Below are 65,584 nucleotides of genomic sequence, written 5' to 3' on the forward strand. Positions count from 1 at the left end.
ACCCGATCCAGTCTGGCCCGTTCAACCCAGCCCAACAGCAACCCAAACCTGACCGGCCCACCTCCTCTCCTTCCCTCTCAGCATGCGGCCCACATCCACCCCGGCGGCCCAGCCCGTTTCCTCTCCTTCCCTTTCCCTCCCGCGCCAGCAGCCCACGCCGCGGCCCAGCTCTCCTCGCGCGCCGGCCTGCTTCCGCAAGCGCGTCGCCCGCGCCCCCACTGACCGAGCGGACCCACTTGTCATCCCCGTCCCACGCCTCCTCCACGTGCTCACCGGTCACGCCCGAGCTCCTCTGCTCCGCCCGCTCCCTCGCTGCTCCATGGGACTCCCGGATCCCGCAGGGCTAGCTAGCCAGCCTCACCTGAGCTCCTCCCTTCTAGAAGCCGCACCACCGATGCCAGGATCACGCCAAACCGTTGCGGATCCGCTTCTCCCGCGAGCAATCACGGCCGTGATCTCCGCCGCACTCAACACGGGCACGCACGCCCAAGATCCCCGTGCCCTCCTTTAATTAGCCCCGAGACCCTCCCTGCATCCTATCTCACCCTACAACCGCCGCACCAACCCTAGCAGCCGCCTCCACGCCGCTCCGCCCGGAGCAGAGCACCGCGCCGCCACAGGTGAGTCTGCCCGCCCGCTCGATTCCTCGCCGCCGGCGAACCGCAGGCCGCACTGACCAGTTGTACACCTCCACAGACCCCGCCCGGACTTCCCCGACGGCTCAGTAGGCCCGGAGACGCCCTGCATCCACCTCGCCTCCGAGCTTCGCCGTGCGCCATCACCGGACCGACGCCGTCGACCTTGCTGCGCCACGCATCCTCCCGATTCAGTACTAGGAGAGCACCACCTAGATCCCCGTTACCTTTTACGCCAGAGGTCTCAGCCGTAGCATGTATCCGAGGCTAGAACGCCGGCTTGCCGGTGCTCCGCCACCAACCACCCGCGGCGAGCTCGCTGCAGCGCCGCCAGTGCCCCTACGTGCCTCCTAGTGCCCCTGGACGAGTTCGCCTGGCCGCGCGCTCGCTCCTCGACCAAACCCCAGCCGGACGCGAGCCCAGCACAGCGCGCACGCGCGCACACCAGCGTCGCCGTCGCGTAGACCCGCCACCACCGCCACACACGCTGCCCCGAGCCTCCCCGCCCCGCGCACGAGGCCCAGGTGGATTACGCATGCCGCGTACTCCATCCCAGGCCAAAGCCCCGCTTGGATTGACCCCCGGAGCGCCGGATTGGGCATCTCCGGCGAGCCCCCAAGCCGCGCTGCCACGGGAAAGGTTTCCCCGGCGAGCTCCGCCGCCGCCCTCACGCGGATCTGACCTGGGCCGTCAGATCTGAGGTGAACGGCCCTGATTAGATCCGGATCCCATCAAACCAGAGCCGTGCGATCGCGATCCAACGACCGACCAGCAAAGATACCGGTTCGGCCTGGTTCATTTGCTAAAGAGCCCTTGCACTTTAGGAGAATCAACCCGCAGTCCTAGTGTTTTGAAAATTAATTCTAACCAAGCCCAGTTTTTAGCATTTTGGCCCCTGAGCTCTATAGAAATCGAACCCGCCGTCCAGGCCCGCTGATTTTGCACGCTAGCCCTTAGATTTAATGGTTAATTTCGTTTTAGTCCTCGGTTTTTGCCCAGAAACCCCCTGGAACTCCAGTTTTCTTACTAATAGGTCCCTGGAAATTGTTTTTAGCCTAGATTTTGCGTTTTAGCTCCGTTTTAGGCGTTCTTTATATCCACAGGATCGTTGTAACGCGTAGAATAGTTTTAGACTAGTTTAGTGTGTTGTTTTTATGTATTGATGTACTGTTTCTTAGTGTTAGTATTTGTTTGCATGTATGTTTATGTTGTTGCCTTGTTTTTGGCCATGTGTTCGTGAGTAGACGTTGAGCTACCGGAGGAGCCCCAGTACCAGTACCCGGAGCAACCGTCTTCTGACCAGTTTGAGCAGCAGCAGGAGCAGTACGAGGAAGGCAAGTATAACATGAACAACACCTATCACTTTAAATACATTTTCATACTGCATTTTAATTATGTATGCCTATAAGGATTTTCCTAGCCACTTTATTATCTTATATATATCCTTTGGGTTGCATTTTGGTTAGTTGTGCTAGGTGCCGCGCTATAACACACTTGGTCCTTTTTAATTAATTTGATTAATGGTTTATGCAACTTAATTTTGAGAGTGGCCCTCTGTGTTGGCTTGAGTGGCTCACGTCTCGTTAAAATTGGTTTTTGTTAGAAACATGGTTTAAGGGGGCCAGCACGGTGCTTAGTGCTTAGCTGGCCACTCTCCATAAGGACCGGTTCATAGAGCGACAACCTGGGACAACAGCGCTACCACAAGACTGGAATGGGACGGTCTTGGCTTACTAATTAGGTCTTTTTGGTTTGGAGTAACTTACCAATGGGAAAAGGGTGGTAAGCTTCAATGGTCCCTGCTCCTCCGCCTTTGTCTGTGCTTGGTTTGCGCACCTGTGCTTGTACCCCCGTGAGGTGGGCCCCATCATCGCTGATCCAACTCTTCGTGGTTACGCCTTACAACGAGATTCTTTGTAACGGCCTCGTAGTGAGTTTGCTAGCCATCTCTCCTAAGGAAGTGTGATGAACAACTAGCGTATCTCACGACTTGTGGGTAAAGATGTGCAACCTCTGCAGAGTGTAAAACTGGTATACTAGCCGTGCTCACGGTCATGAGCGGCCCAGATCCTCCTTTTGATTAGTGGGGTTATCTTCCTTTGATGAGGCAGGTTTCCCCGGGTGGCTTGGTTCGGTTTGGTTCCCAGTAGTTTCTTAATTAATTCTGATTAATTACTATGTAACTGGGTTTATGGTAATTCATCAACTCGTAGTAAATAGCTTTAATAAAACTTTGCCAAGATTAAAAGCTAATGCAGTTGAGTCAGCCAACCTTAGAGCCTCATAGTTTGTGTTATACTTGTTGAGTACAAGTTGTGTACTCACTCTTGCCTCTTCTCTACTTTTTCCTCTTGGATACTCTACTGTTGCTCAGTTCCTGCCGACGCGAGGGAGTTCGCTCAGCGCTACCAGGACTACGAGGACTTCTAGGTGTTCGTCTCCCAGTCGACGTCCCTGTGGCGCCCTGCTCAGCTTCAGAGAGTTTTTATCGTATTGTACTTCGCTTCCGCTGTATCAGACATTTTGTCATTAATGTAATAAATAACATTTGTATTCACTTTATTATATCTTTTTACGTGATATGTGCTGTGATATACTGTTCATTCTGTTGTATATACATGTGACTTGATCCTGGCACGTATATGATTGCTCGGTTTATGTCCTTTTATAAACCGGGTGTTACATTTATTCAGTTGTGGGCACAACTATACTTTTAGCACCAGATCCCAAACTTCCAAGGCCTGACCAAAAATTCCTTTCCTGATGAGCGTGACAAGCCAATTAGATGTACTAGTTATGGTCAAGCTTTATTTAGTCTTCCTGGCAGTAAACTGAATCCGACAGATGCAGTAAAATGGTTCAGAGTCTTCTACAAAGGACTAGACAATCCACTATATTTCCCATTCACTGAATCTGAATCTTTTGAGAATCCAACTGCCTTTAGACTGGATTGTTTTGCCGATGACAATAGCACTGGGCATCTATACTCTTTAATGATCCGACCTGGCTTCCTTCCCGTTGGCATCAGCACCTCGAATAGAATTATCAAGCCAGGTTATGAAACCTATCAACCAGTCATAGCAGCTCGGCAATTTGGCTTAGGACAAGTCCCTCCCCACTTCCATATTCACCATTTGGTGGAGAGCAAAGCTGATCTGCCTGATGGCCTCACCAGTTCAAGATGCTACAGCATGTTCGATGATCTCCACATTCCAATACCAGCCGATCTAACCTTCACCTCCTCACCAATCGACCTTAGCACATGGTGGGAAATGTGGAAAACACATGTATTCAGGAAAGCTCTAGGTCCTCGACTGCAGCAAATCGATCCTGAATATGTAATCCCCGAGGAAGAGGTACTGAATCTGTGCACTTTATTCCTTCTAAGTCCTCTATCCCTTTCTCTTGGCTAATCTTGCTCACCCTATTGGCAGCAACAAGATGGTCCAGAACCCATGACCAACAACGGGGAGCCATTCCACTTTCTTCCAACTGCCCCTGATGTACTCTTTTGCAAAGGATCACCATCAATGAAGAAAGTGATAATGACTGTTCAGCCAGACTTACTTCAGTCGGCTTCCAAACGAAGACAAGCTTCTGCAATTGTTGCCCCCCGAGTCTTAACCAAGAAAAGGAAGATGATCACGAGATGAGTCATCAAGAAACTAGCACTAGCTTCCCCAAGTCCATCAGAGTCTAACACCAACCAAGTAACTCATCTTTCTAAAACTTCTTCTTTACTGCGTACACATATACTCTGGTTGACTGTAGTTCTATTTCCAGGATGCAGCTGAAGACATCCTTGAAACTAGTAGCCCAGCACAACACGAAGTCATCGTTCACGAAGCTGACACTGGAGCAACCGAAACTTCAAATACTCTGACGGATGTACATGACGAACAGGTTAACACAGTCGAAGCCCCTGTTGTCACCTCCAATCCAACCGGATCGGCTACACCTGAACCGATCATTACTTCTTGTTCAGAACAGGTAACTTTTATGAGAACCAATTCTAAACCAGCCGATAGCTTCATAAATGCATCTTGCTCTAACTTCAGATATGTCCATAGGGCTTTGGTATTTCAGGTTTGCTTTCCTTTGACCCGGCATCAATGGGTCTGATTGTCCCTGGAGCAGAAATGTCATCTTTGCAGCAATCGGCTAATTTGGCAGATCAGCTTCAACTCATCAAGGATCTACTATCTGCTCCGATCACTGCTTTGGTTGATGATTCCAGCAAGATAAAAGAAATTCTTGAGCAGATAGAATCCCGGCTTCCAGAATTACTTCGAGTCAAACTTTGGCCAGCCGGCCATCTTCCTTTCTTTCGGGCAGAGGTGAAGGCAGCACAACAAACAATAGAAGCACGTCGTTCTCAAGTCTCTTTGAAAACTGACATAGCTCAAAAGTGCAAAGCCCTCAACCAAAAGAAAGCAACTCTGGATGGTAAAGCTGATATCTCCAAGAACACAAGATGACTCAACCTCTTGGAAAAGGAACTGACGGAACTTGAAGAAAAGGTCTGCAATACCCAAAGACTAATCCAAGAGGAGAAAGCTTCGATCGCAAACTCCAAGCAGGAAGTCCAAGAAATAACTGAACAAATACAGGTAGAGTTTGCAGAGATAAGCACCTTGAGTCGACAGATAATATCAGGCAATGACAAGGATGACGAAGAAATCATTCCAAGAGCTGACGATGTTCGTGCAGAAGCCATCCATGCTATAGAGAAATTCCTGAACTAGTAGGACTATTCAGAAACATTTGATGTTGCCTGTAAAATCTGAAACTTGTACTCATTTAAAACATCTTAAGTCGATGGTCACACATCGGCTATCTCGCTTTTAATATGTATTTTTTTTTACTAGCCAACTCAATGTGTTGGCCTCTCATTCATCATTTTTTTTCTACCGGCCAACTCAACGTGCTGGCCTATCTCTTTTTTTTTTGTTTTTTTACCGGCCAACTCAACGTGTTGGCCTATTTCTTTTTTTTTGTTACTGGCCAACTCAACGTGTTGGCCTTTCTCGGTACAGCCAGATGGATCTCATCGGCTCTTGTTACTCGCTTTCCCACATGCTCGGGAAATACTTTCTATCTTTGGTTCCCAACGGTAACACTGCCTCCCAAACCAAGTCTCCAACCTAGAAATTCTTTGGCTTGACCTTCTTATTGTACGCACGAGCAACTTTAGCCTTGTTTTCCTTAATCTTCTCCAGTGACCAAAGTCTTAGCTCTGTCAAGTCCTCCACATTGTCATTCATCAAGGCTGCATACTGTTCGGTTGTCAGATCGTTCTGGAACTCGACACGCCTTGATCCAGCTGTGATTTCCCATGGTAAAACAACATCTTGGCCGTAGACCAAATGGTACGGCGATGTCTTGGTGGATCCGTGACATGAAATACGATACGCCCACAAAGCTTCTGACAACACCTCATGCCAGCGCCTAGGATATTCATCGATCTTTCTCTTGATCAACTTGATAAGGCTCTGGTTGGATGCTTCACCTTGTCCGTTAGCCTGGGCATAATATGGAGATGATCTGATCAGCTTAATCCCCATGTCATCGGCAAACTTCCTGAATTCCTCTGATATAAAGACCGACCCTCCATCGGTTGTAATAGTTTGAGGAATCCCAAATCTGTGAATGATATGCTCTTTGACAAAGCTGATCACATCTCTTGACGCTACTGTCCTCATGGGCACTGCCTCTACCCACTTTATGAAATAATCTGTAGCAGCTAAGACCCACTGGTGACCCTTGCTAGATGACGGGTTGATCTGACCAATCATATACATGGCCCAACCTCTGAATGGCCATGGTTTGATGATAGGGTTCATTACTGATGCTGGCACTATCTGAATTTTACCAAACCTCTGACATGCCTGACATCCCTTGTAATATTTGAAGCAATCTTCAAGCATGGTGGGCCAGTAATAACCCGATCGTCTAATCAGCCACTTCATCTTATGAGCCGACTGATGAGTACCGCAGGTTCCCTCGTGAACCTCGTGCAAGAGCCGATTTGACTCTGAAGGTCCCAGACATTTAAGCAGTAGTCCTTCCAAGGTTCTGTAAAATATATCATCCCCTATCAGAACATACTTCATAGCCTTGAGTCTTATCCTCCTGGGTGCCCCCCGAGCCGAATCCTTCAAGTAATTAAAGATATCGGCTCTCCAGTCTCCAGGTTCTAGAAACTGAATCTCCACATCGACTCCATCGGCTGTTTCCTTGTACCCGGAAGCCATCTGTGCCAAATCATTGGCTTCATTGTTCAGAGTTCTGCGTATCCAGTGGAAATTGATATACCTGAATCGTGACATCAACTCACGGCACTGCATCCATATCGGAAAAAGAGCCTCGCTCTCACATCTATATTCTTCCGTGAGCTGAGAAATCACCAGCTTCAAATCTCCAAATATTTCCACCGCTTCTGCACCAGCTTCGAGGAGCAATTCCATTCCCTTGCGAACGGCTTCATATTCCACCAAATTATTGGTACATGGGGCAGTCATCCTGATGGAAAAAGAGTAAGTCGCCCCTCGAGGCGACACCAACAGAATTCCCACTGTACTTCATCGTCCAGACAGATTAGAAATAAATCGTCTGACAAAGTTAATTTTACCGATGAGCTTCTGCAACTCCTTCTTCGTGGTAGGCGGCTTCATCGTCTTCACAGCTTCTTGACTCTTCAGGCCGATCTCGATTCCCCGTTCATGCACCAGGAATCCCAAAAATTGACCGCCCGATACGCCAAAGACACATTTCTTTGGGTTCATCTTGAGCCCAAACTTCTGAGTCCGTTCCAAGACCTGACGCAAATCTTCTAGATGCCCCCAGCTGATTTGGACTTGACCATGACATCATCAATATAAATTTCTACCAGTTTGCCGATGAGATCATGAAAAATGTAATTCATGGCACGTTGGTACGTCGCACAGGCATTTTTCAATCCAAAAGTCATAACCAGGTACTCGAACAACCCGACTGCACCTGGTACTCTGAACGCGGTCTTGTGTACATCCTCTGGGACCATGAAAATCTAATTGTAGCCAGCATTACCGTCCATAAAGCTCGTCATCTTATGGCCAGCTGCTGCATTGATCAATGTTTCTGCAACAGGCATCGGATACTCATCTTTTGGAGTTGCTCTGTTGAGGTCCCTGAAATCCACGCAGACTCGCCATCGGCTATTTTTCTTTTGTACGGGGACCACGCTGAAGATCCACTCTGCATACCGACATGGCCTGATGAATCATGTGTCCAGCATCTTTTGCACCTCCTTCTTAACCTCCTCCAGGACTTCGGCCTTCATCTGCCGTGTTGGTTGCTGAAACGGCCGAAATCCCTTCTTGAGCGGGAGCCGATGCTCGACGATATTTCTATCTAGACTAGGCATCTCAGTATAATCCCATGCGAAACAGTCCCGGTACTCCTTCAACAGTGCTATTATTTGCTCACGCAAGATCGGGTCTAACTTTTTGCTGATAAATGTCGGTCGCGGCTTATCCCCGGGACCGATATCGACTTCCTCCAAATCGTCAGCAGACGTAAACCCATAACATAGCTTGCCACCAATTGAAAGATCGACATCGACAGCAAACACAGGTAGATGACAAGAAAAATTTTCCGGCCAACCGCATGGGCTGGCCGCTCCCACATTTCTGTTATCATTCAGAACTGAATGCTCAGCAAAGGCCATCGTTTGTACACGATGTGACAATTGTAACCCCAAATACACGTTACTCATTTTTTGGGGCAAGTCGCTGGGACCGGCCTCTCTAATTTTGCTGAACTCCGTAGCTTGCCAGGACGTATCTACTCTGTGAGGCCAATGGATAAGACCAGCCTCAGCCCGTTTTTTGTCGCTTCGATCCGATCACAATCTTCCAGCGCGATCCCTGAGATCGGCTCTTGACCTTCCGCATCCCAGGCGTTCATGTCCGCAAGCGAAACCTCGCTGGAATCATCTGCACGGACCACCTCCACTTCATCGCCATCCCACTGGACCAAACACTGGTGCATCGTGGAAGGAACACAACAATTGGCGTGAATCCAATCCCTCCCAAGTAGCACTGTGTATGTACTCTTACTATTGACGATGAAGAACGACGTCAGAACGGTCTTGCGGCCAACTGTCAACTCCACATTTAGGACACCCTGTGCCTCCGACGGCTGATCGTTGAAATCATTGAGCATGACATTGGTCTTGATGAGATCAGTAGTAGAACGACCCAATCGGCGCAGCACTAAGTACGGCATCAGGTTGACTGCGGCGCCAGTGTCGACCAACATCCTATTCACAGGCTTGCCGTCGATGAAGCCCTTGAGATACAATCCCTTCAGGTGCTTGTAGCTCTTCTCCTTGGGCTTCTCGAAGATGATCGGCTGTGGGCCGAGATGTAGCTGCGCGATGGCCAATTCCTCCGGATGGGGTACCCGAAACTCCGATGTTCACATCAGCCGATGGCTTGTCATCGGCTCTTGACTGCTTGGGGTGCCACTCTTTTCTTGGAGGGCACCTCTCCTCCCTTTGCGGCCGCCTGACTTGCTCCGCGAGATCCGGACGCGCCTTCCTCAGCACGTCGAGGTACTTTGCTTCCACTTCTTCGAGATTGCACAGGCGCTGCACTCTGCGCTTCTGTGATCGGCTGAGCCCGTCAGGACACCATCGAGGGCGATGGTACTTGTCTTCCTCTTCTGGCTCGAGATCACCCCTGGATGGCCGCCTCACACGGTCATCATGACATGTTCTGGGCCCCAAGCGCTGGAACACTGATGTCTCGTTCTGCTGGCGTCATCGAGGCCTGCTCTCCAAGCAATCATCTATAGTAGGCAATCGGCTCATGCCGGAGTTCCAACAGTACCTGAAGAACGGGCAATGCCAGTGGTCTCGTATAGCCTGGCGTCTCCCCAGCGTCCTTCCTGTGCGGTGCTCGTACTCGTCTTCCTCCGATTCGTATCGGCGGCGCAACTTGTACTGGTACAGGTACTTTTCCAAAAGCCGATTAGAAGGTGGAAGCTGGTTGCGGATGTGACGCACTTGCTCTTCAGTCACATGCTGCTGTTCTAGTTCATGTTCATCCTACGGCCGTTTGCCAGAAGCGGCCTCTTTCCTCTGCTCGTCACGGCGGCGCACAGGCCCTGCAATGTTGATCTGGAATGAAAAATTCTGGCCCGAGGGAGTGAAGTCTGACAACTCTACCACGTTAGCCTGTGGGAACAGTTGACTGTCCACTTTCATTGTGTGTTGGGCCAGAATTAATCGGCCCTGCTCGATAGCCGATTGGATCTGACGACGCAGCTCCTTGCATTCACCCGTGGCATGAGTGAACGAGTGATGCCATTTACAGTACAGCCTCCCCTGTAACTCTTGTGGGGTTGGCAGCTTGTGATTTTCTGGGAGCTTCAACTGTTTTTCCTTGAGTAGCAAATCAAATATCTGCTCTGCTTTGGCCATATCGAAGTCGAAGCCCTTCACAAGTCCCTGCTGTTTGACCCATTTGCACGGGACGGGGTTTGCCCCCCGAGTCCACTCTGCCACGGCCACTTCTTGTTCCTCGCCAGAATCATCGGAATCACCAGCTTGGGCCATGTTTACATGGCGCTTGAATTTTTCTTGGTACAGATCAGGGTGATAGTGCTCGTATGCTGTAAGCTTCTGCACCATGTGTGCCAGAGAAGTGAATTCCAACTGCAAAGCCAAATCCTTGATCGGCTTAGCGAGTCCCAGGACAGCGAAATCGACTGCCTCCTTCTCTGTGATACGCGATGAGTAGCAATGGTTCTTGACCTCTCTGAAGCGCTGCACATACTCTGAGACAGTTTCTCCACGCTTCTGCCTGACTTGGGCGAGGTCGGCAATCCCAGCTTCAGCAGCCTCTGAATGATACTGGGTGTGAAACTGATCTTCCAACTGCCTCCAAGTCCGGATCGAATCTGGCGGCAGTGATGTGTACCATCCAAAAGCTGAACCTGTGAGAGACTGGGAGAAGAAACAGACCCTCAGAGGGTCCAATACTGAGATCATCCCATGCTGTGTTATGTATCGGCTCACATGTTCAATGGAGCTAGCTCCTTCTGATCCGCTGAATTTGGTGAACTCCGGAAGCCGATACTTGGGTGGCAACGGGATCAAATCGTAGTCACTTGGATACGGCTTGGAATAGCCGATCGCCTTTCTCTTGGGTAGGATGCCAAACTGGTCCCTTAGTATTGCACTGACCTGCTCCACACTAAGAACTCCTGGGGCCGAGGGCTCAACACTCGGCCCGGTAGCATACTTTGCCAGCCATGCCTGTTTCTCTGCGTCTGCTCCAGAAGCTCCTGGGTTTACCAACTGCACCGAGCGTGTTGGATTGACGCTGTCAGGAATGTATGCACACGTGTAGCCGTGAGGGATCTCCTTGGGTGGCTCGGTCAGAAACTGTCCTTCTCCAGGATCACCGCCGATCTTGTGGATGACATAGATCAGCGAACTCTGCTGTCCTGCTGCCGCGAGCGAGTAGGACACTGGCGGCCTAGATTGCAGTGCAACTTCCCCCCAGTGACTCCCCAGAGTTGGTCCTGACGGGGAGTACTGGTTCTTGATCACCTCCTGGACGACGCGATGTGCCACGCGCTCAAGCTCGTTCACCAGGCTCTTTGAATGCCGATGAAGTGCGTGAGCCACCATGTAGTTCATCTCCTGGCGTAGGGCTCTGGTGCGCTCTTCCGATGGCACAGACAGATCAACGTTGTCGAGCGCGCCTTTTGGTGAGAACCCCTTCCACCTGATGCCATGGTTGCGGGTCCTCTCGAAAGAGCCGATGAGATCGGCTTCGAACTGAGCTTTGACTTCATCGTATTTTTGCTTATGTTCCAGAGTCAGCTCTTCATACGTGACAGGCTTGGTGACCGGCAGAACCGGTGCTTGGTCGTGAGCTCCTGCCATCTCTGCGGTGGGCGTTGTTGTTGATGAAGGTCCCACCGGGCGTGCCAGAATGTGTTGTCGGTTGAAACCCACCGGCGAGCAGCGACAGGCAACACAAAGAGCCGAGAGGTTGCCGGGGCGCTGGCAGGCACTGCTCCCTCGTCGACGGCCCGCAATTCCGGCACACGCCGCGTCTTGCGAAGTCGCAGGGCGTGCCACGTGACCTATACCCGATCAGGAAGGTGCGAACGTGCTTGCAACGATCTACCTGCATACACAAACACGTGGAAACATAAGTCTGAGCCGTGGTCGGCTCCCCGGGACGACTCTTGCATCGGCTTTAAAGAGCCGATCGAGTCCCAGTGTCAGATTGGATCTGTTTGTATCCGAATATGATAAATAAAGCAAATAACTATAAAGCTGCTTCAATTAAATCTAACTAATCTAATCCACGATGGTAATAGCTTCACTGCTAGATCGGAACATCCTACACGTGACTGGGCCTAATGAACATAACAGATAACTGAATCATAACCAAGAACAGAGGCCTAAGAACTAGCAAGAGCCGATTCCCCGAACAATCCCTATCAAGGCTAAGATAAAGCATCTACTACGCCACCGGATCATCCAACCCGTTTGCAAGGCCTAATCTAGCAGATATTACGCCAACTCTTATGAACAAGAGCAAACCATAACAGATCAAATCTATTAGACATAAAAGAAGAAGGGTGTTGTCTCCGTGCAACTAATTCTATGCGACAAGAACTAGCATAAGATTGAAACTTGACTGCACAGAGACAACATGATATTCGTAGATGATAAGCGATGAAAGCACGACGAATCTACTAAAAGCCATGCTACGAACATCAGGATAACTAGCATTACTCGTCATCAAAAATGCTTCAGTACGAGTAATGCCAAGGTAAAAGCAAGAACAACGCTACCCTGATCGCAAGACGCGATCAGGGCAGCATGGCGCTTACTTGGATGAAACCCTAAGATTAGGGGTGGCGATGCGCCGAGATTGTTGTTTGTTGCGAGACGTGATGACGCTCTCTCTTACGAATAACATAGGGTATATATTTATAGTAAGGAGACTTGGGAAACAATCTAACCTAATCTTGTCCCGATCGGACTCTATCTCTAATCTAAGATACATGGCCCATGTGGCCCAAATGCTCACGCAGGAGCCGATTTACAAGCCTTCTTAATCTTCTGCTTTAAGCCAACTTGCTTTCGGCCCATAAATTAAGCCTGTTAATTTATGGCGATAACAACCCCGTCATCGTTCGTCACATCCTCAGCCCGAGTACGCAAGCAACTTTCCTAAACTCGAGCTCTCTCTTCCTCCCTCTGAGTTTTCTTGCTTAATGAAGCTCTTTGGAGTTAGTTAAGTCAAGAACTCAAGTGTTAGCTCAACCAAAAACAGTAGTAGTGCTGGAATTAGTTTGGCACTAACCAAATAAAAATAATTGCTTAGTAGTAACCTTCCCCAATTAAAGAAAAACCACAAAAATATTTCCTTCAAATAAATCAAGGGACGTTGAACGAAGAACGTATTGTGGCGGATCGTTCCCCACAAGAACGACTAACCGCTGACCTCTCCTATATTTTCCTTGGATATTCTCCGCACTAATCTTTTGCAGTAGTTATGTCGGTCTGGGGCAACATTCGGAATACGGTGAAGAAGCTCGGCTCGTCATCCCGATCCCAATCCCGGAGTTCGCGATTGTCATCAGCCTCTCAGGATGACATGTCGGTGGACTCAACCCGCCGACCGTCACGATCCAAGGAAGAAGAGGAGGAAGCCCCTGCCTCTCCAGCAGTCCTGAGGCCCCGCCTCAAAATCAGAGTTCTAACTATGGTCGACCAGATTGTAGTCTGGACTGATTACGAGCGGGATGCCCTCGAGCTGCTGAAGAAGCAGTCGTACGGCCATGGCAAGCGGTTCGAGACAGACTTCCTTATCATGACGAGACTCCGTCAGGACATGAACCGCGCGTTCACGGCGGCGGACTGGTCACACTTCGCCGGCATCACCGAACCAGGTTCGTACCTCCTTACCATGGAATTTCTGGCAACATTGCATGTTGAAACCGTTGGAAAAGAAACTAAAATCCACTTCCGCTTTTTCAACAAGTTCTTTGAAATGGCACCAAGAGACTTCAGCGCAGCAAGGGGCTTTAGCAAGAAATGCACCTTAGAATCTGCTACACTAATAGACGAACATGATTATGACCGTAGTGCTTGGTGGAACGAAATCTCAGATGAACCAGTTAGTAGCAAGAACAGTATTGTTTCTATCCATAATCCAACTCTGAGAATCCTAGCCAAGTACCTTGCCATGGTAGTTTATTCCTGAGCAGACCTCAGGCTATGCAGCTCCTCAGAGCTCATGTGCCTATTCGCTATGGCAAAGAAGATTCGTTACTTACCTGTCATGGGTATGGTCCCACAATGGCAGAAAATGATCACGAGCAAATCTCCCATCGACATAACCTCACTTGTCACCCGCATTGCGCAGTATGGTGGTGTTTTGGAGAATGCTCAAGTCACTTATCTGCCCGCGACGGATGAGTACCGAACCTTCATTGGTCTGGACCACTTTGGAGAACGCTCAAGTCACTTTGTTTTCGTAATGAAGCAAATTATGTCTAATATCCTAAGAATAAAGTTAAGATAAAGTAAAGGACGATGTTCCTTATGCTTCAGCTATCAGAAGCTTATGCATGAGTCTCTAAGTGATTGACTTGACATTTTGTAAGGCGGAAAGCTTTATGTCTTTGAGTGTTATCCAAGGAGGTCCACTCGATAAGGAGAAAGACACCATAGAATGCTTGTTTATTACGAATTATTTAAGGGTTTTGTATAAGTATATGTATGTAAAAGTGCACATTAGATTATATCCTTCACTCATTGTAAAAAAGAAACAATTATATTGAGAGCTCTGAGCAAACTTAGCATAATGAAAGCTAAGATTGTATAAGGCATGTTTTAACTTATCAAGCCTAATAATTATATTCTGGTATAATGTATGAGGACAAAAAACTTGAACTCCTATGACTACAATATTTATTCGAGTAACAACATATTTATTGATGATGTCTAGACTATTGATGATTAAGTATTATGTTGTGAAAGAATGGTCCCAACATCAAGTTATTAAGGTTAAAGAAATGAGTTTGAGTTAATGCTAGCAAATCTTATTAAAGACTTATCGCTCATCCCATGTAATTTTCACGAAATTAAGTATGGGGTTGTGAACAGTCTTGAACTTAATTCTGGGTATATGATCATTCCCAAATAAGAAATAAGTGTTCTATCAAGTTATTGCAGTGAACTGTGGGTAATGGAGTCCTAGTAGTGAATTAAATACTACTGATGACGCATTGGTCCGATCTTACTGTTGTATTGAGTGTGAATATAAGTTTAAAGCGAACCTAAGTTGTTAACCATTTGATTACGTGGGGGAATATTGGAAATTTGTTATCTCAAGATAACAACTTAGATCTGCATGGCAAACAAATTTCACAAATTAGAGATAACATACCAAATATACGTCATGTACCGTGATTGACAGGTATACCTAAGATTTTTATTTATAAGTCAGTCCTGGTCCCACAGTGATGTATATAAATATGAGACAGGGGTACCCTCTGTGACCCTAATAAGTTAATCTTGTGATTAGCTAAAAGCCAATCAATTAGGGCACTGGAGGGTCTGGAAGCTCAAATTCCTCATCTATTTGTGGTAGGCACCAACGGGAGTTGCTGCTCGTCATCGACATCAAGAACTTCATCAACAGGGGATCTAAATCTCTCTAATTGGTGAAGATCGAGTCTACTTCATCTAAATCAGCTCTACTACTACGACTACAGAGGCGTTCATGGATGCAAGAGGCTCTGGTCAGTATTGATATAAGATTTCTGCATTAAGACTAATCAGTGATCATGATTAGGGTTAAATATCTTGTTCATGGTTAATTAGTTCTAACAAATACCACGATGCAATGCATGCAAGATGCAAGTCTACGAATCATGAAAAACTACGGGCCTATTTGTGGGGTTTATTGCGGTTCAGCTTCACATGAAGCAGTTTTGTAAGCCAGGATAAACATAAACTAGAAGCCGGATGAAACCATTTTTTTAGTTTCATCAGCTTTAGCTTTACTGATGAAGCCGTTTTAGGAGAGCCTTCCAAACAGCCCCTATAACTTGCTTGTGTTGGTGCCCATACCAGCAGACCCCTCTTGGCAGCATCAATGCATCATGAAGCACGAAGTTATATATTTTCCAATCCGGGCCTTGCCTGAATTTCATTAGTACCAGAGCAACAAAATTACAGAGTTTAAGTATGATCCACTAGAGTAACTGACCAGCAAAATAACAAAAAACTCCACCGACGGAGAGAGACTTAAAGCACAAAGCTACGAAGTACTAAAGAGAATAAAACGCAGAGAGAAGCTGCGAGCTGCCAACTCCCCATAGCCAAGCTGATACGTAACAGGGACGAAACACGCAGCCGGCCAGAACAGCAGAACCCTCAAGCGAAACGATCTTGGTTGCGCCACAGCATCAGGTGGAGTAGGACCATGCCAGCATCATCGGCACGCGCTTCTTGTGGGTGGAAACTCACGCCGCCATCTTGAGCACTGCACCGCTATCCTCCAGTACCTTCTTATCTTCCTCCCCATGTAACTCTGCCTAAAAGGAAATGAAAGAAGAAGCTAAGCAGATGATAGGAGATCGGATCTTTTTTTTATCAAAGCAAATGCTATTTCTCGTTTTCCATAGGGCCCAGTAAATTGCTGCAAGGCCTACAAAGTGGGGAAAAAATTGAGGGCTGCAAAGCGCCCTCCGTGCAGCACCGCTCCCGATTTGTGCCGCGTGGCTAGCTCATGCATCCAGCGGCACACGGCAGACGCGGCTCTGGATCCTGCGATTCGATCTCGGCTCAGGCGCAGCGCTAGCTCGGCTCAGGAAACGTGCGGCTCAGCTCCAAGCAAGTGGCAAGATGCAAGTGCTCCTCTGTCCTCTCGTTGTCGCATCTCGTCTCTGCAGCCGCCGCCACCGTTCACCGCTTCAGCCTACGCCGTTCGCCCTTCCGACTCCGCTGGACGCCGCCGTCGGCCGCCACGAATGCCTCCGCCTCTGCCGGCCGCCGCCATTAGCTGGCTCCGCCTATCTGCAATCTTCTTCTATAGCTGCTCCGTTGATCCAAGAAGGATATGCGAATGCCATGATTACGTACTTTAATATGAACGACAGTTCTACCATTGGAGCAGCTTACATCCAAGGAGCGTTCATTCGGTACATTAATATGAAAGACAGTTCTTCTACTATTTCGTACTTTGATGACATGACTTCCAATTAGGAACCTAGAATATCATCAGGAAACACTCGATCCAGCGCAATGCATTGAGCGTCCATTCTGAAATTTCCAATATCCATTCTCAACTGTATCACCCACGGCAGCAAAAGGAATGCATCGAAATTGAACAGCATTATTGCCTGTCGCAATCCTTTCACAATTGCTGCAGATGGTTTCTGAATCCTGTATGAGTTAGTTTTCTTATCAACCATTCGGTTCATGGATCCCTGAAAAAAGATAGGGTAAACATGGTACCGAGTTGACATAAGTATCGCATAATAGGCAGTTAGAACTTAGAACATCTCGATCACAAGCAGTGAACGATAGCATTTGCTGCCTCCGTCTCCACCGGCTGCCGCCGAAGCCATTTGCTGCCTCCGACTCCGCTGACTGCCGTCTCTACCTCTGCCTCAATCATTAGTCACTGCCTGGATGGTGAGACCGAATGTATGATACACCAGGAGAACGCTTTTCTGTGTTCGATATGATGCATCAGTTCAGCAATTGATGTTCTGTCCTATAAGCTGAATCATGCGACTTCAGAAGTGGTACCATATACATGTTGAATAAATGATAGGCAACGTATGGGGTGCAAACCAAGTTTTTATGCAAACTATGCAAACCAACGATCAGAACCCCAAGATTCCAATTCAATGGCTAGAGATGAAGGTGGACTCTTTTAGCACTTAAACCCCCCCACCAATTCTCTCTTAATCTTTCATTTGTGCAAAAAACCCCTAGGTCCAGCGCACCGGTTCGTTTCCTCCCTGCGGTCGGTTCGTTCTGATCGTTCCTGCCGCTGCCGTCGCCGCCCCTGCGCCTGACGCCGCCGCCCCTCCACCTGACAAAACCGCCCTTGCGCCCCTGCAGAAGGAGACCACCATACGTTGCCCTCCCCCTGACGATCGTTGCAGCGCTAGCGAGACCGCCACCGCCCCTGCGCCCGAGGAGACCGCGCCCCGCAGAAAGTGGTCGGCCCTGCGCCTGACACCGCCCAGACCACCGCCCCTGCGCCTGAGATTATCTGATGATGATGACCGCCCAGATCAGCGTGGCCAACTGAATATTGTTCCCTGTGTTATCTAGAGAAATTTCTACAACTACACACACTACGTGCCCCTTGAACTACTCAATTCATTATGATTTCAGAAATCAAACAACCAGCAGCTGCTTTCAAGAGCTAAATCCACAAACCATTAGGGAGATCACAACCTGCGGTTTCCCCACATGGCCAAAGCATTGGACAAAGAATTATGGGCAATATGATGGATAATCTTTTGATCAGAAGTCTTACTTCCTAATCAAAAGGTGACAAACAGGACTGACATAATATGAAAAAAAAAACAGTACATTCAGAAAGTGTCATCAACAAGTGTTATCAGGACAAACATAAATTCACTAGTTGCTATATAATTCATCCAGCAAAATTCACAATGAAATTTATATGGACTTAAGATATCAGCCAACAACGTTTGGGCAATTGCGTGCATCATGAGTCCCTACTTGCTTGCATTTTCCTCACTTCCGTTTACTTGGAGCCTTCGTATCCTTGCTCTTCCTAATTCTTTTGGATCTCCCTTTCGAAGTGATATCTGTTGGTGGATGTATATCGACTTCATTTGGAATTTTATTACCCAGGAAAATTTCGTATTCCTCCTGTTTATCAACTCTCTCAGTAGGTGTGATTTTTTGGAGAGGTTCCACTAGGTTGGATAAACTAGAACGTAAAAACTCTATCCCTTGTTCTGATTTCTTGGCCATTTGGATAAGATCTTCAAACATGTTACGCGATTCTAAAATCTTTTTTCGCATTTCCACCTCCATGGGATCCTTAGGCATCTCATCTAGTAGGTTACCTTCCTCATCAAAGAATAGTTCCCTGTAAAACATAAAAGGGAAGGAATGTTGGCCTATACAAAATAAAAAAAACAGCCATAGAAAAAAGAAGTTATAGTACACACCTTTTACATCTTGTCTTCCATCTCTTCATAATATAAACTTCTGGTATCTCATTTTTCTTCTCGACTCGAAGCACTTGGATGATATGACGACATGGAATGCCATATGACTCATATAACTTACACGAGCACGTACCAAACATGTTTGACTTGTTCATTTCAACAACTCGATCCTTTCCAGTTAGGCTGCTGATGGTGAAACATCTTATATCTTCACACTCTGAAATACCTTGAACAATGCAATGGTCTCTTGCAGCTACGAATTGTTCTTGAAATTTTCTAAAAACTTCATGTGTATATATCCCACTACATTGCTTCTCAATAGCCCACGGTGTCATCATTTTAGGAGTGCTGTGAATACTTGCATTGTCGGCTTTCAACTCCTCTTCGCGCTGGCACTCCAAAGCTGTGTCAAACCTTAGCCAGAACTCAATAAAGGATGACTTTCTACGAATGAAATGGTTAAAAAAAATTTGCGCTCTCTGATCGTGATGTAGTCCTAAGAAGACCAGCTAGAGGTATGTCCAAAAAGTATAGCGGAATGGCAAACCTGTTGGAAAACCAATCATTTCCCATGAGTCCATAATCTGTAATGATAGAATTCCATTGTGACACAAAATCATTTGAATTCTCAGTCCCCCAAACACACTTGTTTAGAATTTCCCAAAATTTTTCATCATTTCTTATGGAGGGCCCGACCTTCTCTGGTACCTTTTCCATTATATGCCACATGCAAAATCTATGAGCTGTATCTGGTAGAATTTGAGCAATAGCAGCCATCATGCTCGCATCTTCATCTGTTATGATTAGATGAGGTGTTGCTCCACCCATGGCCTTAAGAAAGGTCTTAAACAACCATACATATGAATCGATCTTTTCATCTGCTATGAATGCTTCCCCAAGGAAAACACTTTCATGTTGTAGTGGTTGGTGGTATATGTTGCATCTACCGAAATCACACCACCAAAAACACTATAGTTTTTCCAGCATATAGCATCTGCCCAGAATACACGAACAAGTCGTCCTTGTTCATCCACCATAAACTCATGTGCCTCACAGCCACATCTGGTTTCCATCACATTCGGTGACTTTCTTTTTTTCCCCTGATTCAGCGCTAACAATTTGAGCGCTCTCTTTTCTGAATCCTTCCCTTGAGCAATAATACCGCTTTAATAAAGTTTCCTCATTTTTCTTCTTCTGACTGACACGAACAGAAAAACCAGTTTCATGTGCATAACATTTGTAAATTTTTTCCACATCATCAAGTGTACCAAATATCATTCCAACCCTAGGCTTCAAATTTGTGTTGTCTGTGCCAGTAGTACAAGAGCCCTATAGAAGTGTAAAATTTTATGATCAACAAACCAGCAGCCCAACATGTCATATCTGAATAAGGAAATGTATCGCACAATAACTCACTATTCTACTCGAAGAAGATTTTGTCCGTGGTGTGCCTGGATGTTCAAGGTGGGCTCCAACTCCGGCATCGATGGCCTCAATGGAGATAGAATCAACGGTGATTTCCATGGCGGCGGCGGCGGCGGCAAACCCCATGGCGGTGCCAGCGGCGGAATCCATGGCTGCACCTAGATGTGTGAAATTATATGCATTTGTTGACCTTTGCATGAATGTAATTTCTATGGCTGACTGACCCGTACGTAAAAACGGACATATACCCATACCTGCACTCCAAAGCTGTGAGTCCATGGCTGCGCCGGCGGTAGACTCCACGCCTGGATGTAGGCTCGGGAAACGACGAGAGGAGGCGGCCACGGCAATGCCTTGCGATGCGCCGGTATCCATGCGCGGTTGGGGCATCTCCATGTGCGACTGGGGCGGCACGGTCTCACATGGCCCTTCCAGCTGTTGATGCCGGTCACGCAGGTCCAGTGCCGAGGGCACAGCAGGGGCGATTCCCGATGGGCGGCCAGCGGCTGGGGTGTCTCCCGATGGGGCTGGACCGGTCTCCAGGCGAGGGTTCGCTAGGTATTCTCTGATCCATTCGCAGGGTCTGACGGCGTCTTGAACACCGATGCCGGCGGCAATGGCAGTGCCGCCATCGCCAAGGAGGGCTCGCTGGTGTGGCTCGCTGGCGTGGAACATCGCCACCCCGACGGCCCCCTCGTCCTGGTCACAGATCATGTGGCGCGTCTCCAGCGGCATGGGCTTCGTGCGGCGGCCGGCTGTTGACGGCTTTTAAGTCAGAAATAAAGCCGTCAACTCCTGCATCCTTTCATAACTTTCAAACACCAAAAGTAGTTATAGGGATTATTTCTAACCATTTCCATGAGTTTTGGTGATTCTTGAATTGCAGGCACCCATACCCGGAATAGAGCAAAAATATACAAAAGACGCAACACGATTGCACAGAATATCCGACGTTGCGTCACACATGCAAAGGAGGCCCACAAATCAGACCAAACCGACCAACCAAGCCCCGGCACCGACCAATGGAGCATTCCAGCAAGGCCCAGGGTTCGTGCACACTAGTTGTGTGTGTGACCCAGCCTTGCAGTCACCTGAGTCAGCATGGTCCATGTGTCGTCCTCTACTTCTGCTCACATCAAACATGGAGGAGTCATCGACAACCAAACATGACCATGCTACCTCTGCAGCAATATCAAGACATCGATCCTACATGCAGGTGGTAAGAGCACTCAGGTATGTAACCCCGAGTTCACCAATCTCCATTTGAACATAGCTTGAACTTTGAAATTCATGCTTCCGTTGTTTATGCTTGTATGCTCTGGTTTGGATGTATTCAATTGGTATATCCATAGGCTTTTTTTTAAATTAAGCATGGTTGTTAGGTTAAAATAGCCTTTTTTTAATCAAATTAGACATGGTGTCGAGTTTGGTTAATGAACGTTGAGCTAATATTATCGTAGACTTTGGATGCATATCTTTCTGTGGACTAACCACTGCAGGAAATTTTCAAAATTAATGGGTAAGTCCTCAAGTTCATGACGGAGATAAACAAAGGCGCGGACGCACGTCAGCAAAAATCACACAACATGCAAGAGAAGCACAGATCACCTTTCCAAGGTGCACTGTGAGTATATTGTCAAAATGTTCCTTTACATTTGTTCAAGATTTATCCCAGCCTTGTTTAAAAATACAATTTTGGTGAACAATAATAAAAAGAAATAAAATAATAGCAAGCATCCTGGGATCCATGCAATTTGAACTTTGGAATCTAATTTTAATTAAGCATGGATGTGAACAACAAATTAAAAAAAAAACTTTAGATATTTCTTGAATATTTGCTGTCCACTAACCTTTTGCAGGGAAATGAAACGAAAACAATTAAGGAGCAGCATGAAGACATAAACACTCAGACAACCCTCCTTGGTCCAAGAAGGAGACAGACGCACAAGGAGCCAAGCAGAACAAAATGTAAAGTTTGGCTTTATGAATATAGAGCTTAACTCTTGCATCTTTGTTCAGCGATTGGTAAGTTCCATCAGGTAAAAATTCCACATACCTTGTGCATCCTCATTCATTTCTTCACCCTGCAAAATTACCCACGATGCCTAGCTTGCCATCATAAAAAGAAAATAAAAAAACATACATATAATGAAAATAACAATAAAAAGAAACTTAGGCACTTAAGCATTTCATGCACCTTGCCTCAATAAAAATTTGACTCCCTGGTGATCCAAAACTGGCAGAGTCCTTGTTTGTATTGTTTTTCTTTTTGAATAAAAAGGAGGTACAAGAATAAGTGTGGGGGAGATCTTTCAAACACCATTTACAAAGTCATTTGAGATCCCTCCCCCAACATGTTGCACAACATCGATGGTCTAGCACGCTGAAGAACGGGACAGATGGGATCCAGAGAAGGATGACCAAACCTCTGGTTCGATCAATCCAACTCTGATTTCCCGCAGTCTCCACTTCTTCCTCTTCAAACGATGGTTTGTGCAAAACACTCCTCATACTCCCGAAGTCTTTGAGTTTAATTGAATTTAATGCTAAATCACTAAAATTGAACTCAACAAACCTTGCTAATCTCATGCACTCCATGCACTTCATGATAAACTTGCATACTCTTTATTCCTTAACTTTCACCTTTTTCTTGTGAAACTAAAACATGATAGGGAACCCATGCTATCTAATAATTGACTTTTGAGATATGGTTAAAACGAATAGAACCTAGTTCTTCCTTGCAAAGTATTTGGGATGTCTTTTATAAATTTTTTTAAAAAATCAATAGCATGGCTCCTCAATTGTTTATGAAATTCCTATCCAATGTCATATGTTATTCAAAACTGAAAAGCTTCCACATATGCAACTTGTTTTCTCATTGAGCTTTGTCAAATTATTGTGACTCTTAGTGAGATTCATTTCATACTCCCATGATCAAGATCACGTACACATCCACCACCACATGCTACACTTCTACACTGGAAGTTAGCAACATATCCACTCATACTTCCATCAAATAAGAACTACATGTCACCATATGACATCTCTCTCTCATAAAGTTAGATAAAGGATATGGGGCTATGTAAAAAGAAATAAAAGATGCATACCCAAAAAAAATATGCCACATGCTTTAGCATGTTCGAAAATAAAAAATGCATACCCGAAGAAGATATGCCACATGCCAATAAGGCATGTCAAAAAAAAAGGATAGCCCCTATCCAAAGAAAAAAAGAAAAAGAAACAAGAGAGATGGTTCATACAAAAGAGTTCATCCATCATACACCAACCAAAAAAAATACACATATATACACACTTGCACATCCTGATCAAGATTTATGACTTATTTCTCCTTTGGATCCGGTTTTTGACTTAGCAACATATGAGGAACAAGTATGCCTTCAACCTTCTCCCTACACTGAGCTCCACATAAAAGCCTTTCTAGAGGTAGGAGAAGAAGACGGAAACAAATTGCCTTGGTGAGGAAACCAAAAGGCATAAAGAGAGATCTGAGAGAACAAACTGAGGAGCTAAGCTATATTTGATTTTGAAAATTCATAAAACCCAAGTTTCTGAGTAAGGGAGATTAAGAAACCTGAAGTTTAAACCATTCCAAGTTTCAACTATCAAGGTAAGCATGGTAGACACTTAAAAAGTTCACAAGTCTGGGAGAAACTTGGAATAATTTGTATGCAGGTTTCTTCAAAGGAGTTGCATCCACCTTAGTCTTCACCTCTTTACTCGAGGACGAGCAAAGGCTAAGTGTGGGGGTGTTGTTGACGGTCCTTAAGTCAAAAATAAAGCCGTCAACTCCTGCATCCTTTCATAACTTTCAAACACCAAAAGTAGTTATAGGGCTTATTTCTAACCATTTGCACCCATACCCGGAATAGAGCAAAAATAGACAAAAAGACACAACACGATTGCACAGAATATCCGACGCGGCATCACACATGTAAAGGAGGCCCACAAATCAGACCAAACCGATAAACCAAGCCCCGGCACCGACCATCTGACATCAGGACCCACCAGGCAGAGACCCAGACGAAGGCGGTGGCCAGAGGCAGCCATAGGGGGTTGGCCGACCCCACATGGAAGGCACTGATGCTGAGTTTTGGCGGGAACGTCGTTCTTATCCTCCAGAAGGCGGTTTGCGGTGTTTCGATAATTGTTGATGGCGGGAACCGACCTTTGGAGCTATAAAAGGGTCCTCCACACACCCTCTCAAGGCATTCCCATTCCATTCTCATACACTTGAAGGAGGAGAAGTAGTAGTAGTGTTCCACTTGTATCTTTATAGTAGGGAGTGTGCGAGGAGGAGGATCGGAGAAGAGCCAGACTTGTCGGCCTCTCTTCATCTTGTACCTCGACGGGTACGAATCACTTGAGTAAGTATCCGGAGTTCATCTTCTGTTAAGTTCTTGGTTAAGTATTCTTAAGTTATTTATTCGTTTACGGGTTCATCGTACGTTCTTATAACATATGCCCTGGTAGAGGGCCCCTGATAAAGACGGGTAACCCTATACGCCGCTAGAGTAGTAATCGAAGGATTAGACGTGGTGTCTAGGCCCTAGATTGCCTTTGTTTGCCTCGTACTCTATAGTATTGTGGGGTAGACCGCAAGTGGTGACAGCCCTGTCGGTCTGCTACGAAGCTGCTTCGTGGTTAGTGCACTCCCTCCTGTCCGGGTACGGCGTAGAGCAACAAGCCGGAGGTCCCTAACAGAACCTGGGTCAGACCGGTGCCCGAAGTAAACGAGTGAAAGCCTAAGTCTATCTTACCTTGATCCTTATCTTTAGATAAACCACACTACCCAAAGCTCTTCTACTTCTTGTTCTCCTGGGTTAAGCTAGGCAGAAGGTCGTTACACATCCGTTCCCTGTGGAAATTACGATACCCTGAATACTTCCTGGTGAAGTGCTACAATGGTATCTTCCGTGCGCTTGCGGATTATTCTGTGAACATTAAGAAATACCAACACCGGCTCCAACTGCAGGGGCGGCGGCGTTTTCTATCGCGCAGGGGCGGTGGCGGCCCATCGCACGGCGCCTGGCCTGGGTCGTGATCGAGGAGTACGGAACCGAACAGACAACCTGCGCCCAGGGTCTTTTTTGCACAAACAAAAGATTAGGAGAGGATTGGTGGAGGGGCTTAAGTGCTAATAGAACCCATCTTCATCTCTAGCCCTTGGATTAGAATCCTAGAGTCCTGATCACTGGTTTGCATAGTTTGCATAGGAACTGGGTTTGCACCCCATACGTTGCCTATCATTTATTCAACATGTATATGGTACCACTTCTGAAGTCGCATGATTCAGCTTATAGGACAGAACATCAATTGCTGAACTGATGCATCATATCGAACAAAGAAAAGCATTCTCCTAGTGTATCATACATTTGGTCTCACCATCTAGGCGGTGACTAATGATTGAGGCAGAGGTAGAGACGGCAGTCAGCGGAGTCAGAGGCAGCAAATGGCTTCGGCGGCAGCCGGTGGAGGCGGAGGCAGCAAATGCTATCGTTCACTGCTTGTGATGGAGCTAGCGCTGCGTCTAGCTGCGAAGATCGAATCGCAGCATCCGGAGCCGCGTCTGTCGTATGCCGTTGGATACATATTTATAGCCACGTGGCACAAATCGGGAGCGGTGCTGCACGGAGGGCACTTTGCAGCCCTCTTGCATATAATTTTTTTTCACAAAGTGAAACTTCCCCGCCATGGGCATGTAACGGTTTGACCATTCCTAGAATTGCCGGAAGGAACAGGGTCTACAGTCCGTGCCTATCACCAGCGCCACCAAGCTCCAGACATAACGAGCCATGGAGTAGTCGAAAAAAAGATGGTTTAGAGCATCTCCGGCCTCCTCAAATTAGGCCCCTAATCCTATTTTTGAGGGGCCTGCTCAAAATTTTTTGGGCTAAAATCAGAGCCCAACTCCAGCCCAAGCCCCCAGGTCGGCCTGCAAATCAGTGGGTTCCACTGTCAGATATTCTCCCCCAAGCCCCGTCGGCTGCGCCCCAGGCGAAATACACGGCGCCGCACCGTCGCGCCCTCGGCCGGCCTCCGTCGGGCGCCTCCGTCGTGCGTGGCCCCGGCCTCTATGTCGTCGTGGCCGCCGCAACCTCCCCACCGGACACTCCATCCACACCGACGCCTCCCTCAACCCTCACCGCCGCCGTATTTGTTGGTCACTGCCCCGACCCAGTAGGTCGAGCCGGCGACGTCGATGACTCCGAGCTCCACAACAGCGTCTCCGTGCTGCCCGCCGCCAGTTAACGCGCTCGGCTGTTGCTCCCAGCGTCGCGTGCTCCCGGCGCCTCTGTGCTCCCGTGTCAGCTGCTGCTCCTGCTTGGCCTCCGTGCTCCCGGCGCCGCATCGGCAAGAACGCCGTGCTGTTCGGGAGGAAGCTGTGTTGTTTGGGAAGAAGCAGCAGCAGCATGACGAGAAGAAGCCGGAGCTGCTGGAGCTCGATTTGCCCCCCACGGCCGTCCCCTCCTTCGATTACAACTTCACTACAACTGAAAATTAGTTAAAGGTGACCTTTTGTTTCTGAACATTATTATGCAAATGTCCATTGTGAGTTGCTTTTTCGATCTGCATGTGTGTCAATATCGACTGGACTATGCATGTGTTAGAAACTCTGTCTAGTTCAAGAACATGTACCAACAGAGCAACATCATTGTGAGAGTTGCATCACAGTATGTCTCCAGCCATATGTGTAGTCTAGCTCTGAACCAAGCCGGCATCGCAGTATGTCTTGCTACCATTGGACGTACCAAGTGCCGTAGGCTCCCGCACTGTGCGGGGTCTGGGGGAGGTTATTAGCGGGAGGTCTTTCCCACACACCGTGCAATATGTAGAGACCACGGCTCGAACCTATGACCTCTCGGTTCACAGGCGGCAAGCACTACCACGTCTTGCTACCATTGATTGAATTGAATGATTGCTCATGTTGATTCTCTCCAGTTTCTCTATATGCATAGTTCAGTGCCTTGATGACAGTGGTTTTGTCCTGCCATGACCTACGCTTCAGCTAGCAAACAGATTCAGACCAAGCAGTAATACTATGAGTTCATACCGGAAGCAGCAAAACACAATCATCGTCTGACCAACCATCTTTTTCATTTCTCTCTCTATAAGCCTATTTCTAGCACATACTTATATGAATAAACATGTTATCAAGTACCCCTTTAAATGGATAATTTCATTTGCTTCCTGGAAGACATCTACTTATCCGAAGGAATGCTAATATTAAGTGGTCCACTGCATTACTTCTTGTTAGTGAAGTTGCTCATTACTGCATATCCTTCCACCTTCTTGTGATACTTTGAAAACAAACAGAGAATCCACTCTAACTCAGTTTTTTTTGTTGTTGCTATGGCAGATGTGTCAAGGTTTGGAACTAGAGTTCGTCGACGGTGGGATGAAGAGGACGAATCTGATGTTGATGACCTTTTGATCATTGCCGGTCTTCTTGAGGGCTCGAAGAGAAACAAGCGCAAGAAAAAATTTCATGGATCGTTGCCGGTCCTCTTGATCATGCTTATTCAGTTAACTGAAACTGATGAGAGCACTGCCAAACAAGTTTTTTGCTCATTCAGTTGTTTTCCATGCAGTGTACTTCTAGTTGTAAAGAGTTGTGGTGATATGAGAGATTTCAGTTATCAACTAGTCAGATTTGTATGTCGAAACATGATGGCCATCAGTTCAGTTTCCTACTTGGTCTGTGTCCTGGGTTATGTTGTTTATCTGCCTGTAAAATAGATGGTTGAGACTCTTCTCTTAATCTCAATATCTGACCAATATGTTCATATATCAGATCTAATTCCCCTCCCAGTGTGTATCATTGCTACTTCTGCAACTCTGTTTCATTGCTACTTCAGCTACTTCTGAAAGTGTACATGAGCTGAAAGTGTATATCTCTATTTCTATTTCAGAAAGTGTACAGCAGCTGATAGTGTACCTGCAAGAAGCAAGAAGCAGGTTGTGATATACTTTTGGTCTTCTTAACTGAATGCAGAGAAAAGAAGTGTTGCCGTTCCTGTATTTGTACAAAGAATAGATCAAAAATTGATCTGTGAGCTGTGATAAAATAAGCAGCTTATCTGCAGGTGAATTCCAGATAAGCAGCTTACCACCTTGACCTGACAGTGCGCATGTAAAGTTACCACCTTGATCTGTGATGAACCATTAATCCAGAGAGCATGCTTCTATTCAGTTACTCAAGGTCCAAAACCACTAATCCAGAACCAAATATACCAAAAGCACATGTTCAATTGCATGACTGAACTGAGACAATAGCCATCAATTTTGGCCAATCCTCACCTTAATGAGTTTGTCATTGCCACGAGTATTTTCAGATCCATTACCACATCCAGAACAAAAGCACATTCACTTTACAGCAAAGCTACAGTGTGGGATCAAATTTAATTGGCCATGCTGTACCTGAACTGAACCTAAACCTGATGAGAATTCAGAACTTCATTTTCACAGGATATAATCAAAGTTCAGGTTCACAGCTCAGTTTAAACACTAGCACCGGCGCTATCAACTACAGCAGCACTTGTCTCCTTTGCTATTTGAGCTCTCTTCGCCAAGACATACGCCCTTTGATGAGCGTCCATGGTAGTCATGTCACAGAACATGATCTTCTGTTCCTGCTCCCACTGCAGCCGCCGCTCCTCCATCTGTAGCCTACGCTGCTCGAGCGCCATATCTTTGTCCCATCATTCTTTCTTCATCTTATGTTCCTCAGCCTTCATTACCATCAAATTTTGCATCATATCCTTGAACTCGTCATCTCCTTCATTTTTTTTTCAGCTTGTCTTTGGATTGCTTTCTACCCGGAGGTCGGACTTTCTTGGAAGGAGGGCCTTGGCTGGCCTCTTGCTGTTCTTCTCCCTCTGGTTCAGCGTCTTGCTTTCTACTCGGCATCTTGTTGAGTAACAGTGCTGCGAACTTCTCGCAATGTCTCACCTTGAGCCAACAATGGACGAGTTGGAAACTTTTTCCACTTGAAGCTCTAGCATACCTTGCTTGAGCTTCAATCATCTGCAATAACAGAGATATAGCAGCTGGGATATGGCAATAGAAGGAATATATATAAAGCAATGACAAGATATAGCAGCAGCAATAGAGATCAAGTACATGTTCTTGGTACGGGACGCCGCTGGGATTACGGCGCTCGATCTGTTCATAGCATGCTTGGAACAACATGCAGTCCTTCAGTATGATCCCCATTCGATACTCGAGAGAATTGGCAGACCTATTGGAATCAAAGTCTCTGTTCTGGTGGAAATCATCAGCAATCCTATTCCAATAAGTTTTTTATGGCTGCTCATTACCGGCGATGGGGTCATTGCTGATATTCATCCAAGATGTGCAAAGCTGGATATCTTCACATTGAATGTAGCCGCTGCCTCGCCTTGATACTCCTTTCCCGCCACTACTTGGAGTGGGATCCGACGCCATCAGTAATTCCACTGCAGCATCGTCGTCCAGTGTCATCATGTTTGTGAAAGACTGGGAGGTAGAAGCCCTTGGGTCCTGCATAAGAGAAAATGTCAGAACCATACATTGTTCTAACTTAGACATAAAATGCAGCACTAATTTAAGACAGGCAACAGTTCACTGCTTCTTATTCTAACTGCATTTCTTCCTTGAAATTGGGCCATGGCAGATCTCAGGACTGCAGCAGATAGAAACTATTGAGAAATTCACATTGAGAAACTGAATGATACAGCAGGTGCAAAATGCTGAACTGACCAAGTAAACCAGCTATCTATGGAAACATCTCAGAATGGTCCATTCAGTGACCAAGTAAACTGAATGATTATCATTGTACCCCTTGCTTCAATTCTACAGGAAGAACATTAGGAAATCGTGTTAAAGAAAATTGAATTTACCTTGAGATTGGCAGCTTCAAGATTAGCTCCTCTCAAGTTGGCACTTGTAAAGTTAGCAGTCTGAAAATCCAGATACGAAGGTAAATAATCAGTTTCCAAGGTTGATAGTTTCAGGCGTAACAATAGTCCATATGGAAATAATACAGCATCACTGTGAAAGGAAAACAAATAAGCATGTCTACTGAATGCAATTAGAACTTTGGCAAGCACTGGAATTCTTGTGCCACATTTTGGGTGCTGCAATATAGATACTGAAACAGTAGCAGCAGTAGACCTAATATACAATGGCAACAGAAAAATAGAAAGATCAACTCTGATTTATTCACTGTTCACTGTTGCATTTAGATTGGACATAATTTTCAGTACTCCCTACATGAAAAGGTGAGTTGATGTAGTCATGTGCAGAGCTTCACTCACCACATGATTTTTAGTCCATGACCAAAAGCAAGGTTCAGAAAACATTGACAAGCAATATTCAGAAAACATTCACTGCCTACTTGATGATGTGCAAGAAGCAAGGCGCAGAGTAAACATTGACTTACATTTGCAGAGAAATCAGGCGTCCAGTCAACTATTGGGGTGGAGCTGAAGTCGTCGTCCGCGGCCTCGTACATGAGTATTGGCGATGATGCCGTGCTGCGGGCGTCAAAGGTGGCGGCGGTGGAGAATGGTGGTGAAGCACCTTGAGGCTCCGTGAAGGTGGACGTGTGACGGCCGCGTGGAGGAACGAGCGCATCATTGGGGAGCTGACAAGGTAGGCCGCCGGCGGGAGATGGCAGATCTTGGCGACGAGGAAGGCCGGCAGCGGGAGGATTTGCAGTAGGACGGGGATGCGGTGCGACGAACGGATGACGTCGCGTCTTCTCCGATGGAGCCGTCGTAGGTCGGGGAGGCCGCTCGCCGCCGGAGATGGCGCGGGACGCCGGTGTGGATCTGTCCATGGAGAAGAAGGAGGGGCGACGGCGATGGCGCGGTGGGAGACGGCGCGGTGGTAGGCGGCGACGGCGGCGGCGGGCGGAGACGGCGCGGCGGGCGGCGCCTCGTGCTGGGGGCGTCGGCCGGCAGGGCGGCGCCTCGTGCTGGCGGCGAGGAGCAGGATTTACAAAACCGACCGGTCCGGTCAAACCGCCGCCCTCCGGTAGCGATTTACTGGACTGGTTTGACAGGAAACCGGTGGAAACCGGTTGAATTCAAATCCAAATTCAAAAGCACATGTGTAACCGGTTCCGACCGGTATACCGACCGGTTTGACTGGTTTACCGGTCCGGTTACCGGTGTTTTAACCAAAAAATCTGACGGTTTAAAAGTGGTTTCTCGGTTTGACCGGTTTACCGGCCGGTTTGACCAGTTTACCGGTCGCCATATGCGGTGGGCCTTAATGGGCCGGCCCATTTTTTTCTTTTTCTTTTTTGATTTAACTTCATATGCCCGCAAACTATACTAAATGGACGAATTTTTGAGAAAATTTGACACCATTAGATTCGTCGCACTTTGAAGTATTTTTAGAAATTTTTTAGGAATTTTTCATTTTTTTGAATTTAAATTTGAATTTTGAATTTGGGCCGGTTTGGTACCGGCCCAAACCGAAACCGGGCCGGACCGGTTTGACCGGTCAAACTGGACCGGTTCCAACCGGTTTGGTTAACCCTGGCGAGGAGAGGATAAACTGGGTGGGGCCCACTTATCGGGGGTATATAGGAGGCCTGTATTTCTAGGGGCTTGGGGCTCCAATTTGGAGGCCCATGCAAAATGGGAGCCCAAATAGGGTCCCCATTGGAGTTGGGTTTTAGCCCAAAACTCCTAAAAAATAGAATGGTGGCCTATTTAGGGGCTTGGGCTGGAGTTGCTCTTACACTTTCAGGCTCCAAGCAAAACGCAGATCTCGTAACCCCTCTGCCACCCTCTCTTGGTCAGACGGTCTTTAGTGAGAATAGAGTTGTTCTCTATTCGCCACATGAAAATCTTTACATTAAGAGGGATTTTCGCCTTCCATAATTTTGGGGAGTAGCCTCCTACATGGGAGCACGAAGTTATATATACCTCTACATAACTAGAGTTATATACACAGGAGCGCCAACGTTGTAATAATCAAAGTTGACGGCGGCCATTGCAACGGCCGCGTTTGGCAAAGGCGGCAATGACTCATTGCTCCATAAGGATGAGCACTCCACACCCCCCCCCCCCCCACATGCTCTAAGTATTTAAATTTTGGCCGAAACTTTGCACTAAGTTTATGAAATGTATGAGTTTCTGTAATTTCGATGGTGTCAAAAATGTAGAACTAAATTGAGAACCCTGGTGGTACTTTTGACCCGTCATCGAGATCTGAGAAGCTTCCACTGACGCATAGACCCATATATGTAGCTGCAGACAAGTTGTCGTGATGTCAATTAGTCATAGTTAACATTAACACTAACCCAATCTCAATACATAGTGTCATAAGAAGTTACCACACTACCATATTACTCCCTCTATATCTTAATAGATGACGTTTCAGACCAAACAATTGCACTAAAAAAACTAAAATTTCTTGTCTTAACGACAAGTAAAAAGATACGAGGGAGTATTTCAGACTAGAATGAAACTATCTCCCTCAATGTATAGTTTCATCATATAGTTTCATAGATAAATTATCACACTTGATTGTGATTGGTATTAATAATAAGTATACCAATAGAAGTTGATGAATGTGTGTCGATGAAACTCAAATTCTATCAATGGAGTTCCATTCCAGTTTCATAGCACTTGTTAACTGTGCACAGCAAGTTTCATCACTATGAAACTCTATTCTTCTCTTTCTTCTTAAATTTGCCTATGTGCATGACATTTAATGAAAATGAAATTCATATGACACTTGTGAGAATGGTCTATTAACGGTTTGGATCTGGAGAAGAATAATTTGCTTGACATGAAGTTTCAATCAGATTCCTCTATTTTTTATCAAAATATTCCTCTGTTTCCTCGTGATTCACATTCACCATAGCGACTGCAGGAGTCTAGAGGAGACAAGCTTGCAGATTATTTTGATGATCTCAACAGAATACCATTATGCAATGCATACAAGATGCAAGTCTATCCACAAGAAAAAAAACTACGGACCTGTTTGCGGGGTTTATTGCGGCTACAGTTTCACCTGAAGCTAACGTATCTAGTGCAAACCACAACCTCTGTGAAAACTTGTGCAAACTGCGGTAAAAATGCTGTTTAAATTCACCAAAAAAATCACACATGTAGATGATATGATGATACATAATTTTGTAAAATATCTTGTCCAAACTCGACTTCGTCTGTGAGATATAAAAATAACAAATTTCTAACAAGAAATTTATCTCATAAACAAAGTTGAGTTTGGACAAGATATTTTACAAGATTGTGTATCATCATATCATCTACATGTGTGATTTTTTGGTGAATTTAGATGACTTTTTTGCCGTGGTTTGCACGAGTTTTCACAAAGTTGTGGTTTCCACTAGATATGTTCCCCTATTATAAGCCCGGGGTAAAAATAAATTAGAAACTAGATAATTTTTTTTTAACTTGACCAGCTTGATTTTAGCGATGAAACCGTTTTGCGAGAGCCTCCCAAACGGCGCCTACATCTTGCTCGTGCTGCTGCCCCTGCCGGTGGGTCCCATCTTCTTGGCGGCGTCCCGGAGCACGTACTTCTGGACCTTGCCGGTGGACGTCTTGGGCAGCTCCGGCAGCAAGACCACCGTCTTGGGCGCCATGTAGTGCGGCATGCGCTCCCGGCACCACGCCACGATCTCGGCGCGCGGTCACCTTGCCCGCCGCGCCCTCCCTGAGGCCCACGAACGCGCACGGCGACTCGCCCCAGAACTCGTCCGGCCGCGCCACCGCCGCCGCCTCGTTCACGGCGGGGTGCCCGTAGAGCACGGACTCGAGCTCGACGCTGCTGATGTTCTCGCCGCCGCTTATGATCACGTCCTTGGACCAAGGTTTTCCTTATCGATAGAAAAAAAATATCGGAGGTCACTGATAAACAGAAATATCGGATATATCGGAATTCTATCGGTGATAGATTTTTTTTCGGACAAAATTTAGAAAAAACACTAAATTTGTGCAGAATTAAACATAGATCCTTTCCAAACCAAAGAACATGAAAAACTAGACATAAATGATGTAGAAAATAAGAGAAAGTCACCCTTTGATAGCACATATTCAATAACACCTATTGGATTGCCCACCATATAGGCGCATGGCATTCTACATTAAGTTAAGTGGTGAAACAACAAATAAAGTCCAAAATATTTCAACCAACAGTCCCAAATGCTACTGGTTAGAATGAAATTGTTGCAACAACAGTCCATAGCAAGCTTGGTCCACAGTCCCAAATACTACAGTCCACAGACCCAACTTTGGACACCAAAGTAGTATGTAGTCCAAAATATTACAAGCACAACATAGCAACATATGGCTCAAAATTCTTATCTCCAGATCAGTTCATAGTCCGTAGCCTCTAGGATGCTCATATCACTGCAAAAATTGCATATATGCTCAAAGTCTGGTCACTAAATTCCAATTCAATTAATTCATATGATGGCAAGAAATCCATCTAACCTTTGCACCTAGGTAGAAGCAAGAGACTTTCCTCAACCTTTTTGATCTTGGACGAACAGAGGCATCCTGTGTATTTTCAGCACCTATAAAGATGTACATAACATAAGCATCCTAGCTCAACTATCAATGCAAGATTGGGCTGTCAAATATTATTCAGAAATACTACAACATTCAGATCAATATTATTCAAGATGAAATGCATATATATAATGTGTAGCTGAAAACATTATCCAAATGCATATATATATATAGTGTTGCTGAAAGTATATGCTGTGCAAGTAAAATAAAAAGTTAGTCAAAGCTCATTTGTACCACCACCATTATTTGGATCTCCAGCAGGTTCTTCATCACCACAAGCCCGTCCAATGTCACCATCATCACCGTGACCTTCGACAAAAATAACATTTTGATCGAATATATGTGGCCTTGACAAACTTAATACAAAGAATGTGGAGAATACAATCAAAACTGAAAACTCACCATTATCACCTCCATCATCAGAGCTGCTGTCCCCTGACTCGACATACATAGGGCTACCTTGCGCAGAATCTGATTCAACATCATCTGCAAAATCTTCTTCCTCAAATGCTAACCTTCTTTTCTTACCACGTTTTTTGGGAAAAGTAACATTCTTAAATGCAGCCACCTCTGCTTCGTCCATCCCCAACTCTTCTACAATAAATGCACTAGGATTGGGTGGTTCAAGGTCAAGATCACTATCAACATATTCATCAAGAGTCGGTACTGACTGACTCCTAGAGTTGCACAACCAATCCATGATCGGGTTGTCTTCATCATACATAGCACAATCCATCAAGATGCTACAAGGATCAGAATCTGATTCAAGATGGCATTGCATGTCCTGAAGGCTTTGCATTTCGTCTTGAAATAGTTGGATGCGCAACTTCAAATTATAGTGCACATAAACTAATTTATGGAGCTTGTCATAACTTAAACGATTTCTCAATTTGGTATGAACCAAGGCAAAGGTGCTCCAATTTCTTTCACAGCCGCTAGAAGACATACATTGTGAAACAATACGCTTTGCAAAGTATTGCAGGTCCGGGTAGTCCCCGCCATATTGATCCCACCAATCAGCTAGAAAAATGTAAAAAATATTGCTTAATAAAGGTACTGCAGATCTAATTCATTTTAATACTAATAACATGGAAGGAAAGTATTGCTTAATAAAAGTTCAGATAAGAATAAACTACTAATATGCCTAAGCTGCAAACAAAAGAATGACATATAAACTGAGAATGTAATTGAGACACAAGTCATTTCGGGAATGGCAGCAATCTGAAATCACCTGCACTCACACGGCCATTAAGGGCCGGACCTTCGAGTTGTTCTACAATTCTGCCTGAATCGGGTTGCACCTCCACCAGCAATAGTTGTTCTACAATAAAAGCAGCTAAAGCCACTTTTATACTTCTCACCATGGCTCCATACATACTCAATGGACCCTTTTAATTTGACCCGCCTCCCTGCAACGAAAAGGAATTACAAAAGTATGTAGTTGGCATACAAAAATGTGGCTAGAATGAAACAATATAAATGATCTTTTTAATCTAATTGAAAGGGGCAAAATATAACAATTGCATAAATTGAATGAATAAAAAATAAATTCATAACAGGCCTACAATATTGGCCAGCTGTACTAATTAGAAATACAGAGATTTTTTAACCTGATTGATGATTTATTGCCCTCTAATTTCATTCCATGTTATAGTGAGTCACATACACTCTAATAAGCAACTGAAATTAAACGAACAAAACAATGCTAGTGTTCTGTTGTGCCTCTTTACCATCTTCGCAGACCACCTCAATGCCAGTGTCCGTCGTCGTGCTCGTGCTCCTACCACCGGTCACAACACCAGTGGTTGATTCCCTGGCGATACCCTTGCCTTTCACAGCGGCTGATGCCCTGGCAACACCATTGCCTTTGCCAGCAGCAGCAGCAGCAGTTCCACTGCTCAACGCCCCAATAATGGCTACATCAGCATCATCTCCATCGCCTCCTGTCACCATCAGCACCCTGTTTTGCGCCATATGGCCTTGTGGGAATGACTTGGCAGCACGTGTCACCCTAAGAGGCAAAGATGTATAAATTTCAATCACCAACACTCGTATGATAAAGGCGCACAAATAAGTTAGCACTGCAGTGTTTTAGCACAAATTTGTACCACAGAATATATAGCTCTTTTTCTAGCTGTGTGCTTTGAAAATTATAGGCAACCTTTTTAGACTGCAGGATTTAAAGCTGCTATTTCAGAGCCTATTACTTGAACAATTCTATATGCTAATTTCAGTATATTGCCATTCAGTTAACCTGTACTCCCTAGAGGCATCTATCTTCCAGCTAACATGGTGTAAATCTGAACTTATTCACAACACTGAACCTGCCATTGCTCACCATTAGGGGGGCACACTAATTGCCTCTGCTCTGCTGCTACTAAACTGCACTTGGACGTGCAACACAGGAGAGAAGCTATGATCAAATAGGCATTACTTTCAAAGAAGAAACGGAACAGAATTTGGCATTGGATATATGCTCTAAAATTACAACTTGTGATTTTGATCTGCTATATGACTAATGTGCCCTAGGCCTAAGTATGCCTACAGCTATTCCTTGGCTGGTAAGCTCAAAGATGGCGTGGCAACGCCAAGCCCATGGTTCAAACTGAGCAATCATCTCACAGAGGCAAAATATTGAACATTTGTTGTGCATATGTGCTCTTAATATACACAGGTGGGTAGGAGGGCACGTTTTGCATGGGATTGAAGCAAACAAATATGCTAGGGACGTGAAAGAGCAGAGAAGGTTGACGGCATGAACCTGCGGAGGTGGATCTGACGGCGCCGACGCTGACTGTGCTTCCTTGATTGCAACAGAGGGGGTGTCGTTCTGCTGCTGTAAATCAAGTGGAGGACAGGAAGAACAGAGGGGGTGCGGAGAGCAGAGCGGCAACACGGCGCGCGGCTGCCCAGAGCAACGCAGCCAGGAGCAGCCGCGGCACCCGGGGAGCTGCGCCCCGGCTTGGCGCGGTCGGAGCTCCGCGGCCGCGCGGGGCCCGGCGCGGGGCTGCCGGAACTCCCGCGACCTGCGCGCGCGACGTCCGGAGCGCGGCGGGCGGCGGCCTGGTGCGGGCGTGCGGTGGTCCGGCTGCCTTGGCCCTGCTGGCGGCGGTGCGTCACTTGGTGAGGAAGAGGAACGGGTGAGGAAGAGGAACGGGGTGGCGGCGGGGTTGAGAAAGAATGAATCGATTTAGGGTTTGAGGAGGCCCGCGAGAGCACCTTATCCACTCCTGGGCTTCTGGCGGGCCATGAAATCGTGGAAGGCGCGGGATCGATTCAAAACGCCGAAATTTTTGAGCGGCAACCTAAATTTATCGGGGCCCACCGATAAAACTGATATATCAGATTTATCGGTTTTTTATCAGCGATAAGGAAAACCCTGCCTTGGACCGGTCGCGGATCTCCAGGTACCCGTCCGGGTGCATCACCCCGACGTCGCCCGTGTAGAACCACCTGTCGCCCCGTATCGCCACCCTGGTGGCCTCGTCGTTGTTGAGGTAGCCCAGCGTGACGCACCCGCCGCGGAGCACGACCTCGCCCATGGTGGCGCCGTCACGGGGCACGCTGCGGCCGGTGTCGCTGTCCACGACGTCCATCTCAGCCGTGCCCGGTGTGCGCACGCCCTGCCGCGCCTTGAGCCGGGCGCGCTCGGACGCGGGGAGCTTGTTCCACTCCCCCTTCCACGAGTAGCAGACCACCACACCCGCCGTCTCCATCAGGCCGTACCCGTGGCTGACCTCGAAGCCGGCGGCCTCCGCTCGGTGCAGCATGGCTGCCGGCGGCGGCGCGCCGCCATGAGGATGCGCACCTTTCCCGGGAGCGGCCGCCGCGCGCCCTCCGGCGCGTTCGCCAGCATGTTGAGCACCACCGGCGCGCCGCACATGTGGGTGACCCCGCGGCGTGCGATGGTGGCGTAGACCTCGGCGGCGTCGAGGCGGCGGATGCAGACGTTGGTGGCGCCGACCACCGCCATGCCCCAGGGGAAGCTCCTGTTAGTATTGATCTCCACCGGGCCAGTCCAACGACTGGGCCAACCTTGACTCGCGTCCTGATCGGGGACGCCCAACCCAAGATGAGGCTAGTGGGCCCCCGTCGCGCAGCCCTATAAAGTGGAGGTGGGGATTAGAGGCTCAGGTTACGAGGTTCACCCGCCGCCGCTACAGTTCCCACCATCCAAATCCTAACCCGATCTAGAGAGGGAGGTGCTGACAGCGACGGGAAGCCGCCACCAGCACCGGCACTGCACGTCGTCCTCCACCTTGAACCACTCCGGCGGCGTGTCCATGACTATGCCGGCGGCACTCTGGACTCCGTCATCATGTTCTTCATCGACCATGGACGGTTTCTTCTTCAAGAACCAGTGAGTAGTCCCTCCGATCTACTGCTAGATGGTCCTAAATTATCTAACATTGGTATCAGTTAGCCGATCTAGCGAAGTAGATCGATTTGGGAATGGATCCGAACTCGGATCGAAAGAATTACAGAAAGGAAAGAAAGAAATTTTGATTACGAATCGAATCAAAAGAGCAAAGACCCTAACCCTAGGGGATCGAGACCGGCGCGAGCCGCCGGCTCACCGGTGCTCCAGCGCCGCGCGCCGGTGCACGGCCGCCACCGCGCGGGGGGAAGACCCGAGCCGCTGCACTAGAGGAAGGACCCTCTTGACACACGCACTCGAGGCCCAGTGCGCCGTCCCGGAGCCGCTCGCCGGCGAGGGGGCCCGCGGCGGCGCCATCTCCTCCGGCCGCCGCTCGGTGTGCTCAGGGAGAGAGATTGAAGGCCGTGTGCGCCGACGAAGAGGGGGGACAGGCGGCGGCGGTGCCACCTTCTCCGGGCGCCGCAGGCGGCCGCCGCTCCAAGAGCCGAGCCTCGCCAGGGGAGAAAATAAGGGGTCGGCGAGGGGGCGTGCACCGAGCCAGGAGAATAGAAGAGCAGCTAGGGTTAGGAGCTGCCCTGGCCGGCTCAAATCCCTCCCGATCCATGCCCTCCACCGTCCGATCCAGATGGATGGATGGGATCAGGCCGGGGGGAGACGTGCGGCAGGATGGGCCGAATTGCTGGGCCGTCTGTCAGCTTCTGGGTCGAGCCCAGGCGGGCGAGCGGAGCTGCATTCGCTGCTGGACCGGATCGGCAGCGCGTAAGCAGGCTGCGGGTCGTTTTTCCTTTGCTGGGCCAAAGTTCGACTATGCACAGTGACAAAGTTCAAGTTTTATTTTCAGAAGAATGCATTGATAGTTTGTTTATCTCTATTCAATTCGAACCAACGGGAGAATTGTTTTTAGAGAACAGACGAGTATGACGCTTTTATCTCTATGAAATTTTGAACCAACAGGATAAATTTCTTAGAAAATAGTTGAGTAAAAGGAATGCTTCTGAAAAGAAATAAAGTTATATGCTCATGTTTCCGCTATAAAGTAAAAGTTTCATCCTCTATTTAAATTGGAACCAACGGGAAAATTTAAATAGAGGAGTAGAAAGATATTGTTTTAAAGTTAAATTATGGTATTGTTGTTTTCTGACCAACGTTGATGATAGCAATATTATAATGTTATTGTGATTTTAAGTTTAAGGTGAAATCTCTGACATTCTTTGCATCAAAGTGATCAATTTTTCAGAGAAGAAAGAAAGACAAAGAAATGCTTACGAAAGAAAGAAAAGTTCTTCGCTGCAATAAAGAAAGATAGACTCAGATGAGTTTTTCCCTGTGGGAAAAAGCAACCTTTAAGTTTAAGGTTAAAGAAAAGCTTCCGCTGTTGTAAGTCAAAGAAAGATTGTTTTGGCACCATTTTGCTTGTAAGTGTCAAGTTGAGCATTAATTTGCTCTTAAAAGAAAAGAAATTTAAAGTTTATTATGATGTTGTCATTTTCTGACCAAAGTTGATGATGACAATATTATAATTTTTATTCTAGTCATGTGTTCTATTTATGCTCAACGGTGATATAGAATTAAAAGTAAAGGAAAGTTGTATGTTTTAATTTCGACCAACGTTAAATTAAGACATACAATTCTTCCCAAGTATAGAGAAATTAACAGACCAAAGTTGATTCCAATCAAAACTACAGATAGAGTTTTGAGGTTACTCAGCTGTATAGTTGAGGTTAAAAAAAATGTTTGTTCCATTTTAACTTTTAGTTGATATGGAAAAGAGATGCAACTATTTTCGAAAAGTTTTGGTTTTTCTCACTAAAGTTTTGCGAATATTGTAATTCGTTAAATTTTCTGATTAAATTGGAACCAACGAGAAGATTTAATCAGAAAAGAAAGTATATGTGCATGTTTTAGTCATTGTGACCAAAATTTTATCTCTATAAAGTGTTGTCCTTCAACAGTAAAGATAATGGTTGAAATGAGTTTGACGCACGTTCAATTTGACCAACGTTGAATTAAACATGCAAATGCCTTTGAAGTTTTATACGGCATGTCGGAAAAGTTTTTGTCACTTCTATCCTACATGACAGGAAAAGTTGTGATGGATCATGTGCTACTTGAGTATCACATAAAAGTAAAGAAGTCTGGGGGGAGCTTTTAAAGTTATCCCAGTAATTTTCATGCACTACTATAGTGACTTGAAAAGAATCGAAGGATAACAAGAAAGTTGTATGCGAACCAAGATTGCAAGCATGACTTGCAAAAGTATAGCATAATGAAGAACTTGATGAGTTCTTAAAAGTGCAACAAATCAAGAACTCTGAGGACCTCTTGAAAAAGAACGAGGAAATGATACTCCCATTATTTTGTATGACTTGGGCATATGAATAAAGTTCTAATAATAAAAGGCTCCTCGTTCACAAGTGTTAAAAATAGTTTCGAAATTATGGCAGCAAAGTTTGTGCCATATTTCGAGGGGGGGAAAGATTAGAAAGACAAGAAAGATTAAAATTTAGAGAGAATTTTCCCCGCAAAGTTAAATGCGATGCATTTTAAAAGCAAGGATGATCTATTAAAGTGAATATGACCGAAAAAGGAGTACAACGGTCATAATGTTGATACCCCAACCATGAAAATAGACAAAACACCCGAAAGAAAAGGTGGTGCTTAAAGCACCCTTTAAGGCTTGTAAAGAACAAACCCAAACAAAAGTATGCCGAGAACTAAGGCTTGAAAAGAAGTGGGACTGTATGTTCACTCCTATGATTCAAGCACTGAAATTGTCTCAACATATGTTTTGACGTTGTATGAATGTCATAAATTGAGTTGTCTCATTCATCGACGTGGCGAGAAGCCATGGAAGATATAATGAGATCTAAAAGTTCTAAATTTATTTTGGAACATGGAATAAGTTTCTAATGGAGCCAAGAAAGTAGGCTATAATGGGTCTACAAGATTGAAACGTGACTTCGGAGGAAACATGAAAAGTTGCTAAGCACGCCTTATGGCAAAAAGTTTTGTGCAAAGAAAAGAATAAGTTATAATGAGACATTTTATTCAGTCTCATGAAAGGATTCTTTTAGAATCATAATGTAATTGATGGCATACTGCTTTTAGAATTGCATCAGATGGATGTTGGAGCAATAGCTCCCGACGGAGATTTGCTCAAGAAAGTATATACATGACATAACCAAATGGTTCCTTTTATTGTGGAAAGAAAAGAACATCGGAATACCATCTGATGAAATCAGATCACTGAATAGTAGTATCTAAAGTTTTATGAGAACAAAGAAAAGTTGGGTTTTAAGTAAAGCTCAATGCAAAATGACAATTTGCAAATATGCAAAGTTCAAAAGATGGGAAATCCTTTTCCTGAAAAGGTTCAAAGAAGCTTATTTTGACCTCTAGTTTTGATAAGAATAATCTCAGTGAAGAGTCATTCGCTCTAGGAAAGGAAATTCACCGGAAAAAAAGGGGTATCAGGACTATCGCAGAGAGCATACTTAGAAAAGAGTCCTAAAAGATATATAGTATTCATGCGAGTAAGCCTACGCCTGTCCTATTGTCAAGGGTAATAGGTTTGGAATTTTCAGGATTCCAGGAACAGTTATATGATCGATCAAAAGAAATGGTTCTATGTGCTTCAGCTGTTGGAAGCAAAATTAGTGCTCAAAAGAATTTACCCTGACATAGTGCAAGTATCCGGGACATTTTGGCAGAAGTCCAGTCCAGCAATAGATCACTGGAATGGAGTTATAGAATATATTGCAATTTTGCAAAATATTGTCAGCCTCATGCTAAGTAAGAAAGAAACACTTACTCTCAAAAGGTTGTGAGTAAAAAGAATCAAGTTTTGGCGACTTTAGTGAAGCCCACAGTAGTAGCTAACACTCGAGTTTGGAGTTTTATTGTGGAAAAGGTCCAAAGCAAAATAGTTGTGATATTGTGGGTCGTGTACCCAAAGTTTAGCATTACATGAGGCTACAGGATAAGCAAAATGGTTAAGGAAATCATTACCTGGAATTGATAATGGTAGACAACAGCAATATACCATTCGAATGTTTTCACTCCTATTGCAACATGTCAAGTGTGCTGCCAAATACATTGACAATGGGTTATGTGTTGCAAAGGAGAAAATCTAGAATCATATGAAATCATGGAGCACCAAAGTATCAAGCAAGTGCTTGTGGATCCGCTTACCAAAGGCCTACCGCCCAATTCGACATGGGTTTTACGGGAGGCCTATGATTTCTAGATTACTAAAGGGCCCAAAGAAAGGTTAAGGTCTTGTTTCAATACAGAAAGGTACATTGTGGCTGTTAAGTCTGACGGTAACTAATAACCGTCATGATGAGGCACGCTCTACGTACTGATCTGCAATGAGATGAGGCCAATAGCAAAGCAACTAAAGAGAAAGTAAAGAGTTAAGTTCAAATTGAGAAATTTTAAAGTGCAAAGGTGAGATCAAGGGGGAGAATGTTAGTATTGATCTCCACCGAGCCAGTCCAACGACTGGGCCAACCTTGACTCGCATCCTGATCGGGGACGCCCAGCCCAAGATGAGGCTGGTGGGCCCCGTCGCGCAGCCCTATAAAGTGGAGGTGGGGATTAGAGACTCAGGTTACGAGGTTCACCCGCCGCCGCTACAGTTCCCACCATCCAAACCCTAACCCGATCTAGAGAGGGAGGCGCTGACAGCGACGGGAAGCCGCCACCAGCACCGGCACTGCACGTCGTCCTCCGCCTTGAACCACTCCGGCGGCGTGTCCATGACTACGCCGGCGGCACTCTGGACTCCGTCATCATGTTCGTCATCGACCATGGACGGTTTCTTCTTCAAGAACCAGTGAGTAGTCACTCCGATCTACTGCTAAATGGTTCTAAAGTATCTAACAGCTCCAGCCGTTGGTGTGGAACATGGGCAGCGTCCACAGGTACGTCGGCCTCGGCGGCACCGCCCACTCGACGAGCGAGTCGAGCGTGACGAGGAAGATGGCGCGGTGGCAGTGCACCACCCCCTTGGGCGCCGACGTCGTGCCGGAGGTGTAGTTGAGTATCATGGGCTCCCACTCGCTGGCCGGCCGCACCCACTCGAACCCCGGGTCGCCCTTCTCGAGGAGGCCCTCGTACGTGAGCTGGGCGCCGGCGGCGGCCGGGAGGAGGCTCTGCTCGTGGGGGTCCTCGACGGGGATGACGCGCGGGGCGTCGTGCCCCGGCGGGAGCAGCCGGAGCGCGTCGCGGATGAGCGGCAGCGACGCCTGGTCGACGAGGACGAGCCTGGAGCCCGAGTGGCGGAGCAGGACGGAGACCGTGCGCGCGTCGAGGCGCGTGTTGATGGTGTTGAGCACGGCGCCGCTCATGGGCACGCCGAAGTGCGCCTCGTACATGGCCGGCACGTTGGGCAGGAGCACCGACACCTGACAAGAGCAAGACGATACCGTTATGCAAAATGCACGGACGGACCGAGGCGGCGGCGGAGCAAGGCATGCCGGAGAGGCCTGGGCGGCTTACGACGTCGCGGCGGGAGATGCCGAGGGAGACGAGCGCGGAGGCGAGGCGGAGGCAGCGGCGGAAGGTCTGGGACCAGGTGAAGACGGTGTCGTGGTAGACGACGGAGGGGCAGTCGCCGTACACGGTGGCCGCGCGCTCCAGGAAGCCCAGCGGCGTGAGCGGGCACGAGTTCGCCGGATTGGCACCGAGCCTGTCCATGGCGTCGCCGGCTAAGCTAGCTACCGTGGAGTACGTTAGCTCTGGTGCGTGGGTTTCCTTTTCGATCTGAAGTGCTTTGAAAGAGGGGCAGCTCGATGATCGATATATATAGTCAGTGTCGTCAGTCTAATGACTGGGAAATGCATGGGACGATCAGGATCGAGTGCGTGGCTCCATCCCAAGAAGTGACGCAATAGATTAGAGTTGACGATCGAACTGCTAATAATCCACAGGGCAGTAGATCGAGCACACAGATGGGATCGGATACCATTTGTCTTCTCGATCGGGGGTTCTCGACCTCGTGCCGATCTGTCTTGGTCACAGAAAAAGACTGGTCAACCAGTCCATCAGATATCTAAGTACTTATCTAGATCGAAACAGGAATTTGATTGCTAAAGAACTGGCCCTTCTATCCAAGGTCGAAGTCAAACCGGCAAATGTTCAACCATGTGTTTCGAAATGTCCACCACGTGCTTCTGCCTTCTCCTTTTGTCAGTCTGCGCTCAATTTCTAAACTCAAATGTCAGGTGAAATTGTTATTTTCATCTCTCAACTTTATTTCCTCCCAAGTTAAACCAAACCTTCTGTTTGGCATCATTTATATCAGTCCTCTCGCTAAGGTTATTGCAGATCTTTTTGCATCTTACTGCACTCCTCCAAACCGCAAGACATATGTATCTCCTAGTGCCATATTTATAGGTGGCCAAATGGGCGGCACGGCCCGACCCGGCCCAGGCACGCCTAGGCCCGGCACGCCTGGGCACGGCCCGATAAGGCCCGATTATAATTTCGTGCCATGTCGTGCCGCCTACCGTGCTGATTCCGAGGCCCATGCACGACACGAAATTATTTGGTGTCGTGCCGTGCTGCCCATCAGGCCCAAGCACGACAGGGCACTAAAACACCAAAATATTTGATTCAGCACAATTTTTCATCATGAATCACAAAACATTGGTAGAAAATCAACAAAATATAACAAATTGATATCTATATATAACAAATTGACACCAATACATATGTAATTCATCCATCATATATAATCCACCTATCATATATAATACGTCCTTGATATCTATAAATAACAAACTGAAACCAAGAGCGGGCCTTGGGCCATGCCGGCCCACCGTGCCGCCCATCGGGCCGGTATTATCGGGTCGTGCCTGGACACGTCCAGCGTGCCGAGGTTGAGGCCCAGGCACGGCCCACCTATGGGCCCGTGCCAGCCCGGGTCCTAAATTCATCGTGCTAGGCCTGTGCTTGGGTCGGGCTTTATTGGGCTGTGCCTCAGGGCCCCCATGGCCTTCGGGCCATTTGGCCAACTATAGCCATATTGTAGGTTGTTTCTTGGTCGATCCCACGAGATGAAAGTTAATTGTTGGATATTGTGCATTGTGTACCAGTTGCTTAGTTCAGTTTCTAACCCCATTTGTTTAGTCGATTTTAAAGGTTCGATTTTGAGAAATTCAAAAGTTCAGATGACTCGTAGAATTTAAAATTGAGAATTTGGCTTGATTCTCGATTCATGAAGTCATCTGATTTTTAATTTTCTTAAAGTCGAGTCTTCAAAGTCAGATGTTGCACCCATTTTACTCGCACAGCAAATCATTGTTGGCTGAGTCACCACCACACACCAAATAAAAGTCTATTCTTCCCTAATTTTGTATAGCTTTTCAGCATTCAATTTCCCAACACAAATGTAAAATTAAGGTGGAATAGATCTTCCCAAATCTCAACGTTCTTCTAGTATCAGACCAACCTCTCTAGTCATTGAAGGTTTTGTTATGGCTCATCTATATCATCAATCCGTGGTTGATTGGAGGACTACTACTGACTATCCTTATTTATGATAGATTAACTCCTTTTAAGATCGGCGGAGAATAATCACATAGGTAAGTACCATAAGGGCATTCCAAGAGTGACATGCATTAAAAAATTAGGTTAATGAATGAAACAACATCAATACACAATTTCATTTCACTGTTTTATGGGTGAGCCATAGTATTTAATCACGATGCGCGAGATTATATTGGGTGAATTCGGATTAAATCTAGCCCCATATATAGTTGTGGAAACAATGTACATCCAGTTTCGTTGATGAAACTCGTCTCTCTTCACTATCTATAAATTTCTTGCACTGTCGTCACTTTACCTACCTACGGTGCAGCTCATTTTAATGTGCATATGATACTATGAAACCTAACGAACCTTCCTTATATACTATAGTGGAACGACGGCCTACAACAGTATTTTGAGAGTACGTACCGTTGGTCAGCATGGTTATATGGCAGTAGGTTTGTTGATGTGGAATATGTCAACACATAAAAGCCCTAGAATGCACGGATCGCAATGATCATCACCAGCGATCTCCCTGTGCTGACCGGTTTGACCGGTGCTTCAATGAAACCGCGAAAACCTAGAATGAGTTCGGAAGGGACCCCATAGGAGCTCGTGGAACAAGGGTTGTCCTGAGATCGACAGACCACTCGGGATGCCTTCAAATGCCATAGAGATGCGGAAGAACAGAATTAGGTTCCAACTTAGGGTTTGGAGATAAAAAATAAAGGGCAAATGTATTTGATTTAATTGCAATCAGCCTTAGTCCTCATATATATATAGGCCGGGGAGACGTGCCCTTCACGAGTCAGATTTACAAAAGAGTCCTACGTACATATCTAAATCTACTCGGAATACACAGGCCAGACGTGTATTTGCCAATTTTAGATGTCAACAAAGTTATGTCGAGCGCGCATACATGTACACCAGCACAATTGTTCATATTCGTCAATCCATTAGCTTTTGCATTATTAGCTGGCTCAACTAGTTTTTTTTTTTTAAACAAACTGGCTCAGCTTGTTTAAATCATCAGCTACCGTCAAAATTAGCTAGCTATAGCATTAGAGGGTTGGACCAAGGGAGCCGTACGTCCTCCTACAGTAATGTCAAACAACAGTAGAAAAGTCAAGACCGGCACAAGTCAACACAAACCTCATCAGCATGGCGGAGAGCCGGAGAAGAGGTTTGCGGGCTTTGTCCGCGGACAACGACGACGAGGGGGACAAAAACACCTTGGAAGTAGAGACCCCGTATGAACAGGACGCCGCCCGGATCGGACGGACAGAGACGAGCGGCGGGGTTCGCGGCACATCGCAGCAGAAGCCCCGCCCCGTGCTGTTGCCCGCATATATATCCTGTTCTTCTCCAAAGCATCTCGCCGGAGTTCGGGAAGGAGGGGCTGCCGGGTCTCCAACGCCGCTGGTCTTAGAAGGTGAAGGGATCGGGAGGACGACAGGCAGGGGTGGCGGGTTGCTGGACGGTGCAAGACATCCAGTGTACATGGGTTTAGGGTTGGCTTGTGAAGAAAATATGGGGTCAATAGTCCGTTACCATCCCTAAGTACAGTTAGGGTCAATGATCCTACAGTACGGCCACATGTCATCAAACTGCCCAGTCGTAAAACCGGGCCTTCCTTTCTGCTGCTGTTACCTCTGACCATTGCTCGATTGTTCACAGGTCACACCACTTCCAAAACCGGCGATGCGCCAATGCCGCGCTCTACACAGGCCTCGTCACCTAGCCATGCCCGGTCGATTATTTCAATTTAGAATATCCTTATGATTTTTACAGGGCAACCGACTAATCCTTCTGTTGATGACATTGAGTCAATGAGTGGCACATATATTCTACAAGATTTGTTCCATTCTGGTAGATCAAATGAGTGTAAAAAAATCACTGCACAAAACTGCAACTGACAAGATTTCACAATGACTTCCTTGATTCTTAGATCGCTTATCACAAATATTGCAACCGCAACATAGACCTGGAGTAATATCCCGTACAAGTTACAAACTGGGACCACTGTTACTAATAAATAGGCTTTTGGTAATAATAATAATAATAATAATAATAATAATAATAATAATAATAATAATAATAATAATAATAATAATAATAATAATAATAATAATAATAATAATACAGACTACCCCTACAATCTTCTGGTAGTGTACATAGGTTAGCCTCCACAGAGGTGATGTGCACAGCAGGACAGGCGGCGCCAAACAAGCACCTGGAGCGCAGTCACATACTATTATGCTAACTCTCTGCCTTATTTACAGAGCCGAGCTGGTGATGTAATTTCGTTAGCGGTCAAATGGGAACTCCTTGTCATCCTCTTCCACCTTGAATGGCTCTGGGTGGCGACCAGAGCAGTACAGATTCCACATCTTGTAGTAAGCCCTTTCAAGGTTGCGCACCTGATACAGTTTCAAGGTCAGAATTCCAGACTTGTAACCAAGGTGAAATGTTTACAGACATTCTTTGGGAGAACTTACCCATCGGGCTGTATCAAATAATGGGCAGGACATTCGAACTTCCTTCAGCTTATTAGTCAACGATTGAAGCTTCGCCGGATTTAGAGCAAGTTCAACTGCTCTGTCTTCATACTCCTTCATGCTAAGTAGACCCAAAGAGTAAAGAAGGTAAGCGTTTGCATGGTTTGATTGCCAAATGAATTTATACTTTGTGCATATTTACCTGCTAACAATCATCTCTTCCCCGAGCCCAGTAGCTACACAGAGGGAACCGGCTACTCTGGTTGCCATCTTCTCCAGCGGAAGAGTGATCATTGGCAAACCAGCCCACAGTATGTCAGTGCCAGTTGTGTGGGCATTGCATAGGGGGCTGATCAAAGGAAAACCACAGATAGAGAATGCATATTAGTTTTATGCTTTGAGCTCATGATTGAAAACAATAGCAGGTCATAAAAACTTCATACGTATCCAGGAAAAGGTCTGCCAGTTGACTGCGTCGTATATGCTCATTTTTCATGGCAACGTCTGTGAATATGATTTGATCTGGTCTTACTCCTCTGGCAGCAGCATCTGTATAGAAGGGGTTTGTTGTGGCATTGCAGATGTCAAACAAACTGCCTTCAATTGAAGCTTTGTTTACAAGGTGGAATTAATACATGAAAAGCTTTTGTTTAGGGTACTTACGTGATCTTACTCTAGTTTCCCCAGCTGCTGGGAACCTTAAAAGCCATAATGCGCTGTTGGGAACACGTTTCAGAATATTGCACCTTAAAGATGAGTAGAGCGCAGATGGTTAGTAACATCCCTTATAAAGAGTAGTCCAGTAAAAAGAAAAGTAAACTCTAATTCATCATAGCACCATTGGAAATCAAAAAACAGAAGGTATATACATCAAACTTGCAGCACGTGAGGGACATGTTAGATATAGTTACCAACTTACCATGTATCAAATATTTCAGGATCCATCTTATAAAGTTGATTGAAACATGCAAAAATAAATTTATCCTCAGGTAATCCATAATCAGATCTTTTATGCGGGCATACCGGAGTAAGACAGTCTTGATTTTTCTGTTACAACACCACATTTAGAAATCATATATCATATCAATGAAAAAGGGAAACGAGAACATGGAACATGAAGACAAACCTGCTTGTAGTCATTGACAAAATAGCAATGAGGCAAATGGACGAGCTTTTCTGAATATATATGTGCATAGCAACTTGGAGAAACAAACTGCAGAACAATTTATAGCAAACCACCTTCAGTATAAATCACTTGGCCAATTAGCTATTACAGTAGAACCTTCGATGTTATAATACCTCATCCGTGACCAGGTAGTCTATGTATGCAGCACCCGTTGTGCCAGGGAACCCCATGTATGAAACTTGGATTGGAGCTGGTTGCAATGCAAAAATTTCATTCCTGGCTCCCTGTTCCAATTAAGTACAAGATCAGACAGTGAATAGCGATACAAGCACATAAAATCAGTGTATGGCTGTGCACAGACAAACAATAAAAGAAACTGCATGCTGCAATGCCCTGTTTGACACAGCTCCAGCTCTAAGAACCAGGATGGATCTGCAGTTTGTAGACTAAATTGAAATAGTTTAAATATTTATGTTTAGTCTAAACCATCTAAACTATAACCTAAATGATTCATTTAAATGCTCTAGGCATACCTCCAGCTCCAGATCCTCGATTTCTTGGAGCTGCATATACCAAGCTCCAAGAAATCTGAGCTGGAGCTCTGCCAAGCAGGGACTATACAATCACATTTCTGTCTTGAATTAAGAATGATTCCATATCAAGTTTTCTAGGCGATTTGCATTAGTACCACCACTTGAGATCCATTTTTAATCTATAACATCAGGCTAGTCAATGGCTTGGGGTGTCATGGACACAGGCTGATGGTATAGATGGAAAGTGCACATTAAAGTGGTGGTATGGATGAAACTAGAAATAAATGATTTGCACGAACCACCGTAAATGCGTAAACAGTACAGCACAAGAAAAGCAGGCATTAGGCATCTGAAGAAACTGAAACATGTGAAACAGTGACCGACAGATGTAAGTAATAACAATGTTATTGAAGGACAGCATTATTTATTACCTTTGTGTAGCCATTAAGATTGATCAATATCTGTATCTTGTCTTGATTGATAAGTCTGGCAATCATATCAGAGGTCATGGCAGAGACATCAACAAAATGCTCTGCCTCAGACTGAATACGCTGCCTCCACTCAGTGCCATCGTTTTGACTCAGTGCATAGCAAAAAACCTGTTGTTCCGTTAGTGCGTCAGATATAGAGAACCTTGCATGTAATAAAAAGAGGGAAAGGAGTGAAAGGAAATGAAATAACCTCGATATTGTCACGATCGTGCATTCCAAATACTGAACCCATGAGATGGGATAGGGGATGATTTCCGAAATCACTACTCACATATCTGTAATATGGGAAGCCCAGTTATTTTGCTGTGGAATAAACCTTTCCAATTCAATGCACAAGATTTTTGTTTGTACATACCCCACCCTGAGTCGACAATGTTTACCCTCCGCTTTTACAGGAACGGGTGGTGGATGCACAAAAGGCGGCAGCCCAAAACGAGAAGCAATCAAGGAACAATGAGCTGCATACTTACGGCTGCCAAGAAAAAGGGTGATATTAAGAAGAAAAAAACAGGAGAGAATATATTTCAATTAAAAGAACAATATGTTAGACAACAAAACTAAAGAACAGAATGCTATACAACAATACCTTATTTCCAGCGCAAGCATTGGATCGATAGGATAAGCAATTGCATGAAAAGGTTGCACACTTGGAAGTACTGACATCTGTAAGATGCGAAGACAAAAAAAAAAGTTAGACAGGAACAGGTTACCCCGATTTCAAAAATGGAATTTCATTTGATTTTACAAAAAGGCTAACCTTTATTTGCCTTCTTATAATTTCCTCAACATCACGGAACATGGCATCCCTGTTTTCCCAGTCACAGACACACTGCAGTGATCCAAAAGAAAATGTTACATACAGATTAGTGATCCTTCTTAAAATGTCAATTGCTTAAAATCACTGGCCCAAAAATTTGGGATCATAAAGGCAAGAAAGCTGCAAATGAAATCCAATATAGAAAAAAGTTAAGTCCATCCCAATGCAAGCTCTGCAGATCATATGAAATTTATAAGTGAAAAACTGCTTCAACATATTTGCTCATTAGGGACCAAAAAAAATTTTACATGATTTTTTTTGCCTATGAATTTGCACATCAGAGACCAAAAAAATATGAATATGTTGTTTTTTCTTTTTTTTTTGCCATAAAGTTCCAGGTTTAGTCTTATTTGGATTTATTTTCCATGAATGCACTAATGGGTACAGAAAAGTTGCAAGTAACCTGTAAGGTATGAAGAAGATTGCAGGTTGCCTCAGGAAAATCAGGGCGCAGCTGTAGAGCCTGTTTGTAGCTAATTATAGCTGTCTCTACGTGCCCACTGCAGAAAGGTTGCATTTAACAATATTTATACTACAGAAAACAAAAAAAATAATGCCATAAACTGAATGCATAATACTACATAGGTTTGAGATCTGAAGAGTACCTATCCTTGTAAGCTGAGGCCAAGTTGGCATGGGCTTCTGCCATATTCGGTCTGATCCGTGCAGCCTGAATATAATCCTGAATTGCTTCATTAACTCTACCAATCTCCTTGAATGTATTCCCTCTATTAACTAGTGCATCAGCTGCTGTAGGATCTATACGAAGAACTTCAGTGTAACATGTGATAGCATCAGCATAGTTTCCCTGGTGCATATACAAAATAACGGAGTCAGGGATACAAACAGCAGGAATTGGTGTGGATGTTCAAGAAACTATTCGATTTGAACATATACGAACAGAAAAGTTTTTGTTCTACAAGTAGAAATATGATTAAGCATGATGAACGAAAGAAAACCACCTGTTGCTTGTATATCACAGCCAAGTTGTTAAGTGGGGAAGATAATCCAGATGTGACAGATATAGCTGCTTTGTAAAATGAAGCAGCAGCGCTTATCAGGTTCCTGCAGTGTATTTTTGTCATGGTGAGCATATTAGCATCTTTTTGTAGTCTTAGAAAACATTATTTCCTCTTATATTAAAAGATATGCACGAATAAGAATCTCACCACTCCATATATATGTTTCCTAAGTTTGTCAGGGCTTGCGGGTGGTTTGCTTGCAACGCAAGGCATGACTGCATAAATAGAACTAGATCACAATCAGAGCTACATTTAGAACACGTAAAAGTAATAGCAGGGAAACATACTCTGTAGCAGTTGATTGCTTCTTCCACTCGTCCAGCATCTTTAAGTGCATTTCCCTACAAAGACAAAAGGTGTCAACTAACTTTTAATTTATACATACAGTACTGTTGGCAAAATGGGGAGGACCAATGACTAACCATGTTGTTGTATGCTTCGACAAACTGTGGATCGCAGACTATAGCTTGATTGTAACAACGAATTGCCATATCAAGCTGGCCTTGCTCATAGTAAATAGTAGCAAGATTACCTGCACGAAAATGTTCCCCCTACCTTTGTATTACAAGGTATACTAAGGCTCTACTTTGAAGGTAAAGAAAGGACCATTCTCTTGTAAGCTTGTTCGCATCTCACCCGAGATGAATATCTAAATAAATGAACTCAAAGGGTAATCTTTAATCAGTATTTATTTTTATTTTTGTGGCAAAAATTCAGAATCTTTATTGAAAAATGATAAGATACCCAGATACAGAGAAAGAAGAAAACCAGGGTTTGACAAAATACTAACATAAGAACTATATCTCACCATAAGCCATAGCATAGTCAGGCCGTGCGTGCAGTGCACGTTGATAACACACAATGGCATCTTGAGGCATTCCCAAAGCCTGGTCAACCAAGAAAGTATAAGATCTAGTTTTCCTCCTAGACCAAAGTTGTCCCTGCGTTCTCTTGCAGGATTTTCTATCACAACAGATAGGCTTACCTTATAAACATTCCCTTGGTTAAGATATGCATCTGCAAAGGATGGCTTAAGTTTAACAGCTTCCTGCAATTTTAAGTAAAGACAGCAACATTCCCCATCAGATTGACAAGTGGGATGCTCAACAAAAAGGGAAGACTTCCATTCAACTTGATATGCTCAACAAAAAGGGAAGGCTTCCATTCAACTTGATATCATAATATGCAGACACTATAGGGCAATTTGAATGTTAATCCAATGAGCATGATAGGAGCACTATATGAGAATTTGGAAGCATATACTCCCTCCTTCCCCGTTTATAAGGCATGGTGGAACATGACACGGTCTTCTAAACAACATTTTGACCATTTATTTATCATATATTATATCACTTTTGATTATAAGCTTATAATCATTGTAAACTATATTTGATTATGAATCCAATCATATGAAATTTGCATTATAAAAACAAAAATTTAATAGTCAAATTATTGGTCAAAGATGAGAAGGTTTGAATCTTGATATATGTGTATGCCTTATAAACGGGGAAGGAGGGAGTAGTAATAAGTTAATACAGATACACTAACCATGTAGTACAGCCGTGTAGATCAAGTTCAAATTTTAGTATAATGAGAAAGCACTATTTTCTGTATATTTAGAAGACACCAAAGAGAAGGTCCATGACCATAAGGATAAATACAAATACAAATAAAAAAACAAAGGAGAATCTCTACAATAAAGCATGACAATAAAAAGCAACATAATAACAATTTAGCACGAAAAAAATTGCAAAACATTTGCTGGATACCAACATTATTCCAGTACAGATGCACATGCACGAATCAACTTCCATCTTTGCTAGATTGCATGTAATGATGTAAATAAACTTATCTAGAACCTTCAACAATACTGCAAAAAAATCAATTGAGGGTCTAGGGGGCCTCAAAAAAGTATGAAATCAAGCATGATTAATATCTACTAGTGCAGTGGTCAAACACAGTTCTAACAGTTACCTTGTAATACATTAAAGCTTTGTCTAGGTCTCCTGCCTCCATAAACAGACCAGCAAGATTTGACCATGCGATTGCAAAGTGAGGATCTATGCGTAATGCCTCGATGTAACAACTATATGCCTGTAATTACAATCAACATGTCAAAACAAATTACCCAAAAGATATTAGTCTACACCAGGGGAGTTAAGTGCCCAAGCGAACAAATTGGTAGAATATTGAATGTTCAGCATCATCCTCATGTCAATGTAAAAGATGGTCTCAAAGCACAATTTAAACAGGTAGATTTCACAAAATGCAGCTAAATTGACTAAACCATCACAAAACAACAGATTTAAGACCATTTTTTTACAAAAAGAAGAAAAGATTTAACCAGTGTTAGTTGTATAGCAGAATACAAGTTTAAAGTCATTTATCAATAGTTGCCCTTACAACAGAAATACATATTTTGAGATCTTCGACCCAAGTCTGAAGGATTGATGTATAATACAGAAAACAAGCCATGTCAATTAACAGGAAACTGTGTGGATTATTGATCTGCGCCAGTGCAAGTGGGCTGCGGATATTTGCCCCTCGACATAGGTAACTGAGTTTGTAAAAGCTGTAGTTTTGTGATAGTTTGGTACTTTGGTGAACTAATATGGCTTTGTGAAATCTACTTCAGAATGCAATTAGCCAGTCAACCAGAAAATGTAGAACCTGTGAAACAGATACGAGGATATGCATGCACAGCAATGAAAAAAAAATAACATAATACAGAAGAACAAGCCAATGAATGGAAACGATGGGGAGAACTTGTTGCAAAGCAGAATTTAAATGAGTACACAAAACAGTGACAGGTAAAAAAAGCCAAAGATGATTAAGTTGCTCACATCTTGAATGAAACCTTGAGCTTTCATCAGATTCCCAAGATTGCTGTGTGCATCAACCTAAGTCAGCACAAAATGGCATCAGTTCACAAACAAGTAGACATACTAACAATTTCACATGAGTACATGTACATACCAATCTAGGGTTTATGGCAAGTGCTTGTCTACAGCATTGAGCTGCTTCATTCAATCTCCCCTTCCGTGTATACGCACTAGCAAGATTTGACCACGCATCACAGAAGTTTGGTCGCAGCTAAAAGATCCACAGAAAGAAAATAAATGAGAGCTTTTTATTTATAGCAGTGAAAAGTCCACTGGACTGGCAAGGACACTAAGCACTAGCAGAAAATTACAAACATGAACCCATATGGTAAATAAAACAAGCATGTGAAAATAGCATGTCCAGCCAAGTGAAGATAGTAAAACTAGTGTCTAGGCTGTCTAGACAGCAAACTGAACGACAGTATGATAGTAACAATAAAAACAGGGAAAACATAAATAAGACTACAGCCAAACCTGAATGGCAGTAAGATAGTAACGAATTGCGAGATCAATATCGCCTTTCTCCTACAAAAGAGAATGCATTGATCTCAGAATTGGCAAATAAAGGCTTTTCAAAAAAAAAGATTCATGTACAGAGTAGATAGGCAATAAATGCTGTTTGCTAAATTCTCATTACACTACCTTCCAAGCATTCGCCATATTGCCATAGCATTCAGCAAAGTGTGGATCTATGGCAAGAGCCTCCTCATTTTTTGCAATGCACATGTCATAATTACGGATCTGCAACAGAAGGAATTCAAGCATGTAAGAAAATATAAGGTAGAAAAAGCTAACACCGATGCTCGGAAGAACATGAAATGAATTAGTCACCTGATAATAGATAGCTCCAAGGAGGAGGAGGTTATCAGTTCGACGTGGGTTCTTCTCGTAAACAACATTGCCATGCTCTAAGGCCTCTCTGTACTTCCCTGACCTGTAGTTCTGATGAGCAAGTGCCAAATGCCGCTGTTCGTCAACAGCTACACCATTTGAGTAAACAATAAAAACTTTCATTAGGCTTACCATCAGCATGCATATACACATAGTGAAAATGACACTATGAGCAGACTTGAAATGATATTTTTGTTTCATATGAACAAAACAAGATAATTAATGTTCACATTTCCTTCCCACTAAGTTACCAATCAAGAACATCAATTATCAATCCATTTGAGAATTTGACAAATATTTTATTTCAAATAAAAGAACTCCTACTAGCACTACATGCTGGACTAAACACAATTTCAAGGTCAGGCCATAATTTATGGAATCCATGAGAGGTCAGTTCCCATATGACTTAAAAGTGAAGCAAGCATCAGCTTTGCGCAAAAACATGCACCACCGAAGTCACTCTTTCAAACATTTGAGCTCTAAAGTATACCATTTGGCAATTAACATAGCAACTCAGAACAACAACTCTTTTTATTCCCAACCAAGCTGGGGTGAGCTTCAGTTGAAAATTCAAAATAGTGAAATTCACAATGTTAGCACTGGTATGTACTAGCTGCCAGTACTGCACTCATTCAGCCCAGGCTACAGGAAAGGGTGATACTTTGTTGGTTTCTTGTTATATGCTAACCCTAACATAAACCAAAAGTAACTTGTAGATGCCACAAATGTGTGCAGTCCTTCACGAATAGATTATTTTTGCTGAATTTCATCAGGACAGCAATTAATTGTTCAGAGATCTACACCCAGTTGCCAATATCATCAATCTCCTCATAAAACCCTGGAGATGAAAATACCGGTACTTTTGACAGATTATAGTGGCAAGATAACCCCAACAGTTGATCCTCCCCCACAAAAATAATCAATTCTCTTAATTGCATTTTCTCAGATTTACACAAGCAACAGATATAGTTTTGATACAAGTATGTTTCTGAAAGCAAAAGGCATGACATCAGTTTCCCAGAAAGCTATGCTGCTCATGCAAGCCACCTCCAAAATTGCAATATCTAAAGATAGACTAACGCTAAAGGTGTGAACCCTACACAGAATATAGAATTGCAAACCCTATACAGAATATAGACCATCAGAAACTAAGATGGCATATACTAATCTTCTAGAACCTTTTGTGGCCACTTCTCCCAGTCGAAAGTCGAAACAGTCGCACGATCGTCTCCAAGTTGCAATTCTTAATTCAGAAATAGACCGGAAAAATATATATTCTTCCACTTACTAAAAAAGAAGAATAAGACAACACCATCGAATCTCCGCAGAAGCACCAACCAAAATAGTATTCATTCCCAAATCTAATATTCCAAACAATGGACCCAGAAGGGGGGGACTGGTAGATCTCAGAACCCAAAGCTCGAATTCCCCCTAACACGGAAGGCCACGACACAATCTAAGGGGAGGGGGGAAAACGCTTGCAGCTAGAGTCACCTCCTGCGAGCTGGCCGGGCTTGGGCTCGGGCTGGGCCGCCCTGTCGTCGAGCGGCGCGGGCGGCAGCAGGAACGTGGCGGGCGACGGGGCATTCCTCGCGGGCTCCTCCAGGTCCGCGCGGCCCACGAACCCTAGCCAATCCCCGCCGCCGCCGCCGAGCACCGCCGGCTGCGGCGCGTGGTGGCGCGCGTCGCCGACGGCGACGGCGCCGCCGTGCTGCTGCTGCTGCTGCAGCGAGAGCATATCCGCCGTCGCGGCGGGTAAGGAGAAGCCTCCCTGGCGCGGGCGCCGGCCTGAGGGCCCAGATCGCCGGGCGGATCGACACCTCGCCGCGCGAGGCTTGGAGGCTTCGAGAGAGGGGAGGTGGGGGACCGTATGGGGAGTTGGGGACTCGGAACTTCGGAGACGCAGGATGGATGTTGCCAGAGAGAGGAGAGAGAGAGAGAGGTGGGTGGGCAAGCAGGTGGCTTCGACGAATTTTATATGAGGAGAGAGACTGCGATGGCACAGTAAAAAAAGGGCTGGCGGAAGGGGAGCAGCCAATTTCGAAAGATTTCCTTTTTATTCCAATCGGCGTGGCATGCAGCCGAGCTTTGTCAGCCTATTTTTCAACAAGGATTCGTGGATTTGTATGATTGGTTACGTTTTTCTGGTATTTTTAGTATTTCTACTCCTCGTATATGCCATCTTGGGAAGCTGAGCTTCTCAAAGATTTCTTCGAAAAAGTTTTTAGTGTTAGATCTTGTTTGAATTTTTAAGTAGCTATCACATCAAATATTCGAATATAAATTTAAATATTTGGATGCTAATTTAATATAAAAATAATAGCATAAGTTACAATTAGAACTTTAGACGAATCTAATAAGTATAGTTAATGCACGATTAGCGATGATTACTGTAGCAATTAATGATTAAATTATGGACTAACTAGATTTAATAGATTCGTCTCGTGATTAAGTCACGACTTATGAAATTAATTTTATAATAAATCTATATTTAGTACTCCTAATTGGTGTTTAAATATGCGATGTGACGGAACTTATGACTTAAACTGAAAAAAAAAGCAAACGAAACCTTAAGTACAATTAAGTAGGCCCCCTTAACAAAGGAAAACATATGAATTATAATGGATTCTAATCCTATAGTGGTCCAATGTGTTTCTTTTTTTTTCTTTAGGGCTGGTCCAATGTGTTTCTTTGAAGTACAAGATTGCATCTTATGAAATTCTTTCAAAGCGTATGGGGTGCATGAATTCATAGAAACTTCCCACGAGAAATGGTCCTATGTGCATGGTTTTTTGAAGTACAAAATTGGGGGTGCATGAAGCCATAGAAACTTCGCACGAGAAGTGGGATAAGTTTCGATATCATGGATACTTTTAGTTGTGCCTATTTCTCTCTTCGAATTCCTCTAAGATCGAAAGTCTCATACAAATTCACTTATGTGTTTTTTCCTAACTACATGATTTAAGAATCTTATGTTAGAATAAATCATACACCTTCTCTAATATATTTATAGGATGTTTGGTCTAATGGTACTCCCTTCGTGTCATTTTGAATTTGCCTTAAGTCAAATATTTTAAATTTTAACTATAAATAAATTCATTTTGGGTTGAGTTGAAAATATGAAAATGATGTAAGTAGATTCATTTTGAAATGTAGTTTCATAAAAGTATATATTAACTATATTTTATATTTTTTATTGCAAAAAAATAATGATCAAAGTTGCTTTGGAGACTGTGTCAATGTTCGAAACGACTTCCTTTACTAACCTGGAGAAAGTACTTTATAATCTAATCATGTATGGAATGGTTTATTGTGATGCATTACATACACCATTGACCGGAAGGCCTCTATATCTAGAATTCTCTTCGCTTCAAATTGACTAAGATCATGATTGGATCCAGGGACTAATTATCAGCCTGGTTGTTTGGATACCAATCAGGAGACTAATATGAGCTATTTATAAAATTAATTGCATAAACCGAACGTAATTAATCCATCAATAGCATATATTTACTTTAACAAAATATGACAAATCATGGACTAATTAGACCTCGTGAATTAGCCTCTATTTATGCAATTGGTTTTGTAATTAGACTTTGTTTAATACTTCTAATTGGTGTCCAAACATCGGTACTGGTGGGTTTAAAATTTAGTCACCCTAGATCCAAGTCTTAACATGCCACTTATATGTTTGGTAGCCGCACCTTTACAAAGAAGCGCATGATAGTGAAACAAACACACCCTCACTTTCAACTCAGATTAAGATTGCAGGAGCTCCCAGAGCAACTTTTAGGTTGAACTCGGAGAGGTTGACCTGACAAACAATTTTTTAGATAAAATTGATTCTATACTGATTCTGGAAGTGATACTTTGAAATAAACTAAGAGTATGAAGAAATTAGATTCTCCAAATTCGTTTCTCATCCATGATCTATTTTTTTTAGTAAAGTAAGAATCATTTAACTATTGAATCACTTCTGGCAGATATTAATTCCCCTATAGAATCCAAAGCAGATGGAGCTCTACCAAACTAAAACTAAAATAATCATGGATCCTAAAGTAATAGTGGATCCATGTTGAATGCTCATATTGGTCAAAACCAATAAACCATGATTAACTCAGAAAAGTAGGTTTTACTCGGTATAATATGATTTGGACCTCCTCTTGGTCGTGAAACATACTTTATAATATCATATATTTTAAATATCTAAAACTCTTTTATAAAAATCAGATGGCCAAATTTAACACATTAAATTATTAATGTGATAAAATAATTATATAATTATAGAAATAATATTTAGTTTTTGGCACAGAGTCCCACACACACAATGTTATTCGTACGAGCACCTACGAGAAGTTGAGCCGGCAGATCTCGAGATTAATGAAATCACCATAAACATCTCATATCCTGTTGGTTCCAAAAGTCACCTGACTTATTAAATCAGTGACTTATTTAGGTCTCGCTTGCTTTTTTCAGTTTAAATCATAAGTTCATCCGCTCGCAAGTTTAAATACCAATTAGAAGTACTAAACATAGACTTATTACAAAATTAATTTCATAAGTCGTTTAATTCCATAATTTGAACACTAATTGCTACTGGAACCATCCACTAATCATGCGTTAATTATACTTAATAGATTTGTCTGCAACTTATGCAATTAGTTTTATATTAAGTTAGCATTCGAACATTACATTGACATCCAAACATTCAATGTGACAGCTACTTAAAAAATCAAACGAGATCTAAGACCCTTTGCTTTGCTTTGTAGTGACTTATAAGTTATCACTAGCTGCACACAAAAAAAGTGACTTATTTCATTTTATACAGCATTTATAAGTCCCTAGCTTATAAGTCCCTAGTGTTAGGCAAAAAAATAGCTTATTTCACGTTTTAGCTTATAAGTAGGAAGACTTATTAAAACCAAAAGTCTTAGGCTTACTCCAACCGAGTAGGCAGCAGGGTACCCAAACCAAAAAAAGGTGCTGGAAGTGCACTGTAGCAGGACCTATCTCTCTCCAACCGAATAGGTAAACGCGATACGCATTTTAGGCTGAGGGGTACTAGAGACGCAGAAATGGGTCATCCCTCTCCCGCACGGGTCACTGTACGACCTGCCCACTACGCTTTTTACCTGCTCGGGTTTTTGCCTACCCAGGTGCCCGTCGCCCATCTCCTGGCCGCGAGACCTATACAGCAAAATGGGTCTCAGTTTTTTGCCTACTCGGTTGGAGTAAGCCTTACTGTCTATAGGTATGCCTTCTAGCACCTAAAAAATTGCAATGATTAAATTCCAAAATTAATCTGAAAAAATATAAACATTCAAGCCGAGTTGATGGCTCGTACCCCCAATGGATAAGTTTCATGATAAGAATTAGTCCGATGTCGTGTAGTATTTAGGTTCACAGTGGAACGTAAAATAAACTCATTTCCTAGTAGAATCAAGAGCAACCTCCTCGGCAGTGGCGAAGCCAGCCCGAGAATTCACCTAGGGCGGCCGACGGGAGGTGCCGAGGCGGTTGGTGGGGGCTGGCAGCTGGTGGTTGCAGGCGGACGGCGGGACGGCCAGACGGGGCGACGGCCGGCCGGGCGCCGAGCTGAGGAGCGGGGCTGCGGGGTGCGGGCGTGGGGCCGGGGGGCGCGTTCGGCAGTCGCGTGGATGGTCTAGCGCCCAAGCGGCCACGTGCCCACGCAACCCTATCGGCGGTCGTGCTGGGCTGAAGCCGCGGCCCTGTCCTCGGCCGGTCGGCCCACGAGGTCGCCAAGTGACAGCCCACAACGCGGTTGCCCTCTGCCCCTCTAGCCTCTCCAATCTCGCCTTCGTCCTCGTGTCCGGGATAGCGGGACTCCCTACGGCGGCGGCGCGCCGCCGTGCGCCCTTCCGGGGTTCCGAACGAGGATATCCTCTGCTGCTCGGCCAAGGGGACCTAGGGCGGCCGCCCGGGCTCGCCCTAGTGGTGGCTCCGCCCCTGCTCCTCGGCGATTTGAAAACTTTGCTGGCGCGTGTTCACGCTCGAATAATCAGGCTACGTTTAGTTTATGAAATTTTTGGATTTGAGTACTGTAGCGCTTTTGTTGTTATTTGATAATTAATGTCTAATTATAGATTAATTATGCTTATAAGATTCATCTCGTCATTTTCAATTGAACTGTGTAATTAGTTATTTTTTAACTGTATTTAATACTCCATACATATAGAGCATGTTTAGTTCCCACCCCGTAAACGCAAAACGCAAAATTTTGCGAAAGAATCTTACTAATTTGAAGTACTAAATGAAATCTATTTACAAAATTTTTTGCTTGGATGGGCTATAAATCGCGAGACGAATCTAATGAGCCTACTTAATCCATGATTTACAACAGTAATGCTACAGTAAACATCCGCTAATTATTAATTAATCATGGATTAATTAGCATCATTAGATTCGTCTCGCGATTTACAACTCATCTGTGTAAAAAATTTTATAAATAGACTTCATTTAATACTTTAAATTGGTATGATTCTTCTGCAAAAAAAATTTTGTAAAAAAATTAAACACGGCCATATTTAACGATTCAATATGACAGATACTGTACCTAAACAGCGCTTCAGTTTCCACACCTCCCTCTCTGGCAGTGACAGGGGTACGTGCGCTGCCGCTTCTTTAATGGCGCGCATGGCACTAATAAAGGACTTTGTACTCGACCGTCCGGACCCATCCCCACGGCCAAATCTCAACGCGATCTTTTCTTGTTGGGTACGGCGATCATCCCTCCCGAGACAAGCGTCGAGCGGGATTTGGTTAGGCGGTGCGGCATTTCTTCGGTGATCTCCTCAATCAAATCTCTTTCGCCTAGATCACTAACTTTGTTTTTTATTTAATTAGATTTATTATCACTTATCTCTATTTTAACGCAGGGAGCGATAAGATAAAGCACGAAAGCGACAGACATCCCGTCGGACACTGTTCGTGCTCCTATTGGAGTCTACCGAGCGGCCGGGCCGACACTTCGGCCTGGTGGCAGGCGTGCGGCGTGCCCTGGCCTGGCATGCGCGGAACCGTCCAAGTCTGACCCGTGCGCCGCACCGGATGCCTCGGCCCGGATCCGCTGCGCCGGGGTGGCTGCTCGCTCGCCTACCTCCCGAGGCCCCGACGTGTCGCCGTCCGGCGCCGGTGACAGGCTGGTCGACAGTACTATCAAAGGTGCGGTGACTTGTGACTTGTGACTTGTGTTGATCAATTTTTTTTTCACCATCAAAGTGCCATATATAGCTGAATATCTCTAATCACACTAGCCAAATGTTATTTAACTATTCAAAAGATGTAAAATTCAACATCTTCTCCATTTATCCCCTCCTCCATTCCATCCTCTTCTCCCACTGACAAGTGGGGCCCATCCATCTCCTTCATGGCGCATCGTGCATCCCATCAGGGCACGCCGATCTTGTGCTTCAGAGATTACGAGCGTCCTCCTCTCTTCCAGTTCCCAACTCTTTAGTCAACTCGAGAACCAATGCCAAATTGCCAGCATACTCAAGCAAGGAATGAGCTCCTGAGCTGAGATTGACTCCATCTACGACCTCTGTGACTCGCCGGCGACATGTAGCAGAACACAGCCACCTCGCAGAGCTTCTGTTCCACAACCATGCCGAGCACCACGCCGACCTCTCAAACATCGATCTTCTTCTTTTCCACCTTCCCGGCCTTCCACCGCGGTAGCCGGACGCTTCGCCTGCTCGCACTCCCCGCCTTGCTCACGCCGCATCGAGGATCGTCCTCCAATACCTCCTGGCCATGCGAGGCGCTCTGTGGCAGCCGTGGCCAGCGCGGCAATGCCGGCGCCGGGGCGCAAGGCGGCAAGGCGCACATCCTGGTGGTCGGCGACGGCATCAATGGACCGGTGTTCGCACTCGCCGTCAGGCAGAAGGGATTCGAAGTGCTGGTGCTGGAGTGGGATATGAGTGCCATCTGTGGCGAAGGGATGTACAACAGCCCGATCTAGCTGCAAATCGAAGAGGAGAGGAGGACGCGAGAGGAGATAGCGAGCGATGCTCGCTCGACACATTTGCCTAGCGAGGATGCCAGATAGCTATAGGATACCGAGCCAGCATGTATAACTAGTCTGTTGGATTGAGATTTTGCTCTATGCTCTCTATTTTTACCTAACCAAATAAATTTACAGACTTTGTTGGAGATGCTTTGAGCTTCAGGTCACCTTCGCCAATCGCCAGTGGTCGTCGATGCGGCCACACCGACGGGAGCCGCAGTGGATCTCCGGAGGCCTTCCACGTGCGACATGTGTGAGAGGGGAGTACGCGGAGTCGGGCCCCCACCCTGCCGTCTCCGCCGAACCCCACCGGCCACCGCGCGCGGGCCTCCACGTTTTGTTTTTCTAGAAACTGTTTCCCGTTTTCTTCTAACAAACATTTTGACAAAATAACGTGAATCTTTCATAAATCATAAAAAATCAATAGTTTAAAGATATATCATATAGCAAGTGATGAAACTTCGTAAGAAAAATTAGTGATCAAAATAAAGGTTCTCCTAAGTTACAGAGCTTGGGAAAAAAT

General features: G+C 45.1%; 3 protein-coding genes, 1 long non-coding RNA gene and 1 pseudogene across 4 annotated transcripts; 2 read left to right on the forward strand and 3 right to left on the reverse strand.

Annotated features, from left to right (window-relative positions):
- Positions 1-12,856: 12,856 nt before the first annotated feature.
- LOC120655750 lies at positions 12,857-15,849 on the forward strand. The gene is made up of 2 exons (XM_039933714.1): positions 12,857-13,601; positions 15,308-15,849. The coding sequence occupies exons 1-2, from the start codon at positions 13,205-13,207 to the stop codon at positions 15,382-15,384; spliced, it is 474 nt and encodes a 157-aa protein (XP_039789648.1). The 5' UTR covers positions 12,857-13,204; the 3' UTR covers positions 15,385-15,849.
- Positions 15,850-26,279: 10,430 nt separating this feature from the next.
- LOC120655751 lies at positions 26,280-28,121 on the forward strand. The gene is made up of 2 exons (XR_005667719.1): positions 26,280-26,838; positions 27,688-28,121. It is a non-coding gene; the product is annotated as an uncharacterized LOC120655751 (long non-coding RNA).
- Positions 28,122-29,136: 1,015 nt separating this feature from the next.
- LOC120654067 lies at positions 29,137-31,070 on the reverse strand. The gene is made up of 4 exons (XM_039931655.1): positions 30,751-31,070; positions 30,209-30,268; positions 29,451-29,849; positions 29,137-29,354 (listed from the first exon to the last, which is right to left on the reverse strand). Exons 1-3 carry the CDS (start codon positions 30,820-30,822, stop codon positions 29,631-29,633), a joined length of 351 nt encoding a protein of 116 aa, XP_039787589.1. The 5' UTR covers positions 30,823-31,070; the 3' UTR covers positions 29,137-29,354; positions 29,451-29,630.
- A 2,731-nt stretch (positions 31,071-33,801) lies between these two features.
- On the reverse strand, positions 33,802-44,999 carry LOC120655752 (annotated as a pseudogene).
- Positions 45,000-48,704: 3,705 nt separating this feature from the next.
- LOC120655753 (probable UDP-N-acetylglucosamine--peptide N-acetylglucosaminyltransferase SEC) lies at positions 48,705-58,939 on the reverse strand. The gene is made up of 28 exons (XM_039933716.1): positions 58,530-58,939; positions 56,976-57,124; positions 56,787-56,885; positions 56,619-56,669; positions 56,239-56,355; positions 56,106-56,162; positions 55,237-55,356; positions 54,248-54,310; positions 54,071-54,149; positions 53,685-53,794; positions 53,550-53,603; positions 53,410-53,477; positions 53,203-53,305; positions 52,846-53,048; positions 52,644-52,740; positions 52,181-52,252; positions 52,010-52,086; positions 51,779-51,895; positions 51,614-51,698; positions 51,364-51,531; positions 50,573-50,683; positions 50,400-50,486; positions 50,193-50,320; positions 49,937-50,019; positions 49,717-49,822; positions 49,476-49,622; positions 49,274-49,394; positions 48,705-49,195 (listed from the first exon to the last, which is right to left on the reverse strand). Exons 1-28 carry the CDS (start codon positions 58,771-58,773, stop codon positions 49,082-49,084), a joined length of 3,030 nt encoding a protein of 1,009 aa, XP_039789650.1. The 5' UTR covers positions 58,774-58,939; the 3' UTR covers positions 48,705-49,081.
- Positions 58,940-65,584: the final 6,645 nt, after the last annotated feature.

Source organism: Panicum virgatum, chromosome 1N (genome assembly GCF_016808335.1).
Source record: "Panicum virgatum strain AP13 chromosome 1N, P.virgatum_v5, whole genome shotgun sequence".
Classification (NCBI taxonomy): domain Eukaryota; kingdom Viridiplantae; phylum Streptophyta; class Magnoliopsida; order Poales; family Poaceae; genus Panicum; species Panicum virgatum.

Coding starts and splice junctions, on each gene's coding strand:
- LOC120654067 (XM_039931655.1), bottom strand. CDS start 30,822: ATGTACGAGGCCGCGGACGACGACTTCAGCTCCACCCCAATAGTTGAC. Junction 30,269..30,750: donor CGCCTGATTTCTCTGCAAAT/GTAAGTCAATGT, acceptor CTGGATTTTCAG/ACTGCTAACTTTACAAGTGC. Junction 29,850..30,208: donor TTGAAGCTGCCAATCTCAAG/GTAAATTCAATT, acceptor TCTCTTATGCAG/GACCCAAGGGCTTCTACCTC.
- LOC120655753 (XM_039933716.1), bottom strand. CDS start 58,773: ATGCTCTCGCTGCAGCAGCAGCAGCAGCACGGCGGCGCCGTCGCCGTC. Junction 56,670..56,786: donor ATATGGCGAATGCTTGGAAG/GTAGTGTAATGA, acceptor TCTCTTTTGTAG/GAGAAAGGCGATATTGATCT. Junction 49,623..49,716: donor GCAGACCTTTTCCTGGATAC/GTATGAAGTTTT, acceptor TCCTTTGATCAG/CCCCCTATGCAATGCCCACA.
- LOC120655750 (XM_039933714.1), top strand. CDS start 13,205: ATGTCGGTCTGGGGCAACATTCGGAATACGGTGAAGAAGCTCGGCTCG. Junction 13,602..15,307: donor CGCCGGCATCACCGAACCAG/GTTCGTACCTCC, acceptor TATTTGTGGTAG/GCACCAACGGGAGTTGCTGC.